Below are 72,089 nucleotides of genomic sequence, written 5' to 3'. Positions count from 1 at the left end.
TTATGTTCTTGTACTTCTGTCACCTCACTGAAAGGAGTTTTCCCCCAGAGTAGCTGCCACTCTTCAACCCCGGCCCCAACATGACTATCTGCAGAGCAGGAATGCCCTACCTGCCCACAGCCCCGCAACGTGAAGCGGAGTTGTTTTCACCATTGCCACCTAAGCTGCTGTATCTGACTTGCTCGTGGATCTGACCTGCAGATCCATGAGAGAATTAGAAGCTTATTGGTATGTGTCACTAAGATTTTGTGGTTGTTGGTTATGCAGCAGTAGCTAGCTGATACAGAAAACCTAATACAGGGATGCTATGTAACAAAAACCGAAAACGTATGCTATTAGCTTAGAGGACAGGTAATGGATGGTATGCAAACTATTATGGAAGTTGAAAAATGACAACATGTGTTTAGTAAAACTGTTACTGTGGTAACATGAAGGACCACAGGATGATTTTTAGGCATATGTTCAAAGTATGAAGCAGTTAGTTTTAGTTTTATTTTATAAGGTGCTGTAAGAAAAAGATACATCTGGGGGAGAAAAACTCCTGCCAACTTGCAAGAATTTAGAAGAATTTAGAGTCCAGAACTTGTTTATTTTGCAAATAAACCTCTTCATCTCCAGCCAGTAAGGGAGTCTCAGATTCAGCCTGGGTTTGGGGGGTAGATGTTAAACTAAGGGTATTGCTATAACTTCCTGTATTAAGACATCTGAAAGAATTAAGGTGATGCCTGGGGCACCTGGGTGGCTCAGTCGGTTAAGCGGCTGCCTTCAGCTTAGGTCATGGTCCCAGGGTCCTAGGATTGAGCCCCGCATTGGGCTCCCTGCTCAACGGAGAGCCTGCTTCTCCCTCTCCCTCTGCCTGCTGCTCTGCCTACTTGCGCTCTCTCTCTCTAATAAATAAAATCTTAAAAAAAAAAAAGAATTAAGGTGATGCCTGGTAGAACCTCTCAGTTGGACAAACAGGCTTCTAGAAAGCTTAAGGGCAGGGTCTCTCGGAAGCCTAATGGGCGGAAGCTCCTCATAATGAGGTCTAGAATGAGAGGCATATGCCAAAAAGAATCATGGATGGTTCTGTCAAACAGAACTCACGGAAAACACACAGAAAATCTATTTTGAGAGAGCTGTATTGATAAACCACCAGCTAAGACTGAAAGGGAATGAGACTGAGGTATAGAGACCACTGAGCCAAAAACTTTTTATAGGCAGGAAGTAGCTGAGAAAGTTATGTAGCACCAGTAGGGGCATATTCTCCAATTTCAGAAGTGACTAAGGGGGATGATAGAAATCTAAAGAATTCACCTTCTGGGAGGCAAAACCAAGAGTAGTAGAGAACAACAGATAGAAGACACACTGTTAGGGAGCAGAATTAGGGTCTAATCAAGGAAAATTATTTCTTCTCATAATAGGGGTTCCAGGTAGCATTTTTCCTTTAGTATTTTAGAACAAGTGAATGTTAATAATGCCTTTAAATCTCTCCCTTTTGACTACAAGTTAATGGTAGTATCCTATCCTAGGTTCTATCATTCTATGTGGTATAATGGTGGGGGAAGATTTCATCCCCCCCACCACACACACACATCTTAGTTCACAGGTTTCCAGATCAATGGGAACCACATTTAAATTTGATGTATATCATAAATTACTGGATATTGATCATGATGCCCTGATTAGATGAGGGTGTTAGGGGTCTTAGGATAAGGGTGTATCTGTTTTTCTGTGGGAAAACACATCTCAGTGGAATAACCACTAATGGTTGCAAGAAGAAAAGTGAATCCAAGAGGAAGAAGTTGGATGCAAAAAACCATGGTGCCCTTTATGGTATATAAATTATATATCACTACGTTGTTATTTTAACAAAAAGAAATAAGAGTGAGCATAAAGTATGTTGGTATATTTGAATATTGATTTTTTAAAAAAAATTATGATAAAAAAGTTGATGCTAATCTAACCTTACACCCAATGGAGCTAGAAAAACAACACCCAAAACCAGTAGAAGGAAGGAAATAATAAAGATTAAAGCAGAAATAAATGAAATAGAGACTAAAAAAAATGATAGATCAATGAAACCAGGATCTGGTCCTCTGAAAAGATAAACACAATTGATACACCTTTACCCAGACTCAAGAAGAAAAAGAGAGTGGACTCGGGTAAATAAAATCAGAAATGAAGGAGGAGAAATAACAAATTGACATCACAGAAATACAAAGGATTGTAAGAGAATATTATGAAAAATTATATGCCAACAAACTGAACAACCTACAAGAAATGGATAAATTCCTAGAAACATGTAACCTTTCAAAACTGAATCAGGAAGAAAAAAAGTTTTGAACAGACTGATTGCTAGCAATAAAATGGAATCAGTAATCAAAAAACTTCCAACAAAAAATAGTTTAGGACCAGATGGCTTCACAAGTGAATTCTACCAAACATTTACCTATCATCCTTCGCACAGGGGCCATGTTAATCTTCGCATCATTCCAATTTTAGTGTATGTGCTGCTGAAGTAAGCACCGATCAAACATTTAAAGAAGAGTTAATACCTATTCTTCTCAAACTATTCCAAAAGAAATAAAAAAGGAAGGAATATTTCCAAATTAATTCTATGAGGCCTGCATTATTCTGATAGCAAAACCAGATAAAGACACTACAAAGCAAAACAAAACAAAACCACCCCAACAGGCCAATATCTCTTATAAACATAGATGAAAAATCCCCAACAAAATAACAGCAAACTGAATCCAACAATACATTAAAAAGAAATCATTCACCACAATTAAATACGATTTACTCCAGGGATGTAAGCATGGTTTAATATTTACATATCAATTAATATGATATATTACATTAACAAGAGAAAGAATAAAAACCACATGATCATCTCAATAATAGCAGAAATATCATTTCTGCCATAAAGGCAGAAATATCATTTGACAAAGTATAAAGTCCATTTATGATCAAAACTGTCAACAAGGGGCACCTGGGTGGCTCAGTGGATTAAGCCGCTGCCTTCGGCTCGGGTCATGATCTCGGGGTCCTGGGATCGAGTCCCGCATCGGGCTCTCTGCTCAGCGGGGTGCCTGCTTCCCTCTCTCTCTCTCTGCCTGCCTCTCCGTCTACTTGTGATCTCTCTCTGTCAAATAAATAAATAAAATCTTTAAAAAAAAAAAACAGGGGCGCCTGGGTGGCTCAGCGGGTTAAGCCGCTGCCTTCGGCTCAGGTCATGATCTCAGGGTCCTGGGATCGAGCCCCACATCGGCTCTCTGCTCATTGGGGAGCCTGCTTCTTCCTCTCTCTCTGCCTGCCTCTCTGCCTACTTGTGATCTCTGTCAAATAAATAAATAAAAAATCTTAAAAAAAAAATAAATAAATAAAAAATAAAAAATTAAAAAAAAAACAAAAAAAACCAAAAAAAAAACCTGTCAACAAAGTAGGTTTAGAGGGAACATATCTCAACACAATAAGGTCATATACGCAAAACCCACAGCCAACATCATACTCAATGGTGAAAAACTGAGAGCTTTTCCTTCAAGATCAGCAACAAGACAGGATGTCCACTCTCACCCCTCTTATTCAACATAGGGCTGGAAGTCCTAACCACAACAATCAGATGAGAAAAAATAAAAGACATCCAAAGGGATAAGGAAGAAGTAAAACTTGCACTGTTTGCAGATGACCTGATACTATATACAGAAAACCCCAAGACTCCACCAAAAAACTACTAGAACTGATAAATGAATTCAGTAAGTCACAGGATACAAAATTAATATATAGAAATGCATTGCATTTCTATACAATAATGAAGTAACTGGAGATACTAAGAGAAATTAAGAAGACAACCCATTTACGATTGCACCAAAAAAAAAAAAAAAGTTGATGTTAAGTTTTTAGATAACAATAAAAGATAGGAATTTGGTAACAGGTAAATAAAATGAAGTAATATTCTTTTCCTGCTTGGAAAGAAGATAGAATATTGAGTAACTTTAGACTTTGGTAAAAATTTTATAGATATATATGTAGAATATAAGGGTGGTCACTTAGGAAGAGAAATAGAATTTATAGCTTCCAAATGAGGAAAATATAAAGGATGAGGAGAAAATACAGAAAGTCTTTTCAGTCTAGTGAAAAAACCAGAACTGAAGCAAATGTAAATAATGGTATTTAGAACATATAAAATGGTAAAAAATAAATCCAGATTTCATTAATCACATAAATGTAAATTAAGATTAAACATACTGAATAGCAAACAGAACCAGATTTCATAAAAATATAAAACCAGCTACATGTTGTTTATAAGAGATACATCCAAAGTAAAATGACAAGGCGTAAAGGGATAACAATATATTACTAGGCAGAATTCTGCTTCTAGAAATGGTAGAGCAGCTTTTATCTAAGTCTTCATAACAATTATAAATTCTGGGTAACATGTTAAAAAACAGCTATCTGAGGGCACTGGAGAATGACCAAAAGCAGGTAGAAACTAGTATAAACATTTTGGGAATCACACTGGGTGAGATTTGTTTATAGAGCTTTTTACCTGAGGGTACTCTCATTCCTCTTGGGTGCAGAGATACTACAACTCAAACAGACAGGGTACTTGGGTGGCTCAGTGGGTTAAGCTTCTGCCTTCGGCTCAGGTCATGATCTCAGGGTCCTGGGATGGAGCCCCGCATCGGGCTCTCTGCTCAGCAGGGAGTCTGCTTCCCCCCCCTCCCCTCTCTGCCTGCCTCTCTGACTACTTGTGATCTCTGTCAAATAAATAAACAAAAAGAACTCAAACAGACAAGTGCAATCTTACTGCTTTGTGGAGTCATTTGGCTGAGTTTAGAGATGCCCAAACAACTTTGAAGTTAGGGAAGATAATCAAAAAAGGAGAGTCACAACATAGAGAGTCCCAAATCTATTGAACCTCACCCTAATTTTTAGCTGACTCCTTTGACTGTACTTAAGCAGGACAGACTCCAAGGGGGCGGGTGGAAGGCGGAAAACTGCAACAGAAATTTCAGCTGCCGCCTTTTGCAAAAGAGATAGAGCTGGAAATTTGGGTCCAGATAGATTAAGTCCCTTCTAAGACAAAAATGAGCATTCTTCGAAAGCAGATAATAATATCTGGAATCTCTACAATGATTTGTTCCCAAGTTCCTGTATACAGTAAAACATTATTTAAACATGTGGAAGTTTATAGCAGCTTTGTTCTGCAAGCTGAAAACCACCCAAATGTCCATCAACAGGGAAATGGTTAAATGGAGGACTATTCTAACAATGGAATACTATGCAGACACAAAAGGGAGTGAACCACTGATTTATACAACAGCGTGGATGTATCTTACACACCTGCTGAGTGAGACAGGGAAACACGAGAGTATTTGTTGTAGGATTCCCTGTATGTGATGTTCTAGAAAAGGCAAAACTATCTATTGTGAAAACAACCAGAAACAGGATCATCTCTTGTGAGACTGAGGGGAGATGGGTATGAGGGAACCTGCTGCTTCAGGGGATAGGGGTATCTGTATCGTGAAGGGGGTGGCTGTCAAGAACTGTGAAGGGTCTGAGGTTTCACCCTAGTTGCAAGATAGCAAGTTAGCCTGCCCATCATGTGGATGCTGGCAACAGACACAAAACTCTGGGTCAGAGACAAAGAACTTCAATATCCACAGCGCAGTAAGCAGTCTGAGCATCAGGTTTGCATTGGCTCCTCTTGTCCTCTAAGCCTTAAACAGGTAACGAAGAGGGGCCCAGATTGGTGCTGCGTATGCAGTAAGCTGGTGTCAGAACGGAAGATCCTCAGTCTTCTATAAAGGGTAGTAAGTGCGCCTGCCCTTTGCTCTGAAAGAAGACATTATCTTTATTACACTGGACAGTAAACAAAGTTGCTGTTTGCTCCAGAGGGGACATTACCTTCCAAGACTGTTCACTATAAAAGCATTCCTGAAAAGAGACCGTGTGCCTCTGCTTGCGAGGCATATGGAAACTGTCTCCAGTCGTTAGAAGAGTGTATGCATTTGTCAAAATTTACTGAATCTTATTATCTGTACACTGCACTGTAATTTTTACCTCAAAAAACAAAACAGAACAAAGACCTGTAAAACAAACAAAAAATGCGGTGTGTGCCAATTAAGGGGACAGTAAAAGAGGAATTCTTTTGTTTTGGTGAATCTTTTGAAAGAGGTTTGGAAGGAGCCCGTCTGCTCTGCTCAAGTGGCAGCTGACCCTATAGTACACTAGTTCTTCAAACTAAAGAAGAATTAGACTAATCTACAGATGGGCAAGGAGGCTTTTTTTTTTTTTTTTTCCTCTTCTTCTCACCAATGCATCCCTGGGCACTTAGTACATAGATGCTCAATATAGTTGTTAGTTAAGCTTGTGCAGCAACCAAAGTACAAAAGGAACCGATGCTGTCACCCCAAAGCCACTTAATCATTATTCTTTTTCCTGCCATCTGTATTCCTTCTCTCCTTTGCTTTCTTCACTTCCTCTCATCTCACTTATACTTTTCTCTCACCCCACTCTCTCAAGGGGCCACACAATGGAATAAAATTATCTCTCCATTACATGCTCTATTTTTATGACAAAGATTTTATACTTTGTTCTTAAAGAACAGCATTGGAACTAGTGTGTGAACTTAAGTGAAGTCATGGAGTCATACTTCCTGACTGTAAATATCAGCTCCATTATTTACTTGCTGTGTGTCCTGGTAGAAGTCATTCAATGTCTCTGTGTCTCATAGTTTTAATTCCATGGAACTGTTGGGACTGCTAAATGGGAAAAATGTCTTAAAGCACCTAGGACAGTATTGACTTAGCAAGAGTTCAATAAATGTTACCTATCATTTCAAAATATCACCAAGATTTGTATGTGGACTAATTTAGCCACTAATCCATTTATAAAAAACACCAGAAGCATAAAATTGAAATTAAAATTAGAATCTCTATAAATGAGCCTAGTAAATAGGTCTCCATCTGAAAAGAAGGCATCTGAACAATTACTGGGGTATTTATAAAAAATGTAGATTTGTTTACAGCATCTCTGTAGTGAGGGACATACACAGGACCCTTTACGTTGTAACTCAAATAAGTATTTTGTGCCCACTATGTGTAAAGTGCACAGCTGGGTTGGATATTACAAAAACAAACAGGTTTTGCTCACAGGAAACTTTCAATTTTGTAGGGGATACAGTATATTTTTAGATTTAAAAAAATTTATACATGCTCACCAAGGAAAAATGGGAAATTGTGAAAAGCAAACACACGCACATTGGCTTCTTTTCAAACTCACTCCAGCTTAAAAATTTATAAACCACTCTACATGCAATTTTGTATATTACTTGCCTTCGCTAAACAGTAAGTATCACTCTCATGCTATCCCATAGTTCTGGAAGGAGTTGTTGTTGTGTAATATTCAATTGCTGTGTGTGGTAGTTCCTGAATTATTCGTTACGGCTGTTGATATTTAGCATACTGGTTAAGAATGCGGGTTTCAGTGAAGACTGTGTCCAAAGCGCAGATTCCCCCTTTGCTGGCTGCGTGACCCTGGGCATATCAACTCATCCCTCAGAGCACCTGAGAGCCTTTTGATAAATAGAGAACAACAATACTTCCTAGATTTTTGAGATGTATGTAAAGCAATTAGCCTAATGCCTGGCAAATAGTAACAGCTCAATAAATTGATTTATTTTTTTAAGAAGCAGTTTTAGACATTTTGGTTCTCTCACGGACATGCATCCATACTTTCTTTCTCCATTCTATAGCACTCTTGTAGTGAGAGGGGAGGTTTAGACACTGCTTCACTTACTAAATGTGTCAGGCTAATCCCATTTTTCCAGCTAGCCATTGTTTCAAGTAAACCAAATCTAATCTAACTGTCCATGGCATTTGCACAATCACAAGAATGGATAATCAATTTGCGGATCTCATTATGGTCCTATGAAGATAAATATTACAGTAATTTTTCTTCACGTGAACTGCTCTTTCATCAAAGAATTAAACCCCACTCGGCATGGTGAACTGTTCTTTGAAGATATTATATGCACTTTCTAGTATCTTAGATTTGTTTACATCCATATTCATGGGTAAACTAAGACATATAGCTTTGATTTTAACTGCCAAATTTTAAGCGTTGGTATCAGGGTAATGTTACTTATGCAAAATGAATGTGTGTACTCACCTTTTCCAGGCTGCATGGAAAAACTTAAAAACCAGAGGAATGATGTGCTTTTCAAGTCTGGAAGAATGGATGAAGTTATCGGGGCTCATTTAAGGATCTGTAATTCATTGATAACTGCCTGAATTTCTTCTTTGGTTACTGACCTGCTCAGGATTTCTAATTCTTGTTGACTGGATATTCTGAACTGGTATATTTAACATTTTATAACAAACGCTTAAATTAAAATATATAATTGAGGATGGGACTTGTTTCCTCTGTTTTTTCATACCATTGTTATTTCTGGTTTTGAATTTTTTTTTAAATATTTTATTTATTTATTTGACAGACAGAGATCACAAGTAGGCAGAGAGGCAGGCAGAGAGAGAGAGAGGAGGAAGCAGGCTCCCTGCTGAGCAGAGAGCCCATTGCGGGGGCTCGTTTCCAGGACCCTGAGATCATGAGATCATGACCTGAGCCGAAGGCAGAGGCTTTAACCCACTGAGCCACCCAGGTGCCCCTCTGGTTTTGAATTTTTTAAAAATGCATTTGCTAGGTTGTCTTTGTACTTTTTTCTAATTTATTTCTAATTAGCCTTTATTGTTACTTTTGTTTCCAGTGTTACATGTTTAATTCATCCATTTCCCCTCTCTATGCAATAATGGCTATCAATTTGCCCTTTAGCTTAGCTTTAAACATATCCTCTACTTTTGCCATTTTTTCACTCTATCTTATTGCATTTTTTGACAAAACAGCTATTTAGAAGAGGGCTTTAAAATTATCTTCCAGGTGACTGTGCTTTTATTTTCTGGTTTTATTATCTTGTGATCAAAGAACACAGCCTGTACAATTTCTGCCCTATAAAATGCCCTGCAGGGGAATTATCAGGCTGCAAGAATTGCTTTCAGCAATTTGGCAGTCTGCTCAGATGCTGACGGAACATCCGGCAGGTGAGCACCAAATGCTGAACTATTTCATTCCTTCAGGAAAGCTGAGGCCCAGAGGGTCCAGGTTTGGAATAGAAGTGATTTCCTTGCAATGTGTGTTTAGGACAAAGAGGCCAAAGTTTAGAACAAGTTCGAGGGTTTGTTTTGTTTTGGATCTTGCTGTAAATATTCTAAATCAGCTAATGTGCAGAGTTAAGAGATGTTTCTGGGTCCCCTATGCTGCCTGTCATTCAATATTGCTAGCTGATTGATTTGTAAACTATTCAATTTGAGAAAAAATTGTATTTTTTATACACAGTAATTTTCATTTTTACCTCCCTTCTTGGTTTGATAGTTCCCAGAACACGTGTTAAGATCTCCACCATAATCTCCACACTACTTCATTGATTTTAAAAGATCTTATTTGAGACAGAGAGCACGAATGAGGGGAGGGGCAGGGGAAAAGGGAGAAGCAGACTCTCCACTGAGCAGGGAGCCTGATGCAAGGCTCCATCCCAGGACCCTGGGAACATGACCTGAGCTGAAGGCAGAGGACCAACCAATTGAGCCACCCAGGTGCCCCTCTACACTATTTTAAAGGCCTTTTGTATTTCTCCATTTTAATCCTATATTATTCTGCGTATAAACCCTAGGGTTTGTTGTCTTTCCTACTAATTGTAATTTTAGTAGTGAATATGCTATTTATACTTTCTCTAATTGTGCTCTGAAATACATTATTAATATTAGGTGTATGTGACAGAATTTGATTAAAAGTAAGGCTTCGGAAGACGCAGATCATTTAATTCTGTTTTTAGAATTTAAACAATTTAAACGGTTTTGATCCTAAGCGCTATTCTTATTTCTTTCGACTTTTGTCAAATATATGATTCCTTTTTGTCTTTTTCAAGGATCTGGCCAGGAGACATTCTGTTATTAATTTTATTATTACCCACCTTAACAGATTTCAAACTTTTTTTTTTTTAAAGTAGGCTCCACACCCACTGTGGAGCCAACACGGGGCTTGAACTCACAACCCTGAGATCAAGACTTGCATTGAGATTGAGTTAGATGCTTAACCAACAGAGCCACCCAGGTGCCCCTCCAAAGATTCTTAAATTTACATTTAATTTTCAAAGTAAAAAGGAGTTTGTTTGTTTTTTTTAACAGAAGATAGTATTTTATCCCTCATTTCACCTCCTAAAAAAGAAACTGTGCTCTCTTCCTGGCCTTCAGTAACTTAATCTGGGGTTAATAAACCCCATTTAAGTTTTTGAGATGTATCACTTAATGTTTTAAATTATCTGCATTATCCTAATAATTTTATTGATTTCAGTACCTACCAACTTTCTTTTCTCATTCTTTTCTTCTTAATTTTGGTTCATTTTGGTAATGTGATTATATTCAAGTAATTTTTTTCTATAAAGGGCAAACGAGTCGTGCATGTTGCAAACCATAGAGAGATTTTCAGTGATAGTCACATGTGGATAACTGGAGAAATCTTGAACTACAGAACTCTGCTCCGTTCCAGCTGGCATTTATTTTATTTTTTTTTAAAGATCTTATTTATTGATTTGACAGACAGAGATCACAAGTAGGCAGAGAGGTAGGCAGAGAGAGAGGAGGAGGCAGGCTCCTGCCTGAGCAGAGAGCCTGATGCTGGGCTCGATCCCAGGACCCTGGGATCATGACCTGAGCTGAAGGCAGAGGCTTTAACCCACTGAGCCACCCAGGCGCTGGCATTTAATGTGCAAAAGGGATCTTCATTTAAACTCGAGCATTTTCTTAGATCAAGGATTCTCCTATTAAAACTATTGTTTAATTTGTTCTGTTGTTTTCTTTGGGAACACCTATTATTCAAAGGATAAATCTTTGTAATCAGCCCACTAAATTCATCTGAAGGTGCTTTTTTGAGTTTATCTTTTACTCTGGTGCTTTTGGAGTATTGTAACATCTTCAAGCTGCAGACTTCAAGCTGCAGACCCTTAAAGGGAAGCTTATTATGCAGAATACAGAACACTTGAGGAAGGGCAGCTCTGATCTGGTTGAATACCTTTCCTTTGTTGGCAGATTTCTGAAAACCAGTTTGATAGTCACCTTTCTTCATTTGGGGTTAGATTTTCTTTAGCACTAGGACTATTGTTTCTGACACAAATTTTAATTTGACTTGTCCCGTTCTTTCCTCACACTCTTACTGTTCTGCCCCCAACATCGTAAGGCTCTGTTGCACCAGGGTGGGAGCTGAAGCAGATATTTTCTAATATTTCTTGCTATACATGCACTGGAAAAACAAAGCCCTTCCTTCTAAAAAGCCTCAGGATATTGCTCTTCTCTCATACTGCAGTAGTGTCCGTCCCATTAGTCTCATGCTGTTTTGCTTAATTCATTAAGAAACAAAAACAATTGAAGTGTAAGATAAATTTTAAAAAACTGCATAAGCTGTTAAGCATACAGCTCAGTAAGTTATCACACTAGTAAAGAAAGACAAGAATACCAGCACACCATCAGCACCATTTCTGACTTCTCCCCACTCCATTCTGTCTAAAGGTGTATTTTGCTTGTTTTTGAACCGTTTTATAGTGGCAATCATACAGCACATTTTTTGTTGGCTTGTTTATCATCATGTTTATAAGATTCACCCAAATGGGTACATGTTAGCTCCTGTCCTTGTTACAGAGTAGTATCTCACTGTATGCACTCTGTTGCCACTGGAATTGTTTCACTTTGAGGTTATTGTGAATAATCCTAAGAATATTCTTCTCTGTATTTCTTTGTACATGTGTGTTCTTATCTCCGTTGGATACTTGCCTAGAAGTGGAATTACTGAGTTGAGGGTAGATGTATGACGCAGCATTAGCTGGTGTTAGTCAAATGTTTCCAGAGAGTTTGGACCAGTTCACCCTACTGCCAGCAGCTCAGGAGAGAGTTCCTGAGGCTCTACATTCTCACCAACACTTGGTATTGTCAGTATTTTAATTTTTTGCTGTTTGTAACAGTGGAAGGGTATCTTAATAGAGTTTTAATGTGCATCTCTTTGATGAATAATATGGCTGAACATTTAATAGATTTAAAAATTATCCTTAAACTTACATTACCTGTCAAGGTAAAAAAGAGAATGTTTTAGTGTTTCCTTAAAAAAGATAAGGAATTTGCTCAATTGTCCCTTCCTCTGCCAAAAAAAAAACAAAAAACAAAAAACAAAAAAACCCAAAACAAAAACATACACAAAAAAATGGAACTGTGATCCCTTCTTGGCCTTTTTTGTGAAATGCTCGTTCAAATCTCTCGTCCATTTAGTTACTCATTTCTCAGTGAGGAGAGGTTTAGCTAGGCCAGCTGCAGAACTGGCAGACTCTGAGGATTGCTTTCAGCTCTTTTTCAGTCCACTCATATGGATGAGTGGTACTCATGTGCTCATCAAGTGCTGATGCTAATCCAGCAGGTAGTCAGAAATGTTAAACCCATTTCATTCCTCCAGGAGACCCAAGGAAGTCCATCGGATGTAGCCTTAGCGTAGGCGAAGATAACAAATTTCCTTGCAATAAGACCAAAGTTCTTAGGAAAGACAGCTAGAAAGAACACATTTTTAAAAAGAATCTTGTGCTAAGTATTCTAAATCTGCTAACAGGTAGAGGCTAAGAGATCTTTTTGGGTCGCTTTGCTGTTCTTGTCGTTACTCTTCCCTTTTATGACTACCAACCTACCCCACTCCCCCCACCCCCCCGCCCCAAGTGATTGCCAGCTGTGGTTCTCTTGGTTAAGGAAAAGCTCCAGGGTAGTACACCTTCAGTGCCACCTGTTAAGAATCCAGAAAGCCTCTTCTGATGGGACTCTCAATAGTTGTCTCAAGTGATTATTACAGCTTTCTTATACATAGCGTAATAAGGAATGTTAGATGATGGGAAGCTAAGGCGTCATCTTGCTTCACTAACAAATTATTTTGACACGGAATTTGAGTCAGCCACTTAAAAAATCTACCCTTATGGCTTTACCTAGCAAAAATTCCTTCTAGTTTCCACTATTCTTACCTAAAGGTCTATGAATAATGTTCCTTATTTGAACGTTTCATGGGTATTTTTGCAGAAAACTGGCATAGGAGTGTTGTGGGTGTTTGTATTTATACTGCCTTTATTATCTCTTTTATTTTCTAGATGAGAAAACAGGTCCAAAAAGGCAATGTTGGTATCATATATGAAACTCGCTCCTGGGGGAACTGAAAGTTAATAATATCAGTAAGATCTAGAAGACATGATATTCCTATATGACAAGTAACTGAAAGTTATTAAGTAGAAGTATACTGCTAATCTTTCAGGATGGTAAAGGAAACTGACTTTCATTCTCCCCCCAGTCCCATACTTTCTTTGAGTTATAGCAGTGAAATATGACTGGGCTGGGTGAAAGACAAGATTACATGACAGTGCCGAGGATTCCCAGATTCAGAGTAAAAGTGGAAGGAAATGAGCTCTGCTAGGAGTTTCTGGTGAAAGCCAAGATAGTGCCTAAATGGTAGGTGGGCCCTGGTGGGAGTTTGTGATGATAAAATCAAGATGAGTGCTTTCTCCCCAATCTCCAAGTATGGTTTTTTTGTTTTTATGTTTTTTGCCATTTTTGGTTAATTTTGGCCTTGCCAATGCAAGTCAGCAAGTTCCAGTTTTCAGCAACCCCTGCAGATTCTTCCTAAAGTCAGTCCTATCAGTAATAAATCGCAATCTCCTTCTACACTGTCCCCCAAGTGTCACATTCCTAAGTTACTAATGTACTGATGTGGAACAGGAAGGAAGTCTCTTGTGCCAAAGGATCAATGATTTAAGAATGTAAACACTATTTTCTAGTGCCAAAACCCAATATAACACACTTTGTCAAGGATGAAAGGGAAAAAAATTAATGTATTTTTGTATATCAAATCTTCCAGTAAATGAGGATGACTTTAATTAGATGACTTTAAAGTAGATGACTTTAATTCTCCTTTTAGCATTAAAAAACCGAACCAAACAGAACAAACAAGCCCAGAAACCCTCTGAGAACTCTGTGCTAATGAATTCTGTGACCAGTGTATTACTAATGCTGAAAAATGATGACAATATGTGAGCAAGAAAATCAGTTAGCAGCAACAGCATTCACCTACAAAATCAGAAACGGAGTACAGGCAGGAAAATTAAAAGAGTATAGATTCATAAGAGTATCTGTGAGTAAGTACTTTGGTTATCCTATTGCGCTCAACATTTTCCCAATTTCTATAGAAAACAGTACTAGATTTTTGTATTTCAAATACAAAACCTAAAACACCTGGTGCCCTCCCTCCACCACTTCTGCAGCAGCATTGTCAGAAAGGAGGTCTCCAGGGTACTGTAGCAGTTGCGGCCTTAGTCAGCTAAGGTTAGCGAGGTTAGCGAGCTCACATGGATCCTGACATCAAGACATTGACTGCAATTCATCGAACACAGTCAGAGAACTCTCTTTCCCGTGACAGATAACCACTCAAATGGATTTTCACAGGGCCTGGTAACTTTCTCAAAGTATAATATTAGGGACCTCCATATTCTACTGAGGACAAGTGTTCTCTACCTTAAATATAGTGAAAACATTGTCCTTATAATGAATGAACTGCAACTTCATGCTAACTAAATATTTCTAGCTGACCCCCTAGTAATACCATACCTTCAGTTCCCAGGATCCATGTGTCCTTGAGTTACTGTTTCTAGAAAAGGAAATAATGCAATCCATTTATTAGAATTCAGATATTAAAATGAAACTTATCTAATAAGGATGACCTTTATGTTTTCTCTCTTTACTGAAGTCATATGTAAAAATAGTTGTTATGATTTTAACAGAGCTTACCATCCACATATGGCAAAAATTAAAATTTGCAGGTGGCTATACCCCTGGATGAAAAGGCCATATATATATTTCATTTGTTCTTGACCTCACTGAGTTTTAGGCAAGTAATTAAGAAGCTACTGAAAATTAAACTGCACCTATAAAAGATTTGTGGGTGCACCAAAAAAAGCACTCATTTTGTAAAAAGATTTACTTTGAGATTATAAAAATACTCAGATACATATATGTGTATTTCTGTACTCCTGTGATTATTCTATTTCAGTTTTTTAAACACCGATGATAATTACATCACCTTCATGCTCCTTTGCCATTTAAAAAGAATGATACATATCTATATACTTCTCAGACACAAAATCTTTGATGATAATTCATTAAAATAATTTACTTCAAAATAAATGTAAATAAGAAATGAAATTAGGTAGAAATTTTGAGTGGCAAAAAGCTAATAATTACCATCCTATACAAACATCAAAAAATATTTGCTAACATGAAAAGCTGGCCTGACATCTTGCTGTATATCTCTAAGACCGCTTGTGTTTTTTAATTTCTTATTGTAATTCATTACTTACTGATATTAAAGCAGATGCTAAATTCTAAAAAATGCTTAAAGTAAAAAGACTCAGGAAGTTCTCAAAGTCTTATTTTTACAATAGTCCAATTTAAGGTCCAACATACAGAATCTCTTAAGGCCAGTATACTACAAAGTCAATTCCATTGACTACCCTATCAAAATCGCTTAGGAAGCTTACTGAGAAACTCAGTTCCAAATGTGCAGACTCGGTGTACCTGTACCTTAAACAAATAACTGAGGTAATTCTTGTGGACACTAAAGTTTAGAACCACTGCTTTGGACAACACAAATCCTGTCATTTCATGCTCAAGTACCTTAAATAACACTGGAATGCTGCCCTTCACAGTTTCCGAAAGGCAATGTTTATCACCACCTAGTGGTAAAATCTCTTACTTTTATTTTCTGTTCATTGAGATCATGTAGGTCCAAGTTAAAAGATAATAGCATTCAGAGAACATGAAAATTTTAGAGTAATAATTCCCTTAGTATTTTGCATTAGTCTTTATCTACAGTGGGATAAAAAACACACAAAAAACCTTATAAATAAAACCACACCACTACCACTGAGTAAAAACAGTAGTATATACTGTAGAAGTATGTTTCCTGAAATAGGTTTGTTGTAGTATCAGTGCCCTTTAGGAGTATACCTCTAAAAACACATTTCCCAGTGCAAACTAGGGTCTTCTTCTGGAGATACAGAGATGATAAATATTAGCATATTAAAGGCTCTGGGAAGTTTCATGCTCAAAAAAAAAAATCTGTGAAATAATAACCAAACATTTTCTAAACATCTTTGACCATGAAAACTTTGTCCCTAAAGAAGACTTACTGACTTCTCTCAAGACACTAGTATTTCAAGGAACATAGCTTGGGACATGGTGCTCTACAAACAGCAAGACTGATACCGCTTTCAGCATCTACAATCTACCATAAAAGACCTGACAATGAATTTACAAGAAAGTTTTGATCAGGGTTTATTTTAGATACTATTTATATTTGAACCACATATTTCAAAGAGAAGTTTATTCATCTGAACTGCTTAAATGCACACCTAATAAAAACCCCTCTATGTTGGCAGTTTTAGTAACTGACATATGCCGATCATCTAAGTATCTATGTTCTTATACCCAAAGTGCATTTGAGAAGTAAACATTTAAGACAGGAGCACTAGATTATTAAACACTGTTTCTTAGGTTTTAGAACCTCCTGGTTTTAAGAAAAATGTGACATTGTGGCTTTTAAAAATACACTTTTAGGGCTCAACTACAAGCGACAACTGAGAGATGAAGCTGGAAAACGCAACAGAAGGCTGCACTGTAAAAGCAGTGTTTTGCAGGCAGAGAACTATGCTACAAATCTCTTTAGAGTTGATATGAAGGAATCAAGGAACTAAATCTACGGAAGACACCTTATTGAAACCACAATTGGTTGCTGAAACTGGCTCCCTGACATCAAATGCAGAGTGGAGAAATTGGGATTATTTCAGCCAAACAGAAAATCTGGAGCTCAGGAGGGTATATGATAGCTATCACCTGAAAGATTCAACTTCTTCTAAATGGCCCAGTGAAAAACTTGAAGACTAAAAAGGTGAAAATTGTGAGGAATCAGATTTTTGTCAATTATGAGCATTAATCAACGATGCAATGGACTCAGGTACGAGTTAAGAGAACACCTTCCCTACTTTTATACTGTGTAGATTAACCAGCTGCCAGATGCATTTCTGGGGGAATTCAAGTATTCCTTGAGTGATAGAGCCTGATAACCTGTGGGGCACAATCTGGTTCCAATCTGTGAAAATGAAACTATGTGCACAGTAAATGAGTTTAGGATGAATAAGTCTACCTGTTGGTAATTATTATTCAACTCTCCTCACTTAGGTTTTGTTTTGTTTTTGTTTTTTTCCTTTCAAATGAGAGCATTTACTTTCTTCTCAAAATATGCCATTTGGTTCACAAAGATTCCATTCTCATTCAGTCAGTCCTGCCTGGGAAGATGAGATTGGAAATTTTCTCATCTAAATTTACTAAAATTATGGATTCAAAAAAAGGATTTCAATTTTTCAAGGGAGGGATGTCAAACTGCAATACTCTCTTATGCTCAGTGAATTTAATCCTTCATTATTTTTAGTTTAACTTAGAATGTGAGAGGCATAATGAGGAAGTAATTCAGTGGTTTTAATAACTGCATACCATTTATAATACCTTTTTTAAGATGCTGAGTTTCTGACACCTTTTTTGAGCAGCTAAAAATTTTTCTTGGATTTTCAAAATACAAGCAGAGTAGGGTCCTAATTTTTAATCTTTTTTTGAAATGACTATTCTTTCTATCATAGTCTGTTCTGAAATTACTCACACATCAAATTTTTGCAGCAGCCATTATATCTTGTATTTATAAAGGGAAAATGTCTGGTTTATTTATTAAAATTTAATATCAATAATAACCTGAGACTCTTTTTTAAAATTACCATTGCTCTATAATCTTCAAAGATCTTTACAAAATTACCAACAAATTTTGGTATAACTATAAAAATACAGTATAAAATATTTCTGGTATGTCTTTTGGCTCTTGCCTCAGATTAAGTGTAAGTAAGTAGCCAATCTGCATGTGTAGGTTGAGCAGCAAATCACCATATTTTATTGAATCTAAGATGCAACTGACTGAAGGAAGCACCATTATTTCATGTTCCATTAAAAAATAAAAACAGTATGGCACCTAATTGATATCAAGATGTTTCCAATTTCAGAAGTATAAAAATGTGAAAAAAGGTGCATCTCAAAATCAATGAAATATGTCCTTTTGTCAAATTCTAAACACTATTATATGTTTTATTCTCTTCTTTCACATAAATAAGGCATGATTTAGTCAAGCAAAGAAAACTTTATTTCTGCTACATATAACAACATATTGCTCTAAGAAACAACTATTATATTAGTTTTAGCACTGACGTGTGAATTCAAAAATACATGTCAACAATCCGTGCTCCCCAGACAAAACAATGTTGTGCACAGACTATCAGAGATATGAAAAAAAAAGCGGTCAACTGTCCACAGGGAGTGCGTCCAGTCACATTTTCAGTCAGTCAGCTGAGGATTATGTCATTATTTAGTCTTTGTTCTGTAGAAAGAACACAACAGAAGTATGAAAATCATCACCTGAAAGGAAACAGCTGTTGTATTTAGTATTCCTAAAACGTTAGGAATTTCCTTTATTTCAAAATAACCAACGTTATCTGCTTACTTAATCATAGATGCCCCCAAATAAGCAAAACCAAACTTACTCAGAAGAATGATGTAAGCAGGTACTGAATTTCTGGAGGGAAAATGCTGTGAATTAATACAAAATCAGGATGCTCTGAAATACTAAAATTTTTATTTTCCTCAAATAGAAAGAGAAACATATTTTGTACATTAAACCCAATTCAAAATAGAACTCAATTACTTTCAAAGTTATATTCTTAGACCAGTTTCTTTCCCTATTTCAAAGATATAGCTCACTTAATCCTAGGCCTATTTCTCAGAGACAAAAGGAACCAGCCTTTATGAGTGGTGCTTACGTCCCCTGAAATCAAGGAAACAAATAAAAAAATGCTCCCCCTCCCAAAGAATTTCAATTGCCATAATCATGTAAAATTTGAGAAACTCTTTCATATTATTTTACTGAACCTTAAAGTAATACATTTATTTATGGGGTGCCTGGGTGGCTCAGTCATTAAGTGTCTGCCCTCAGCTCAGGTCATGATCCCAGAGTCCTGGGATCGACCCCACAAGCTCCCTGTTTAGCGGAAGCCTGCTTCTTCCTCTCCCACTCTCCCTGCTTGTGTTCCCTCTCTGGGTGTCTCTCTCTGTCAAATAAACAAATAAAATCTTTAAAAATAAATAAATAAATAAATAAATAAATAAATAAATAAAACCATTTATGTAATATACCAACAAAGGAGGAGCATCTCATGAAGTCCACAGTAAAGAGAAAATCTACAGCAAAAATAAACTTGAAAAATGTCCTGCAACTTCCAAAACATTCAAAACCAATACAGCTGTTTATGTCCTACCATTTTCAGCTAACCTGACCCAACTTTATCTTTGCTCTGAATAGGTACAACGGTTCAATAAAGGAAAAGAGGATAGATTAGTAGTTTAAGAACAGTCATGCTGAAGACTATGCACTTCCTCTAATGTAGGGAACAGGATGAATGTATATCATTTTTACAGGGAAAAATGTGGTATTATAAAGCTTCATTCGCACAGCACTAGCTGGCCATATTTTGTATCATTAAACTTTTAGTTTCTGACCATTTTGATAAGATGACATCTCAAAGATTCACTGAAATCACCAAGGCAAGAGTTTTATCTCACATTTGCAAAACGTTATTGTATTTCATAAGGAATTCCAATTAATTTTCTCTCAATAATCCTATTAAAACAATCAGCCTCATAAAGGTGAAGAGATCTGCCCAATCACAGTCAGTTAAATGTTGACAGAATTCCAAGGCAGATCTTCTAATTTTTAAGTTTAATATTTTTGTACTATACAAATAATCACTAGGAAAGGCTCAACCACAGGAATAATTCATGTATCTCCCCCATGTTAAGAACTTAGTATTACTGTCTTTTTTTAAAAACAAAGATTCTTTGAATAAAATAATTGTTAGCTATATGTTAAAATATTCACAGACACAAACACATTTTAGCTATTTTAGAAGATAGCTTGTCTAACCAGAATTCAGGTCTTAACATTTTATTTGTAAATGTAAAAAGACAGCTTTGTTTTAGGAAGGACTTGCTAATTCTTTATCATTGGCATTTTAATATCTATACATTGTATGGGGTAATGGAAATGAGTTTTGTAACTAAATAAAACATTTCAAGATATTTCTAAATTAGGATTATTCATAATGGGCCCAACGGGCATTTCCTATTGCCAACTGCCTTCTAGGAAGGAGGAACTAATCACCTGACTTGCTCTATCAGAAAAAGGGTCATCACCAGTAAGGCTTGTGACAATTCATTCTGATACTTGCTAGTCGCCACAATTGGTCATAAAAAAAACGAAAGTAAAAGAAAATGGCTTTCAAGTCAGTAACTTCCAAGACAATCTTAAGGGCTTGCTGATCAGCAGTGGGCTTGGGAAGCTGGATGTGTGGGAAAAACTCTCAGCTGCCCCTGAAACTTAGAATTCACTGCCAGAACAAAAGAAGTGAAAAGAGTTGAACATTTCTACTTTAAAGAATGTTTCCCTCGGCCATGGAGGTATGTCTTGACTATCACAGAAAAAGAAATGTAAGTTTGATTTCTGAAAACTAAAAGAAAAAGGAATTCATATGGCTGTATGTATTATTATAATAGACAAGAGTTTTTGGTAAATTGTCAGGGTTCCTTTTTAAATACATATATACATATAATAATACTTTCTGAATATGTGGTTTTAATTCACAAACTCACACATTCAAGTCCAGAGAAAAGCATTTAGGTTCAAAGGGTCCAAAAAGATATATTATTTGATACTGCTTTTTAGCCCTTTCACTAGTGAGATGTCAAAACACTCTTTATAAAGATTATTATAAATTACCTTAAGTTTTAACTCAAGACATTAATCCTTCAAGTTAAAAATCTTTAGAACTATTTCAATTTTGAGGTTAGCTAAACATATGGTAAAAAGTCAAATTCTTAATATTTAAGATATTCACAAACAAAAAAACCCAGTTTAATTTTCTACATTAAAAGCTGATTTTATTTCATAGAAGGGCAAAAAATTCTCTCAGTAAACATCAAAGACATTTAAGTTTATAAAGTTCAAGTTTAAAAAATATATTGTGAAATTAACCCAACCCGTGGTTTTATTAGCCAACCTTTAAGTCACAATGCTTCTAACTGACAACTTCCAAATCCCTAAAAAGAAACTCCACACATATTCTTCTTGTTATAATATCTGGCCAATGTGCTATTAAAATTCAGACTAAAAAGGGCTTACCTCAAAAATCAGTAAGTTCTTTGTCGTTTGTTAGATTCTTCTCTTGGGGAATCCGCCAGCATAACTTTAAGTCTGACTCCATTTAGGATCTTTCCATGTAAAGTAGTAATGGCATCATTGGCACTTAGTCTATCTGCATATTTGGCATACCCCACGTTTTTTCCTGACACAAGGTAAACTTCGATTAGGTTACCAAAACGACTGAAACGAAGTAAAAAAAAAAAAAAAATCAAATGAAATTGATAAAAATACAACCTGTTCAGTTCCACTCCTCTCCCCACATCCCATCAAGTCAATCTTCCTTCTCAAACATGTGCTCTATTAGTCAAGTTCTTTTCATTCTCACTCAGGTCTCTTTCCTCATTCAGCCAGTCATTATCTTTTCCTTGGAATGCTCTAAATTCCTCACTTGTTTCCCTGCCCTCTGGGCTTGTCCCTATCTAATCTATTATTTACCTTCCTAGTGATCTTTCCAAAACACAGATATGATCATTTCCATCCAAAGGATTCCATCCAGGGTAAGGACAAACTCCCCAACATAGCCTGTGGGCTTTTCCTAAGATGGGCCTTGTCTTCTCTCACTTCACCTTCCCTTTCAAATCCATATTCTAAACATGTCCTTTCACATTCTCTCTTGCAGGAATAACCACCCCCACAACATCCTTTTTTCTCTAAGTTGTTTTTATCTGTTTTAATTATACATTGCTTCTTAGAGCTTTAGAAGTAGATACTTCCCTTATTTATTTCATAGCCTGGATATTCCTTTTCACAACACCAACCTCACTAGGTTGTAGTATCCTACTTACTCATTTGTCTCCCACAGGAGATTAGCTCTCAGAGGACAAGAACTACTATGTCTTATTTACATCATATGTTTGGTTTATGCAATGTCTCTTGCACTTAGTATGACAACTGCCTGGCATAAAGGAAATGTTTAGGAAAAAAACTACATGAATCAGTTAAATAAAAGACAAAATATTTGAACTACTGGTATTTTGTGTGACTCTTCAATGAGCTTCCTATTTTTCAAAATTTGCTAACATTGTTATAAGGCAAATAGGAAAAAGACCAAAAAGAAATAAGAATAAAGGAGTTCTATTAAAAACACAAAAATAAACAAGAGCCTTCCTTTTTCTATATTTATTATGTACTCTTACTTATAATCAAATAATTGTTTACTCAATATAATCCTTAAGGATCCAACAGAGTGCTAACAAAATAGAAATGCTGTTTTCTATTTTGTTTTTATTTCTGATAGAAAATTATTTCTATAATTCAACTCTGTTCAGTTGAATTACAATCACAAAGGAAAAGTTATGTAAAAAGAATTCTACACGGCAGGTCTATGCAGATATGTATTTTCTATAAAGAAACAAATGATTTGTCCATTTTATGCATGCAACTTTTAAAAAACAATACTATGTTTTATATCTTCAAAACAAAATAACAGGAAATTCTATGTGGAGACTTAAGATATATAAATAATAAAGAAGAGAGAGAAATGATCATATATTTTAAAAGGTGATATAAATAGGAATTTTTTAAACTGCAGTACAAATCATTTCTATCTGTTAAGTATTGGATATAGAAAGTTTCAAGTTTGTGAGAGGGCTTAAATGCCTGGTTTAAATAAATTGTATTATAATACGTAACTTTGTGGAATTGAAATCTTACCAGAATATATCCTCTAATACATCTAAAGGTAAAGGATGAGGATTAAACACGATAAAAAGTCTTTCTTTCACAGGAGTTTCAGGAGGGGCTTTTTTTTTGCATGATGGAAGTACAACATCTGTCTGGATTTGAGGCAACTGTGATCCAGAATTTCCTCCAAATTGCTGTTGAAGAGTTAGGTACAAAATAAGAAGAAGAAAAACTGCACTGTAAGGATTTTAAGCCAAGAGCTAAAGAGATCTATATCATGACTTCTATGTGATCTTGTACTGTAGCTCTGAACAGTTTCTTAATAGGTAATAAACAAAGGCCACATTTATTTTATAACCTACTGATGTATCATAGAGGTTAAGTTCTCATGTACTTACCAGAAATTGCTGCTGACTTGGGTTATTCCACACCATTGATGCAAGCTGTGCTGCTACCATCTGCGTTGCCATTTTTCTAAGGAGACTAAAGAATAGAACTGATGATTTACAGAAAACCAGAAACATTCAGTTTCTTACCCGTAACTTGTTTTGTGTGACTTCCTCACCCAAGAGGTCAACTGATTTCCATTCTTATTCTTCAAATCCTATCATGTACACCCAGAACCCTGCTTTAGACCCTCCTGAGATGGTACTTACTCTGTTGCATTACTCCCATCATCAATGAAGGAAACACCTATCCGATTCCCAGGAGGGTACTGAAACCCATGTAACTTGTATTTTGCATAAATAGCTGATGCTACATTGAAATACTGAACCACTCCATGACCTAAAACAAAGTAGAGAATATCAGGAGTTAAAAAGAAAAAAAGAGGGTACCTAAAGCCTGTCTTGCCACAAAATGAAGCAATATAGAAATAGCCTGGTATCATACAACTAGTAAACACAGAGTCAAAGGGACCAGAAAACAAAGTTTTCTTATACATATGTACAACAACTATATTCCCACAAAGTCCAAACCAGATTTTGGCAAAAATATAAACATATTTTAAGGAAAATGTTAATTATTGGAGCAAGTTCTGCCCAATGAATTTAATTTTAAGATATGGGTGTTTCTTATATGATAGATATACCTAAAACCAGTTCTTCTTAAATTTTTATTCTTTGAAATCTGCTTTGAAATTTTAAAGTTTTCCCTATCATACTGAGTAGGAAATGAAATGAGGAGAATATACAGTCTGATAAGAACACACAGTCATCAGGCTCGCTGCAGTGCTAGCGAAAGGAAAAATGATATTTATAAAAAAACAAAAGGTAGGGAACAGAGGCTCTCAAATTAGAAGTCACATATTTCACATTTCTTTGGAGAGCTTTCAGCTAAGGAGAAAGATTTCAATTCAGGAGGGTGATGCTGAAGTGGGGGGGTAATTTTATACCAGAGTCCATATATGGATAGCCCAAGCGCTTATAACAGAACCAAAAGGTTTTCATAATATATAACCTTCACATATGATATAATATAATATAATATAGTATAATACATATAGACTATATAACCCATATATATAACACTTGGAGGAAACACTTGGGAGAAAACACTGCTATAATTTCATGTTCGTCTCTAAACTGAAGCACCCCAACATTTTAATGAAATTAAAATTCAGAAAGCAAAAGAACATATAAAACTAATTCAGACAGAACTCTATGATGATACCTCTATTAATAAAAAGGTCCCAATAACACATACATTTTTTTTATCAGACACATTCAACCAGAGAAAAGTTACAGAAGGTAAAGGAACACATTTCAACATATCAGATAAAAGGGAAAGAAATACAAAACAAACAGAATTATACATAACAATGAATGTGCTAAAAACCACAAACTGTGTGCCTTAGAATCAGAATACAGAATGATAGTCTAAGGCTGGGTTAGGGTTGGAGATGGTCCAAAGTAGGCTCAGATGGGCAGTTATACTAAAAGACTAGGGCTGGGTAGAGTAATAGTGAGTTGAGTGCATGTATCTGGGTGAAGAGTGGCACCATTCCAGGCCTACCAGCCCAGATGACTTGACTCACTTTTCTACTTCCCCTTACATCCATCACACCCCATAAGGACTAAATCGAGTCTATCCATAGTACTAGAACAGATGCCAAGTATGACCTCTCCATATTACCCCTCATCTCCAATTCTCTAAAGCAAACCAATAAGCTCCTGAGATTTCCTGAGTGCCTATCATGTGCCAGGACTTGCATTAGGTATTTTTACATACAGCATTCCTAATTCTTACCTAACCCTGACATAGAAGGTATTAATAATCCCCTTTTATAGTTTAAGAGAGAGAGATTCAGAAGGGATAAGCAGTTTGCCAAGTTGTCAGAGCCGCATGCCAGTGCTAGGATTTGCACCTGAGTCTGATGTGAAAGGGAATGCCAACCATTTTCCATTATGCCACAATAACTCCATTTTTAAAAAGCCTTAAAAAAAAACTTAAAAAATTAAGAAGATGGTTAAGCCAACACTAGATATTAGGTTTAGTCAATTAACTAGTTAGTAAGTTCAAATGGCTGATATTAGAGCCTTGCTTCAAATTTTTTTAAAAAAGATTTTACTTGTGGGGCACCTGGGTGGCTCAGTGGGTTAAGCCGCTGCCTTCGGCTCAGGTCATGATCCCAGGTCCTGGGTTCAAGCCCCACATCGGGCTTTCTGCTCAGCAGGGAGCCTACTTCCTCCTCTCTCTCTGCCTGCCTCTCTGCCTACTTGTGATTTCTGTCAAATAAATATATAAAATCTTTAAAAAAAAAAAAAAAAGAAAAAAGATTTTACTTGTTTATTTGAGAGAGAGAGGGAACAAGCTGGGGGAGAGAGAGGGAGAAGAAGACTTCCTACTAAGCAGAAGCCTGACATGGGGCTTGATACCAGAGTTCAAGACCTGAGCCAAAGGCAGATGCTTAACTAATGACTGAGCCACCCAGGCACCCCAGAGCCTTGCTTCACTTAAGACTGGGAAGAAGTAGAGAGAGAAGTAGAGCAATTAGATGCTTGAAGTGAAGGGAAGGAGTTTCAATTTGGGTATAAAGTTTGGGAAAAAAAAAAAAAGAGAGAGAGAGAGACACTTAGGGATGACGAGGAAACTTCGAAGGGTTTCAGAACTTTGCCTAACATTGATCAGGAGGAGTACAGGGATCCCATTCTGAGGTATTTTGGTTATATAACTGGAAACAGAATGCTCTATTTTGTGGGAGTTAAAATATTTTTTAAAAATATGTGACATTGTATAAAGGAGATATATTCTCAGGGGTTTATTTGTTAAGGTATCACTGTAATTAAAGGTTTAAAACGGAGAAAAAGAAAACAAAAAATTGTCATAGAAAGAGTATTTGACATAAAAAGCGCCACTGGAGAAAAGATATTTTAACAAAACACAGTATATTAAAAAATAATAGACATTATTTTACCGTAATTAGAATAAGGATCTCGTTGAACTTCACAGTATTCCAATCCTGGTACTATATCAAAAATACTGAAAAGCTGCTCTTCAGTGAAAGGAACTCTTGATACAACTGACAGGCGTTTGGAGATAGCTTCTTGGCCTCTGTTGTCATTCTTGTCAAAACCTGAAAACTCAGATTGTTGTTCTCCAACAATATAAAAAGAAAAGTACATCTTTTAATTTCTATACATTCAAGAGTTCACGTAACATTTTAGGTTCAAGTAAGTAAGATGAGCTGTGACTAAGTCCATTGCATTTGACTAAGGCACTATATTTTGTAGCACGTTCTTGGCCATTAGCACTATCAGAAGGGACCAATGGTGTGAAAACAGACAACTGTTCCCACTGTGCTTTTGACACATAAATATAAGCAGAAATGTGTAGTATAACTTCAGAGGAATATGTTTAGTATGCAAACCTGCAAAATATGGCAAGTATTTTGCCTAAAACAAAGATTACGCTAAATAATATTTATAGGACTTACTTTTATCACTCACTTCTCCCTTTCGTTAACTTCTACGTTTGTCATTCCTTTCCTTTCTCTAGCCCTAATTTTAAAGCAGCAGTACCTTAGGGATAAAATCTTAGGACTCATACTGAGGGGTTATCAGTATAGGTCTTTCATACTTTTTGGTCCTTACAGAGGCAGAAGTTTGCTCAAAAAAACTGGCAGTGATGTAGTTTAATATTTAGATAATACATAACTGACCATAGAAAACTATAATTGGAAATTATATAGAATTCTATAAACAATGCTTATATATTATATAATACACAATGCTTATATAATGTACAATTTCCAATTGGTTTTCTATGTTACACATAGCGTTAAATATGCAAGTATTAAATATTAAGACCATGAGGAGTCATGACAAACTTTTCAAAAACCCCACAATAACTTTTATTCACTAAGTGAGATTTACAGACTACTGATAAAAGAATATTTTATAAAATCCAAATCCGACTGTATATATTACATACACTATTAAAAGAAAGGATAGCTTACTCACCAAATGGAAACATATTTACTCTAGGTTCATGTCCCAATGTCTCCTGCCTCATGTTACTATAATAGTCTTGTTCCGAGGATTCAGATGCTTTATTTTTAGGTTCAGCCAAGATTGCCCTAAAACCTGAAAAAGAGAATCTATGACTTTCAAAGTTTACAGCAAATTTAGCACACCTGCAAATACACTTTATTGCTAGTGCTTGACTTAGCTTTAGAACTATAATTGTACAAAACAAAATCTACACAAAAGCCATCTGTATCATACCTACTTCTTTGTTTTTTGGAAGATGGTAAAAAATAAATAAAAAGAGCAAGAATCTCAAGTTATGGTCAAGGGAGACATTGAAGATCAGTAGTTCTACCCTATCCTTTCCAGTCTCCTCCCTATTACAAATAACATCCTGGTTTGTTCTCCTGGCTCAATATCAAAATCCTATAGGGCTCTTCACATTCAACCTGTCAGCAAGATTCTTCCTTTGAAATACACTTACAAGATGTTGTCGTTTACTCTAACTTCCCTGACTTTGTTTCTAAGTCAGATTCCCTTCAATTAATTCCAACACAACTCATTAACTGGTCTCTTTGCCTTTGGATCAAAGGTTTTAAGTAGGGGTTTGAAGATGAGCTTCAAAAAGTGGGAAGATTCCATGAACTCTCTGAAACTTTAAACAATACGCTTATGTATATATGCACATGGGCATATTTCAAAGAGGGTTCAGAGCTTTCATCAAATTATTCAGTAGCTCCAAAAAGGATAAAACCAAGTCACTCTGAATTCTTTCTCTGAAAATCCATCCCTGATACTGTGGTTAGAGCAACTGTCCTGAAACAGTTATTCTTCTCCTTTTAAAGCAGTCTACAAGGGAATCCTGAGGTTGAACTCTTCATAACCTCCCATATGTGGTGCCAATGGACTTAATTAACTTTGTCTCCTAATTTCTCAATAGGATTAATTAGGCCTTATTCAGACTTTTGCCTTCACAGTATTAAGCAAAGACATGCTTACCCCCAGCTCTGTGCCTTTGTTAACACTGCTCTCACCTTCTGTCCTGTACTCTATACTAGATGTCAATCTTACCTCTAGAGGTGTTCTCATGTTCTCAATGCACTTGTTTCTCACCACTGCTGGACCATACCACACATTTTTGAACATTTTCTCATTTGGCTAATTTCTATTGAGTCTATTATAAATGGCAGTTTCTTTGATAGAGATCTCAATAAATCTTTACAGAGGGTCTATAACTGTACTAGGTACTAGGAATGAGAGAAACAGACAAATAAAACACTCCCTGCTTTCAAAGAGCCTTTTAAAAAAGTCTTCTATTATTCTCTAACTATTTTTTGCCTATTAGAGCTTGGCTACCCAATATAATTAAGTTCCTTAAAAGCTATATATTTATTCCCTTTGTATCTTTTTACTTAACATATTGCTGAGTATACCACGGGTACTCAATTAATGCTGGCTGGTTGAGAAATACAGAAGGATCTGAGAGGAAATTTTGATATGTACCTTAGGGTTATTTAAGAATTCTACTGATCAGCAGTAATTCTTTCCAGTATATATAGATCTTTATAATATCCTAAAACCTACTAATTTAACTAATCCTTATTTCTAAAGGTCACTATAACTAGGAGTATGACAACAATGGATATTTTCCTTGGCTGCTTTAAAATTCTTATTCTTCATTATATATAGCAGTAACAGCACAAAATCCAATTAATGTCACTCTAGCTCAAAATTAACCTAACATATATTTAGTTACCTATGTAGGCAAAATTTATACTAAGTCCCATCCTTAACCTTTATGTTTATTAGCATATACTTAATTCTATTTAAGGTGTAGTTTAAATATGAACAAATATACCAGAAAACTTGAGGTTTTTTTAAATAAAGAAAAAAAAATTTTTTTAAAAGCTGGAAAGGGTAAGTCAATTTTTAAAAATTTTAAAGATTTTAAAAAATTTTTAATTACTATAGAAATAATAACCAAAATGTGCCAACAGTATTTTCACTTGCTAAGTTAATGCAGTTGCTCATATTTCTCTTCAAGATAGTGCCTCAATGAAAGCTTAATCACAATCCCAAAATAATTTTCATCCTAGGTATATACATATATTTAAATTCGTATTGCTAGGATTAAATTAGCAAGTATGCTTATTAGTAAAACCACATGTTAAATTCAGTTATTTAGAATAATTAAAAGTTTTTAAAAAGTCTTTAACATGTTAAGTGAACACATCCTTACTTCGATCACAGTTTTCTATTGCTTGGGCAGCCTGTGATGGTTTTAAGTATCGAACATAGCCCAAACCTTTACTTTCTCCAGTTACTTTATTCTTAATAATGCTGCAATACTCGATATCTCCATACACCTATGAGAGTTAAAAGAAATGATCTTAGAGGAGTCAAAATCAATAACTGAACAGATTATTTCAGAACTTAAAGTTTATTTGTGCCCCTTATTTGCAAGACTAGAAATCAGAATTAGAATTCACAGCCATTTTTAATAATAGAATCAAAATGTCACAAACTAATGAGGCACTAGAAAAAGAACCATACTAACAATATAAGTGAATAATAACATAACCAAAATAATGATTTTCATTTTCATTTGCTGAGCATTTGCTTTATATACATTACCTTATTGCTACAATAATCCCTCAAGGATATATGTGTAATATGTATGTATGTATAGATATACACATATATAATATTTATGTATACACTAATATATATTATATATATTATACTATTTATTTCACAGACAAAGAAACTAGGTCTTTGAGAAATCAAATAATTTGCCTATGTCATGGAGGGCGAGTAAGAATGTGTAAATGGTTTTGAAAGCTTCAAAGTCTTGGTCAGTGGTGATTACAAACTGGAATTGAACCTTCTATATCCCAATTTTTGCTCAGTCCCTTTTTTTTTTTTTTTTAAAGATTTTTATTTATTTGACAGAGATCACAAGTAGGCAGAAAGGCAGGCAGAGAGGGAGGGGGAAGCAGGCTCCCTGCTGGGGAGCAGGGCTCGATCCCAGGATCCTGGGATCATGACCTGAGCTGAAGGCAGAAGCTTTAACCCACTGAGCCACCCAGGCGCCCCTGCTCAGTGCCTTATTAACTGAGCAGTTTAGTTATCCTCTCTGTGCCTATCTCTTTACCTGCTAAACGGGCTAAAAGTTGTACCTACTCCAAAGGGTTATTTTAAGAGTTATATGAAGGGCACCAGGGAAGCTCAGTTGTTAAGCGTCTGCCTTTAGCTAAGAGTTAAATGAACTAATAGACCTAAAGTGTCTGGGATACACTAAACATTAGCTACAGCTGTTTGCCTTCTCACAGGATGTAACTGTGTATTCCTTTAAAGAGGAGCTTCTCAAAGTATATCACTAAAACACTGGTGTGCTCATAAAGTCAATTCTATGGAGAAATATGGGATATAAATTTTTAGTGTTTATTATTTATTTTTTAAAAGATTTTATTTATTTATTGTTTAGAGAGAGACTGCATGTGTGTGAGCAGGGAAGGGGCAGAGAGAGGGCGAGAGAAAATCTCCAGCAGACTCCGAGCTGAATGAGGAGCCTAACGCAGGGCTCCATCTCACACACTGGAGATCATGACTTGAGCCAAAGTCAAGAGTCAGATGCTTAACCAACTGAGCCACCCGGGCGCCCCCTTCGTGTTTATTATTTATTTTATAAAATTTTCATGTAACCAATTAACAACTTAATTATTATACATTTGGATAAAAATGTCATATTTGTTCACTCAGAAAAAGGTAAAAAGTTCTTACTATTGGAGGAAGTTTGGAATATATACGTTTGGTAGCTGTTATTTTTTCAACTCTTGGGGTAGGACAGAGAAAGTTTGGAAATTACTTTTTACTATTTGTTTCTTTTCTTTCTTGCTTGTTGCCTACCTGATTCATAGTATTGGGAAACTTAGTAGAAAAAGGATAAAAAATTACAACTCAAAATAATTTAAGAATTGATTTTTAATAATTTTTGTGGAAGTATATCATGTATATAAAAGTCAATGGCTAAAAAGAGATGTAAAATTATCTTTAAATTTCACTGAATATAATCTTGCTATATGGTTCAGAGCTGTAGTTTTTTTCCTTTTAAATAGAACTCCTTCAGGGGCGTCTGGGTGGCTCAGATGGTTAAAAGTCTGCAGCTCAGGTCATGATCTCTAGGTCCTGGGATTGAGCCCCATGCTGCGTTCCCAGCTCAGCGGAGATCTGCTTCTCTCTCTCCTGCTGCCTCTCCCCCTGCTTGTGTCCTCTCTCCCTCTCTCTCTCTCTCTCAAATGAATAAATAAAATCTTTAAAAATAAATAAAATAAATAAAACTCCTCCTAAGGCTTAATTTTAGGACTAATATTCCATGAAGGATGAGCCCTTCTGTGAGTAAGTACATCAACATGCCATAGGCTTAGAATAAATACTAGATAATATGGTTCACACACTCAGGCTTACTTGACTCCCCTCTACATGAGAGCAACAGAGTGGTGAGAGGGTACTTTGAAAGTGTAAAGACCAAGAGCAGCTTCCAGATTCAGACAGCCTGGGTTTAAATCTTTGTCCACCACCTATTGGGTATGTGACCTAATTTAAAACTCCAGGCTTTATACTTTATTTTCCTGAATCTGTGTTTTCCTTAAAGGGGGAGAAAACACCATCATTTATATTTTCCACCTTTTTATTTATTATTTTTTTTTTTAGTTTATTCTAGGTTTAATATTTTAAAACTAGATGGAAATAGATGACTTAAAAACAGTTATTTAATTCTCTAGCATCAATCTTATGACCTAACACAAACAACACTTCAGATTTAGTAACCATAGAAACAATTTAGGATTCTAAGTTACCACAGATGCTAGTTGATTAGAAAACATAAGTACCTTAAATTTTTCCCGTAGATCTTCTTCTGTGTAGGACTTTGGTATCATAACAAATATTCTTGTGAGTTCTTCATCTTCAACATCACGATGACTTCCAGATGATCTGGACTGAGCAATGAAAACCTAAGAAACAAAATCCCAAAAATAATAGTTAACTGTTTTCCTATTTCTTAGGTACACTTACTTCATTATTATTATGAGATTCATGTTAGGATAAACACAATGTAATAGGATTTTGTCAAAAGTTTTTTTAAAGTAATCTTTATGGGGCACCTGGGTGGCTCAGTGGTTAAAGCCTCTGCCTTCGGCTCGGGTCATGATCTCAGGGTTCTGGGATTGAGTCCCGCATGGGGCTCTCTGCTCAGCGGGGAGCCTGTTCCTCCTCTCTCTCTGCCTGCCTCTCTGCCTACTTGTGATGTGTCTGTCAAATAAATAAATAAATAAATCTTTAAAAAAAATTATCTTTACTGCAATGGTTTTTTTTTTTTTTAATATGAGATAATACCAATGTCTGCATTGTTTTTTCCAAATGTATTTTACTTTTGCACTTTGGTTTACCAAGAGCAAGTCAGTGCACTGAAAAAGAATGTGTACTCTGCAATAGCTGAGTATAGTGTCCAATACTATATAAATGCCAACTACAGTGATTAAAGTGTTAAGTATCACATCTTTACTGATTTTGTCTAGTTGTTCCATCAGATACTAAGAGAGGAGTATAAAAACCTGATTGCAAATTTTTCTTTCTCCTCTTAGTTCTATACAATAATGCTTCTTGTATTTTGAAGCTGTATTATTGGCTTCATAAACATGTGGGATCATTATGTACTTCTGACTGTCATTTTTATTCCCATGAAATTGCCCTATCTCTGTTAATACTTCTTGTGTTGAACACCATTTTGTATGACATCACACAAGCTTTTTCTATCCTTTCACTTTCAACCACTTTGTATCTTTATACTTTACATGCCTCTTTTAAACAGTACTTAGTTTGGTCTTTCTTTTTTTAAATAAATCCTGATAATCTCTGCCTTTAATTGGCATGTTTAGTCTACTTATGTTTAATGTAATTATTGATATAATTGGGTTTAAGTCTAGAATGTAATTATTTTTAATTGTTTTCTTTTTAATATGAACCTTTAAAAAAGGTAGTATAATCATATTCTGGATAATCTCAGTGATCAAGTGATTTATGTGAGCAAGAAAATGCACCAGACTACCTGAGGCTCCATTTTCTACTATTAGCAATTTACTTTTACTGAAACATCATCTGTGACATTAGATTACTCAGATTATTATTACTTGGATTATGATATGAGATTATTACTTATTACTTTATAAAATTGTTACAGTTTTATATTATCCTAAAGGAATGTTAAAATCTCTAATTAGGATTGTGGATTTATTTATAGAGCTATAAGGATAACAATTTTAATGACTAGTTTTGTTTTTTATTACTTGAAGACATGTAATAAAATTAACATAAATCACCACACGAAGCCCTTAAGGTTTCTTTTTTCTTCTTCTACTTTAAAGGGGGAGTGGGGGCTGTATACCATTGAAATGGAATTCCAGAGGAGGCAGCAACCCAGAGGACTGAGAACTTATAAAAGTCATGAGATTTCAAAAGTACTGAAACAGAATATTGTATATTTGCTTAGAAAACAGCTGTCATAGAGGTGTAGCACCTTTTTTACAAGATATAGCTGGAGATATATTCCTAAATAAGAGTCTACTGTTACTCCCTCAATAAACTTATGCTATATGCCGAGCAGTGTATGAGGTATTAGTAATACAGTACTAAGCAATACAAAAATGACCCACTAGAAAGTCAGTCTAGGGGATATATCACTAATGAATGATCAATAGAAAAATGAAATAGGAAACCTTTAAGAATATAAGAAACAAGGAAAAGAAAGAGTCTCAAGTAAGATTTGAGACCAGAGGTGTCATCAGTCACAAACTTCTAAATTTTAGAAGACTGGAGTGTTTCAAATTTCCAATAAGGCAGGCAGTGTCTGAGAAGAACACATGTATAATTAACCACTGAATGGAGATTTCTCCTGAGACTTCATGTTCACACTACAAGCTCTAAATAAGAGGCATTCTTGCAGAGCTGAAGATAATGTTGTTGGTCGCAGAATAATTCTTACTTAGCCAGTCTTCTGGCTGTAGGCCTAGGGCTATAATTTTCTTATGTGTCTTACAGATCCTTTGGAACTTTGCAAAAGCAAACTACACGAGAGAAGTTGAAGCTGAATTAATTTAACTGGAAGTACAAAAGAAACAAAAACAAACACAAGTAAAAAACTACAATCCAGTGGAAGACAGACCCAAGCTGAACCCACTGAAAATGAACTTAGACTGCCTAGCTCGGTCCTGCACTGCAACAAACTTCTGGCTTCTGAGTGGACCAAAATGTGAAAAAACAACTTAAACTTCAGTTATTTTGGGGAATAACTTCTCTGTGGCTAAAAGGGAGGGTACATTTCAGGGCTGGGACTTTCACTTCTCTTGCAGGAATTTAATCAAGAAAAGGGAATTATGTAGGTTTAGGATTTGGGGCATTTTTTTGGGTTGTCCACAGACGTCTGCGGTTATACTCAAAATACAAAAACCCTCTCTGGCTAATTTAATTAGAAGGAGATACAAATTATCAATCTAGGACAGGAGTCAGCAAACCATAGCCTCCTGTTTCTCTATAGCCCATGATCTAAAAATTGTTTTTACATTTTATTTATTTATTTTATTTATCTATTTTTAAAAGATTTTATTTACTTATTTGACTGAGAGAGACAGCGAGAGAAGGAACACAAGCAGGGGGAGTTGCAGAAAGAGTAGCAGGTCTCCTGCTGAGCAGGGAGCCCAATGTGATGTGGGGCTCGATGCAGGGCTCGATCCAGGACCCTGTGATCATGAACTGAGGCAAAGGCAGACGCCCAACAACTGAGCCACCCAGGCGCCCGTTTTTACATTTTTAAAGGGCTGTTAAAAACAACGAATAGGTTGGGGTGCCTGGGTGGCTCAGTGGGTTAAAGCCTCTGCCTTCGGCTCAGGTCATGATCCCAGGGTTCTGGGATCGAGCCCCACATCAGGCTCTCCGCTCAGCGGGGAGCCTGCTTCCCCCTCTCTCTGCCTACTTGTGATCTCTGTCTGTCAAATAAATAAATAAAATCTTTAGAAAACAAACAAACAAACAACAAATAGGTCACAGAGACTGTATGTGGCTCACAACGCCTAAAATACTTACTATCTGTCCTCTTACATAAAAAGTTTGTCAACCCCTGATCTACCATATGCTGTGGACTTACAATAAATTTTATTAATGACCTATTCTACTCCATTTCAGAGAGTTGGGGAAGTGGAAATAAAGGGAATGTCTATGGTCTACTGTAATGCTGATACACTCTTTTGTGGATGGAGGGATAGGCAAGACCTCCGGAGACTGATGTATCTCTCAGTATTTCACTTGTGTAAGTCAATATTAATAATATTCTTACCAGTCTTCTGTAGTAAATGGGAGGAAGAAAAGGAAAAAAACGTCAAGGGAGAAGGGAATTTTGTGGAAGTCTCCAACAGAATTACAGGACAGGTGAGGATACTATTAAAGTAACTGTCAGAGCCTCAGGATCCGGTCCGGAACTGAGTTCACAGCCAGTAAGGAATGATACTGTGGCTACTACTGACCATAAGGATATACTGAGGGCCTATCTTTTGCCAAGCACTGTGCTAAAAGCATAGATTAAGTCAAGTAACTCTCAAAAATCACCCTTTCTGCCACTTGCCAGTCATCTTAATTTTACACAAGTTTAAGTGCTGAAACAATATAAATGCCTCCAGGGTGAACTAAGAAGCATTTAGTAACAATACAACCATACTACCATCACGATGATTTGGCCCTGCTTAAGGCAGGTTACTTTGGTTGCTTTCAAAGAAAAGTGGCAATAACAAAACGAAAGGTATTACTACTTTCACAAAGAGGGCTTAGTTAAGATCTTAAAAAACACAACAGTGTGACAAACACGCAATAGCAGCAGTTATAGTCACCTTCAAACACTATTTACATGTACCCTTTCGTCCGGTACTGGGCAAACGCCCAACACCAGAGAGGCCACAGTTTAACACACTTTTATCAAGTGGTTAAGCTCAGTAATAAACTGAAGAAAAGCAAAAAAAATAAAAAAATTAAAAACAAAAACACCCGTGTTTATGGAAACGGGGTTATAAGACTGGAGCTTCAGGAGTGGGCGGTGGAGTCCAGGGCTCCGGAGTAGTGACAGCGCGAGTGGGGGCAGATCCAGTCACAAGTCCGGACGGTCGTTCTTCCCGCACCACCCAAACCCCCGCACCGCCCAAACCCCGCACCCCTGTCGCGAACGCCATCCTCCCGCCCCGGGAAGGTCAGGTGCTGCCCAGGCCGCCCCAGGGAGCGGATGCATTACTTCGACCCCACGCTGACACAGCTTCAGGCGCGGGAGGCCCCACCCCTATCCACTAGCGCGAGGACCACAACCCGGGCACCAGCACCTTGATGGGCTTGGTGTCGTTGGGGCTGAGGCACTGGCCGTGCATTTCCTCCATGGCCCTGCAGGCCTGCGAGCTACGGGCAAACTTGACGAAGGCGATGCCCTTGGACTCCTTAGTGTGCTTGTCCCGCACCACCCAGATGTCCTGGATCTCGCCGAAGGGCGAGAAGCGCTCCCTCAGCACCGACTCCGGCGTGTACTTGCTGATCACCAGGAAGATGCGGCTGTTGGGCGGCTCGTCCAGGCTGTCCACGCCCGGGCGGAAGCCTCCGCCGCTCGCACAGCTGCCTGCTTCGTCCATGGCGCTCCGCCCCGGCGCGGGAGCCACGTCCGGGTCCCCTTAAGGTCTCCTCGCTGCCACCTGGCCCGCCACCGCCGCTCCCGTACAGCCAGCCGTTGCGGGTCCGGCGCTCCGCTTCCGGAAGACGCCAGAGTCGGGCGGCGGACCAGCGTCTGGTACCAGCTTCCGGGGAGCGGCCTGCAGCGCCCCCTAGCGATGCGGGGTGGTGGGGAGGCCGACCTGGTCCGGGAGCCCAATCTCGCGGAAAGGAGGCTCACATGTCAAGGGTGCCATCCGCATTGCTTGTGGCCAGAACAGCCCTGTCTGGTGCACAGGCTTTCCCAGCGCTGGCTTTATTCCCACCCCTAGAGCCCAAGCATTCTCCCCCCAAAACTTGCCATCTTGCTTATGGGCTGAGTAGAAGACAACTATAGGGTAAAGTTAAAAACCCTATAGTCTTATTTGAGATCATCCAATTCGAGCCTCATTTGTTGAGAAAATTGAGATGAGGAAGTCGAGGCCTCTGGAATAGCCAAAGACAGTAGGGATACAAATAACAGAGCCAAAACCAGAACCAGGTCCGTCTGCTGATGTGCTCAACTTCCACAAGCACCCCTGGGGATTTGAGGGCTGAAAGGGTGGACTGCTCAGCTATAGGGACTAGGAGAAATCTCAAGGAGAAGCAAAGTGGGAATGCTTACTGACTTCTAAGGCTTCTTGTTAAAGGGACTTGAGAACAGGTCAGTGGGAAACCTAGCAGAAATCCAGAAACAAGATCTGGATTTTGTAGTGGAGTTGGAATAAAATGAAAAGTATGAAACTGAATGTGGTCCAGGAGCAGAACTCTTTGAATGCTCAAGTCCAGGTTGCTAAGATTAGGGTTGCTTTGAGCTTAAACATGTAAGTACTATTTATTGTGTGCCAATTGTGTGCCAGCTCTGTCTAAGGAGCTAGATACACCATAAGGAAAAGAAAAAACATGTTTCCTGTCCTCCTAGAGCTTTCTTCTATTGTGGAAAAATTACATGTAAATATATAGTGCAAAATAATGTCGGATTGTGTTAAATGGTTTTGCCACTGAACTGTGTGAGTTTAGACAAGTTACTTCGTATTTCGTATTTCCAACTTCAGTTTCCTCAGCTGCAAGGAGAAATAATATTGCCTACTAAATGGGGTAGTTATTAAGCTCAGTTAATTCATCCATTTATTTAAGGACCGAATGTTTCTGTCTACTGTGTGTTGGGCACTGTGCTTTACTCAAGTGATATGGTATTAAACAAAATGATCCTTCTCTTTCTCTTATGAAGTTAATAGATTGGGTTTATATACCTAGGATTTTATGAAATAATATATATGGAGCTCATAGCTTAAGGATCAGATGAGCTAATATGTGTACAATGGCACGATGGAGATGAATTTTCTTGTTCCCTTTGACCAGGGTATCCACTATCCCGCTTTTTATATTGTATACTTGTATAATAGCAACTAAGAGTCAGGAATTGTGGGTTCTCACTCTGGCTTTAGCACAAAAGATTGTGATAATTTTTCCTTGCATTACATCCTGTATCTGTAAAGTAAGGACTCTGTTTACCCTGGATCTTAGCAAGTTAAAGAAGTATCTTGTTTTAATTTTCCACTTTTCTTTATGTTACACCAAACCAATCAAAGTGAAAAAAAAAAAAAAAAACAATGTGGCAGTGTTAATAATTTTATTGCTGTGAGAATCTGAAGCTTATAACAACACTATTTGCACGCCAGTGCCATCTAGTGGAAAATGTATAATTTTCTTGCACTGTAGAGACTGGGCAACTTTTATTCTTTGTCAAACAAAATTACTGATTGATAGCCTGAAAATTTGAGGCTGATGTTTAGAGCAGTTAATTTCTTTTCTTCAAGAAGAGAGAAAAGATTGCATGAAACCAAATCAGGACAGAAATATTGGGAAATGCTGGGAAAGCAAAATTTCTTTATAACTCAGTCATGTGAAATACCACATATGCAAGGAAAATAAGAAATTTGCTTTCTCTAATGACTTTATGACTTCTCCGTCTAGTTATTTTAAACAGCTTCCTTGAGACACAATTCATATTTCATACAATTCATCTATTTATGTTCAGTTAAATGGCTTTTAATATGTTCACAGCATTGTGCAACTATCACCACAATCAGTTGTAGAACACTTTTAATCACTCAATAATGACAGTTTTGCCATGTGTCAAATCATATAAAATCACATTTGAACATGAATTACATGTAGCTAAAACAGCTGAAAATTCTGAGGTTTGAAACAATGATTATAAATCGGTGTTATACTAGAGAAAAGATGTGCTGTGCATTTGCAGATTAAATTTTTTCAAGGCTTTACAACATGTAGCCTATAATGCACAATTGTTTAAATGATAAGCACTTTTGTTGATTTCACATGAAATCCAGTTTTCCCTTGATGCTTTTCTTCCAAAATTCTTATAAATTTCTTTTTTTAAAGAAGAGATGATATTGTAACTTATTTTTGAAATGCAAAGAGAAAATAATAAATTTTTGTCATTGTTTTCCAAAATTTCTTTAACTATGATATAATTACAATGATATTTACTGGCTATCAATATTAGTCTTCATATATTTCAGTAAAAATGTTTTTCCTTATTTGAAATTTTTAAATAGGCTTTACCACTGATATTTACCGGTAATCAATTAGTAATTTTAGGTTGTTGTGTATGAATAAGGTCCAGAATGTCCATTTTTCTCAGCTGTAAGGCTACGAGCTACTGTGAATGTATTCAATGCACCTACACTACACTACACTACACTGGCATGTGGTAGGCACTAGAGAAATGGTAGTCTCCTTCCTTTTCTTGAGTTTACATGTTTTTGTTTGAGTTTGAGAATAGTATTTAACACCTGATTCTTGCTCCCCCCCAAAACCTGGTCTTTTTCTTTTTACTTTTTTTTTTAAGATTTTATTTATTTATTTGACAGAGAGAGATCACAGGTAGGCAGAGAGAGAGGAGGGAGCAGGCTCCCCACTGAGCAGAGAGCACGGACTTGGGGCTCCATCCCAGGACCCTTGGATCATGACCTGAGCTGAAGGCAGAGGCTTTAACCCACTGAGCCACCCAGGTGCCCCGATATATATCTTTTAAATATGTTGATCATAGAACAGTTTCATAGGTATCTCTTAGAATAGCTTCATTCAATCATCTCGCAATCGTGGCTATTTAAATTAAAATAAAAATTAATTAAAATTAACTATAAAATAATAAAAATTTCTGTTACTCAGTTGTATTAGCTACACTTCAAGTACTCAAAGTTACTTTTGTCTAGTAGACAGTGCCCACGCAGAACAATTCAATCATTTCAATCATAAAAGTATATGGGACAGACCTCTGGAGAACTTGACTGTGGTAAACTTCCCACTTACCTAACACACAAAATTTTGTCACTATTACAAGTACTTTGTTGAGCAATTAAAATTTTTTTTTAATATTCCAATTTCTCTGTCTCCTTACCACATACGTCTCACTGAAGTTATTATGTAACCACAGGTAAGCAAATTTCCTTTCTCATGGTTTCCTAAATACAAATTTAAGTTTGACCTGTCTGTCTTTAAAACTCTCATCTTCTTGTAGCTTTTTCAGTCCTTCCCTCCACATCTCCCTTCTTGCTCCTTCAGTTCTAATTCTCTTTGTTTCTAGTCATACTTCATTGGGCTTTTTTTTTTTTTTTTTTTTTTGGCAATTAACAAGCAGCTTGCAACCTTGCTGTCAGTTCTTATATTATTGTATTTTTTTCTAATGTAGCTCATTTATAATGATTTAATTTTTTAAAAAAGATTTTATGTATTTATTTGACAGAGAGAGACACAGTGAGAGAGGAAACACAAGCAGGGGAAGTATGAGAGGGAGAAGCAGGCTTCCCACTGAGCAGGGAGCCGATGCAGAGCTCTATCCCGGGACCGTGGGATCATGACCTGAGCCACCCAGGCACCCCATAATGATTTAACTTTTTTTTTTTTTTTAAGATTTTATTTATTTATTTGACAGAGAGAGATCACAAGTAGGCAGAGAGACAGGTAGAGAGAGGGGGGGAAGCAGGCTCCCTGCTAAGCAGAGAGCCTGACTGGGGGCTGGATCCCAGGACCCTGGGATCATGACCTGAGCTGAAGGCAGAGGCCTAACCCACTGAGCTACCCAGGCGCCCCAATGTATTTAAATCTTGTCCCAACTGAATTGTAACTCAGAAAATTGGAGCTGAAGTTCAGTGTTTGTCCAAGTTGCTTGGCACAGTGCCTTGCCCATCCTATTTGTTTTATTCTTTTGTTGACACGATATGATTCCTAAAAACACATGCTAATGGACCATTCATAAAACGTTGAGTTCCTGCTTCAAGCAAGAAATGGGACACGCGGTCAATATGCATAGATAATTTAGCTCTTTGGTTAGGCAAAAGCTAAACAAATAAAAGATGCTCCTGGGGCTGCTGTGTTCAAAGGACATTCACTTAGTCACGTTTCCATTCAGCCTGCAACTGCCCAGCAAGTCCGTCTTCAAGCTCCTGCGAGAATTGCCAACTTGCAGGATCTGGGAGCCAATCAGCAGTGCGGATGGAGCCTGGCCTGCTATTGGCTGGCGTCCACCGGAAGCACATGCTGGGCTGGGCTTCCAGTGCAGGTGTTTGAGGCATTGCTCTGGGATCGCCAACCCCAAACTTGCAGCTCAGTCCCTGGCCTGGCAGAGGCCCGGGTGACTTCTTAAGGGTTCTCTGGGGAGGTGGTGGGCAGAGCCGCTGACCCTCTGGTAGGTATGGGATTGGCTGGGAAGTAGTGGGCCTGGCAACCATGTGATCTAAGCACTGATTATGGGCCAGAGCAATTTGGGCTGGGCTTTACTCAGAAAGAAGTATCTAATAGGCTCCTTTTAGCCCTAGCCTGCTGGGGTCTACGTGTCCCTAAGTGCGGCATAAAACTATTTCTGGTGAGGGGCCTGCCTGCAGCTTTTATGATTTCTGTGTGGAACTGATTCGGGGCAGAGCCTTCCGCCCACGGTTGGCAGAAATCAGCCAAGTGGGAGTGGTGGCATGAAGGACTGTGAGACTGGCAGTTTGGAAAGCTGGATTCTTACTCCAGTTTAGAGATTCAGGCACAGCAGATTCGAAGAGGGAAAGGCCGTGGACATCTGTGTTTGGGGGGGGGGGGTTGGGGGGGGTTCATAGACGTTTACCCACGGTCACATCGTTCTGATGCATTCCACTTCCGTACTTCTTCCGCTGCAACAGCAGAATCCTACTTTATCTTTTAGTCTGTGTAGTATTCATCCTCCAGTTATTCCAGTGAGTTCTTCCTCCCACTTTTATTGCTTCCAGTTATGTGAGTTTTGTAAATCTTGAAAGCTTTATTGGTGCCTTGATTGTTCTTACCACACCCCTCTTTTTTACGGGCAAAATTGGAGCTGGCAGTGGTACGTACCAACACTGAAGAGCATTTTACTTACTTCTCTTTAAGCATCTGCAGTGTGTCAAACATTCTGTTCAACCCAAGTTACTTAGTTTGTTCCTAAAAGGGAATTGTTAAAATTAAAAGAGATTGAAAATTGTTCTTCCTCTTACTTTTCACCATCTCTCTCCATTTCTCACCAGCTTGTGACTTTAAGCAGCTTAACTTGTGTGCCTCATTTTCCTCAGCTGTAAAAACAGAGATATTAACGGTATCTATCTCACATGGCTGGTCTGAGGAATAAATGCATTAATAATATATAAAGCGCTTAGCTATGTCTGGCCCACAGAAGCATGCGTAAGTGTTCCATACTCTTCTCCTATTTATCATTAGAATTACTTCATTCTTGGAAGAGTGATCATTCTCATACCAGGTGTCATATCTTTGCCTATTTCAGTGAGAAATAGGCAAAAATCTTTTTTAAGAAAATTTTTATTTATTGAAATAAAATTAGCATGTAACATTATACAAATTTTAGGTATACAACATTATATTTCTATTTTTCATGAAATAATATCTTTATTATGTACTATTCTCATCTTTTTATTCTGCCATTAATTTTTTTTCCCAGAGGTACAGCCTGTGATTCATCAGTCTTACATACTACCCAGTGCTCATTGCATCATATGCCCTCCTTAATGTCTATCACCCAGTTACCCCATCCCTCCACCACCCTCCTCCAGCAACCCTCATTTGTTTCCTATGATTAGGAGTCCCTTATGGCGGGGCACCTGGGTGGCTCAGTGGGTTAAAGCCTCTACCTTTGGCTCAGGTCATGATCCCAGGGTCCTGGGATCGAGCTCTACATTGGGCTCTCTGCTCAGCGGCTCTCTCTTTCTCTCTCTGCCTGCCTCTCTGCCTACTTGTGATCTCTGTCTGTCAAATAAATAAATAAAATCTTAAAAAAAAAAAAAAAGAGTCCCTTATGGTTTGTTACCTTCTCTGGCTTCATCTTGTTATTTTTTTCCTCTCTTCCCCTATGAGCTTCTGTTTTGTTTCTTAAATTCCAGTATCAGTGAGATTGTATGATAATTGTCTTCCTCTGACTTATTTCACTCAGCATAATAGCCTCTGGTTCCATCCATGTCATTGCAAATGGCAAGATTTTATTTTTTGATGGCTGAGTAGTATTCCATTATATACCTCTATATATCTATCTGTATCTATAGCTATATCTATCTCACATTTTCTTTATCCATTCATCTATCGACGGACATCTGGATAGTTTGGCTATTGTGGACATTGCTGCTATAAACATTGGGGTGCATGTGCCCCTTCAGATCATTTGTATCTTTGGGGTAATACTCTGTAGTGTACTTTCTGGGTTGTAGGGTAGCTCTACTTTTAACTTTATGAGGAATCTCCATACTATTTTCCAGAGTGGCTGCACCAACTTGCATTCCCACCAGCAGTGTAAGAGGGTTCCCCTTTGTCTGTAACCTCACCAACATTTGTTGCTTCCTGACTTATTAATTTTACCCATTCTGATTGGCGTGAAGTGGTGTCTCATTGTGGTTTTGATTTATATTTCCCTGATGCCAAGTGATGTTGAACATTTTTCCATATGTCTGTTCATATGTCTTCTTTGGAGAAAGGTCTGTTCATGTCTTCTGACCATTTCTTGATTGGATTATTTGTTCTTTGGGTGTTGAGTTTGATAAGTTCTTTATGGATTTTGGATACTAGCCCTTTATCTGATATGTTATTTGCAAATATCTTCTCCCCATTCTGTAGCTTGTCTTTTGGTTTTGTTGACTGTCCTTTGCTGTGCAAAAGCTTTTTATCTGTTGAAGTCCCAATAGTTCCTTTTGCCTTTGTTTCACTTTCCTTTGGAGACAGGTCTAGCTAGAAGTTGTTGTGGCTAAGGTTGAAGAGGTTTATATTTCTTCTTAATAATGAAATATTATTAGAGTGCCAGATGATTATAGGATAAAATTGACTTGCTTGCTATCCTTCCTAGTCTTCCTGCCCCCCTCCCTTGCTATCACTGCTGAATTTACTGGTTTTAGTGCACTTTGCAGATGGTCATATGTACTTACATAACTGTGATTAAAGATGGCAGCGGTCAGTGTCTTCACATGGTAAATATTGGTAGTTTGAACAATGACAATGGACATTTTCTAATAAGAGAATTGTATGTGAAATCTATTTGAGGAAAGAGGATTTTTTTCTTTTAAACAAATGTCTGGTTTCTTGAATTATCCGTAACATTTAATAGGTATAAGAATCAATCTGATTTTTTTGCTTTATATAAAAATTGGAAATGATTCTTTAGCAGTACTTAGATGACATTTTCTATTTGTATGGTATGGACTTTATGATTATTGTGAATGCATTTTGCTAAAGTCCAAAAATTTGTATTTGTGACTAAAGTTTCTTAATGGCCCCTGTTCAAAGGTTCAGTGAATTCTGTAGCTATACGTGAACTGATAGAATTCATTTAAGTAGAAATTGAATGCAGTGTTTTGAGTGAAGTTTGGAATTTAAAAGTAAGCTTCTTCTGGATAAATGAGTTTTTTTACTCTGCTTTTTATCAGACCTAAAACACTGATTAATAGATTAGTTGTTAGTCTGCCCACAGAAAATTTCTGTCTTCCCTTTAAGTGGATTATTGACACTATTTTGGGTTTCCACATAAATTTAAAGAAATTAGGGAGATACCAGAGCCCCTCAGTAGTTCAGTCAGGTGTGTCTGCCTTCAGCTCAGGTCATGATCCCATGGGCCTGGGATTGAGCCCCACTTTGGGCTCCCTGCTCAGTGGGGAGCTTGCTTCTCCCTTTCTCTATCCCTTTTCCCGTGGCTCATGCTTGTGTGCTCACTCTCTCAATTAAAAAAATAAATAAAATCTTTTTAAAAAGAGAAGAAATTAGAGAGATACTAATTTTGCAGGTTACTGTATAGGAAGTACTGACCTCTCTGAGTAATAGCTAACTTCAGTTAAGACACATTGTATTTTTCAATATTATTACCAGAATAAACCAAACATTTTTTATTTCTCAGTAGAGTTATAAAGGCGAAAATGTGCTTCAAACTGTACTGTCAGGGAATTAGGTTATTTTCATGATTTCTCTAATAGTAATACAATCTCATATTGAAATCCATCCCAACACCTACTGCCCATGATCTAATTTTTCAAATAAAAAGAGCGGGGGCGGGGGGAAGCAGGGGACGCCTGGGCGGCTCAGTCAGTTAAGTCTCTGCCTTCTTTGGTGGGATTGAGTCCTGCATTGCACTCCTTGCTTGGTAGGGAGCTTGCTTCTCCTTCTGCCTCTGCCCGTCACTCCCCCTGCTCTTGCACACGCTCTCTCTGTCTGTCTCTCTCTCTTACAAATAAATAAATAAAATCTTAAAAAAAAAAAAACAAAAAGAGCAGGTAAACAAAACTTAGGTACTATATTTGTTGGCATTTCAAACTACATTTTTTAAAAACGTTGAAATTATTTTAGTTTTTACATAATTTTAGATGAAGGAGACACTTACTTAGTTATGCAACAAAATTTTTGGTAGTATTAACTAAAATATCTTTGTACAAATTTTATTTTATATATCACTGTACCATAAAATCTTCCCTGCTTAGAACTGTATTTTCCACTACATTAGTGTTAAACACGTACTACTGCTGACTGAACTCAATAATGGTATTCAATTGCTTTGAGATACTGCTTAATCTAACTGCTAGATGTGTTTATAGCTGAGAGTATAAAGTAAATGAGAAATTACGTGTTACGTATAACCTGCTGTGGCCTCATTCTTTTGTTTGATATTTAATTTTACAGGCTATTATTGCAGGCATATGAGTACTTACAAAAACATCAAATTTAAGTGCCTTTTGCATTTTGCTCTATTCTTATTATTAAACAAGGGGATGCCAAATTAGACTTAGAAACCTTGCATTGTTTTTTGCACATGTGCTTTCTGTAAGTGGAAAGAAAAAAGTGGAATATAATTGACCTAGATGAATTAGTATAGTTGTTTGAAGGCTGAAGTAAAACCAGGCTTATACCATAAGTTTCTGAAGTATCTATAAATCAAAATTTTAAAATAAATCTGATAAATGAGATGATTAAGTCTTTATAAAATTGGATGCTATAATCTGCTTGTGTTTTTGAGCACTCAGGCTTTAAAAGGATGCATACTTTAAATACGTTTTTGTTTAATATCATTAGTATTCATTTCAAAATGTTGGCATTTTTTTTTTCCAGCTTTGCAAATCTGAGATTTTTTTTGGACTGTGGTTTAATGTTTTGTTGCAGAACAAAATGGGAGATGCTGAAGCAGGCAAGAAGATCTTTATTCAAAAATGTGCTCAGTGCCACACAGTGGAAAAAGGTGGAAAACACAAGATTGGTCCAAATCTCTGGGGCCTTTTTGGATGAAAAACAGGACAAGCACCAGGATTTTCTTATTCAGATGCTAACAAAAACAAAGGTAAAACCTGGGCAGTTGTGGGAGAGAACCGGAAACTTTGTAGCAAAGAAAGAAAAGCACCTGATTTGATATTATAGTAATTTCCTAGTTTATAGCATAAAAAATGAAATCCTTATGTTTATATTACTGAAATATTGATTTATATTATAAGATCTATATTTAGATAACTAGTCTTTTTTTGATCAGAGGAATTAGCAATTCTCTGTGGCATAGGTTTTTATTTATATGAGGAATTTCTATTTTATGCAGCACATTTATGTAGAAAAAGCATGAGCTAAATTAAAAAGATCAAATCATATTTTAATGGCATAATGGTAGTTTTCTACTTGTAGTAGTGATTCTTAGCAGAGTGGAGGGATATTGTATACTTTGAAAAACTATATTCCATGACTTTTTTGTTGGAGGAAAGTAGGTAGATGATAGTTAAAATGAGAAGGCATTTTAGGTGTGAAATTGAAAATGGCTGGGAAAAACTATAATATCTTTGCAGAGAATTTTATTATTCCTGGATATACACATCCATCCATCCATCCATCCATCCATCCGTACATGCATAGCATTTACTTCAAAAAATAGGGTGCAACTCCAAATAGATTGCAACTCTATTTTGGACTGTTCTTGGAGGCCTAGCATTTCTAACTGGCCCAAATTTCAGATCATTACAATCCTACTATTTGGAAAGGTTTTTATTTTATTTTATTTTTGTTCCTTTTTGTTCTTTTTATTGAAGTGAAATTCACACATTAGCCATTTTGAAGTGTACAAAGCAGTACATTTTGTGTAGTTACAGTATTGTATAATTAACACCTGTTTGTAGTTTAAAATTTTTTTCGTTGCTTGAAAAGAACCCCTGTGCATATCTAATAAACACTCCCCATTTCCTCCTACCCTTAACTTCTTGCAAACTCTGATCTGCTTCTTTTCTTTATGGATTCGCCTATTCTGCATATTTCATAAAAAGGAATCATAAAATATGACCTTTTGTGTTTCGCTTCTTTCACTTAGCATGGTTTCACGGTTCATTGAAGTTGTAGCTTGTATCAGTACTTCATTCCTTTTTATGGCTAATCATGTTCAATTGAATGTATATATCACAATTTGTTTACACATTTATCGGTTGGTGAACATTTGGATTATTTCCACCTTTCACCTATTGTGAATAATGCTGCTATGAATATTTGTGAATAAGCATTTGTTTGAGTTGAGTCCTTGTTTTCAGTTCTTTTCAATATGTATAGATATGTATATCTGTATATATGTTGGGAGTCATTTGTTAAATCTATGTTTAACTTCTTGAGGAAAGCCAGTTGTTTTCCACAGTAGCTACCATTTTACATTATCATCAGTGATGCAAGATTCCTATTTCTCTGTATCCTCTCCCATGCTTTGTTATTTTCTTTTTCTTTTTAAAATTGCCATCTTAGTAAGTGTGAAGTGGCATCTCATGATTTTTTTTTTTTGCATTTCATTAATGAACGATGCTGTTGAACATGTTTTAGTATGCTTTGTTAAAAAGAAAACCACAGGGCCAAAATAGAGTCACCTGTACTAGGCCCACAACATTAAACCAGGGCTTAATACCTAACTTAATTGTAGTTTCAGTTCTTCCCAGGAATGTAATCTTAACTGGTTAGTCTGGAATTTCCTGGTCGGTGCTGGAATCCACCTAGTAAGATCTTTCTGTCCTCCAAAAGGAGGTGAATTTGTCTGAAATAAGTCTTTCTTGTTGTTTATGACTTCCTTGTTCTATCTTTAAAAACCTTTCTCTTTCTGTAGCCTGTTGGAATTCCTTTCTATATGCTGCCTGATTCATGAATCATTGAATAAAGTCAATTTGGTCCTTAAATTCACTCAGTTGAAATTTGTTTGTTCAACAACTAGTTGGCCATTTGTAGATTTGGAAAAATGTCTATTTGTATCCTCTGCTTATTTTTTTATTTGACTTGTTTGTCTTTTTTATTGTTGAGTTTAAGAGTTCTTTATGTATTCTGGACGTTAATCTCTCATCGAATACGTGATTTTCAAATATTTTCTCTTCTTTAGTAGTTTGTCTTCATTTGTTTGATAATGTCCTTTGATTCACAGAAGTTTTTAATTTGTATAAAGTCAATTTATCTGTATTTTTATTGATTTTTGAGGAGAGGCATCAAATCTAAGAATCCATCACCAAATCTGAGGTCATAAAGATTTGCCCTTTTCTTCAAATAGTTTTATAGTTTTGGTCCTTAGATTTAGGTTTTTGACGCATTTGTACTTAATTTTCTATAGAGAGTAAGGGAATAGACCTACTTCATTCTTTTGCATGTGGTTATCCATCACTTCTCAGACTTTGGTTAAGATCAAGTGCATGTGGTTATCCAGTTACCCCGCCTGATTTCTTGAAAAGACATTCTTTCCTAGTTGAATGGTCTTGATACCCTTGTTGAAATTCAATTGGCCATATATGTTAGGGTTTGCTTCTGGACATTCAATTCTATTCTATTTGTCTATATATCTATCCTTATAACAACACCACAGTTTTATTACTGTAGTTTTGTGGTAAGTTTTAAAATTAGAAAGTATGAGCCCTCCAGCTATGTTTTTCTTTTTCAGTATTGTTTTGGCTATTCAGGGCCCTTTGCAATTCTATGAATTCGAGGATAACCTTTCCCATTTCTGCAAAAGAGCCTTTGGAATTTTGATAGAGATTGTATTGTATCTGTGGATTTTTTAAGGAGTATTGCCATTTTAGTAACATTAATGTTCCAATCTATGAACATGGGATGCTTGTCCATTTATTTAAGTATCCTTTCATTTCTTTCAGAAATGTTTTATAATTTTCAATGTACAAGTCTTTTACTTCCTTGGTTAAATTTTGCCTAAGTATTTTATTCTTTTAAATTTCTATTATAAATAGAACTGTTTTCTTAATTTCTTTTTCAAATTGTTCATTGCTTATATATAGTACACAACAGATTTTTCTTTGTTGATCTTATTCCCTGAAGCTTTGCTGAATTAATTTATTAGTTATGGTAGATTTTATGTGGATCCTTCAGGATTTTCTATATGTAGAATCATATCATCTGTGATAGAGGTAGTTTACGTCTTTCTTTCCAGTTTGGATGGCTTTTATTACTTTTGATTTTCCTAATTGCTCTGGCTAAGACTTCTAGTGGAATTCTGAGTAGAACTGGTGAAAATGAGCCTCTCTGTCTTGCTCCTGATCTTAGGAGAAAGTTTTCAGCTTTTCACCTTGGGTATGGTATTAGCCGGGGGTTTCCAAAAATCCCTGTTTTCTTGTTAAGCAACTTATCTTTTATTCTTAGTTTATTGAGTGTTTATATCATGAAAGGGTGTTGGAATTTGTCAAATTTTTTCCTGCATCTTTTGAAATAATCATGTATTCTTTTTCCTTTTGCTCTATTAATGTGTTGTGTTGATTGTTTTTCTTATGTTGAACCATCCTTGCATTCCTAGGATAGATCCCATTTGGTCATAGTATGTAATTCTTTAATGTGAATTGGATTTAGTTTGCGTGTATTTTGTTGAGGAATTTTGCACTTATAGTGATAAGAGATATTGGTTTGTAGTTTCTTATGGTGTCTTTGTCTGGTGTTGGTGTTTGGAGAAGTTTAAAATATAGATTATTGCTGCTGTAAGTTCTCCTCATAAATGATTTGAATTTGGTATTTTTAAATTTCTTAATGGGGGGCACCTGGGTGGCTCAGAGGGTTAAGCCTCTGCCTTCAGCTGAGGTCATGATCTCAGGGTCCTGGGATCGAGCCCCACATCGGACTCTCTGCTTGGCATGGAGCCTGCTTCCCCTCTCTCTCTCTGCCTGCCTCTCTGCCTACTTGTGATCTCTCTGTCAAATAAATAAATAAAATCTTTAAAAAAAATTTCTTAATGGGTTTTATAGTGCTGTGTAGTGTTTATTTAATTGAGCTTTGTGGACTATATTGGAGGAGAAGAGTTTAATGAAGGGAGTTGACATTTTGTGCATTATTATTATTATTATTATTATTATTTTGGTGCAAATGTAATAGCTTGTATTTTGTCAAAGGAGGGATTTTACTTATTTAACCTGTATTAATATTTCTAGCAAGATGGTGTTTTGGGTTTGTCTCAGTCTATCTATAGTGACGTTATTGACTAGAAATGCCTGGGGACACTCACCTGGGCCTATATTACTTATAGTAACCCCTACAGATACTTCCCCAACCAAAGTCAATGTTGTGGCTGGACCAGACCTTGTGGTTCTCATTATGATTGAAAGACACACCCTACTATCAACCATCAGGGAACTTTGAAAAGAAAAATTTATTACTCACAAGTCTTGGAGGTTACATGACATGCCTGGGACCACATAATGAGGTTGAAGGGAAAAGAGAGAGAGAGTGAGAGGGAGCTAGTGAGGAGGCCTGGTGTTTTGTTTTTATTGGAGTAAAAGGTAGGGTTTCACAGGTACATTCTTTAATGGTGAATTTAAAACATAAGAGTGGGAATTGAAGCATGGGAAGGGAAAAACAAACAGTCCTCAAATGTAGTTATCTAAGTCTACCAGAGCCGCCTTAAAAAAAGAGGGGGGGAAGTTCATGGTGGGGAAACTTGGCTCTATCTACTCATGTAACTGGCAGTGTGTTTATTCAGACTGGGTGTGTTTGAAGTAGATGCCTTGGCAAACAAACAAACAAACAAAAAACACTTAATGCCAGGCATTTATATTATAGTTGAAAAAGCTAATTGTCAGGTCCTATTCTACAGATAGGTGAGGTATAGTGAAATTTTTGTTATCTAGAATATTGGGGAAAGGGGCCTGTTTACAATCAAATGGTTTAGTTAAAACAAAATTAGCACATGTAGGATTTTCACAGCTTTTTATGTGAAAAGAAAATGCTTTTCATCTTTCTGAAATGTTGAGAGCAATACAGTTTATTAGGATGGAGAGCTGGGGAAGTTGTTGGTCCCTAGACTTTTCTTGGGTTTCAAAGCAAACAAGGATGGAGTGGAGGGGGGGAATATATGGTAAGAATTTGAGGACTATATTAATTTCTTAGGGCTCCTGTAACAAAATATTATAAATCAAGTGGCTTAAAATAACAGAAATTTATGGTTTCACAGTTCTAGAGGCTAGAAGTGCAAAATCAAGGTGTTGGCAGGACCATGCTCTCTCTGAAACCTGTAGGGCAATCCTTCCTTGTTTCTAACTAGTTTCTGGTAGTTTGCCAGTCATCTTGGCCTTCAGCTACATAACTCCATTTTCTGTCCTTTCATGATCATGTGTGTCTCTGTCTTCACATGGCTGTCTTATAAAGATACCAATCATATTAGATTGGGAGCCCATCCTACTACAGTATGACCTCATTTCAACTTAACTAATCACATCTGCAATGATCCTATTTCTAAATAAAGCCACATTCTGAGGTACTGGAGGTTAAGACTACAATGTATCCTTATTCAGGGAACATCCATAATAAAGGACCTTATATACATATAAAATACATAGATAATTGGTAAAATACTTAAAATAAAATAGAATAAAACTTAATCTTTGGTCAAGGGTGCTTCAGAATCTTTAAATATCAATGTAATTATTATTAACACAATATCATTGTGTTTAGTAGGTGCAAAAATGTGATTAATAAGGGTGCCTGGGTGGCTCAGTGGATTAAGTCTCTGCCTTCGGTTCAGGTCATGATCTCGAGGTCCTGGGATTGAGCCCCGCATGGGGCTCTCTGCTCAGCAGGGAGCATGCTTCCTCCTCTCTGCCTGCCTCTCTGCCTTTTTGTGATCTCTCTTTCTGTCAAATAAATAAATAAAATCTGTTTTAAAAATGTGGTTAATAGGTATTCTATAATAAAGAATTTGTCTGGTCTTTGTCCTAGGTTCCTAGAAGGGAATCTCTAAAACCTTAGAATTTCCCAAGTGATAGGAGTGTCTCTTTTATTTAAGTTTGGGCCGTTGGACCACAACCTGAGTTTATGCTAATGAGATGACTTATGGTAAGCTCCTAGATAGTTTAAGGATGGGAGTGGCCAAGCTTGAAAGACCAACTGTGTGATTAGAGACTTGGAGCTTTGGGCTAGTTGAGTTATCAGTCCAACCTCCAGGGTTAGGGAATAGGAGCTGGGGATTCAGTTTATCACATGGCTAATGATTCAATAGGCATCTTATGTAAGGAAACCCAAATAAAAACTCTGGACACTTTAACTGGAAGCTCTGTTTGAGCTTCCTGGTTTGTGAGCACATCAATGACTAGAAGAGTGATGAGTCTGGATTCCCTAGGGACAGGACTCAGAAGCTCTGTGTTTGGGACTTTCCCAGACTTCATCATATGGATCTCTTTACCTCCCTGTCCTAAATTGTATCCTTTATATTAAAAGTGTAACTAAGTATAGTGTTTTTCTTAGTTCTGTATTTTTCTAGCAAATTATCAACCAGGGGATCCAGGGAACCTTCAAATTTATAACCAGTTGGTTAGAATTTGGGATGGCCTGGGACCCCAGACTTGTAGCTGGTGTCTAAAGTGAGGACAGAATTGTGGGGACTATGGAGTCTGTTCAAATTCAGACAGTTAGAGTCAGATTTCACTTGCATTTATTGCAATAAGATTTCTAGTTGACAGAATATTGAATAAATCAGTCTGAAACTTGGATTTATTATTTCAGTTTTATGGTTCTTTAGTTTTTAAAGTAATATTTTTCTATAGTGTTATTTTATTATTTTGTTATCAAATTACAAGAGGAGTCAACTTTTGTTGTTTATAGACTAGTTATAAGGTAATATTTATTTCTCTAAATCCCAGTATTTTGAGAGTTTTATTGGTTGTTAGCATTGACTAGAAATAATATTAAAACTGATTACTGAGCCTGGGTGGCTCAGTGGGTTAAGCCTCTGCCTTTGACTCAGGTCATGATCTCAGGGTCCTGGGATCGAGCCCTGCATCGGGCTCTCTGCTCACTGGGGAGCCTGCTTCCCCCTTTCTCTCTGCCTGCCTCTCTGCCTACTTGTGATCTTTATCTCTCTGTCAAATAAATAAATAAAACCTTAAAAAGAAAAAAACAACAAACTGATTACAGGGCACCTGGGTGGCTCAGTAAGTTAAGCATCTGCCTTCAGCTCAGGTCATGATCCAAGAGTCCTGTGATGGAGTCCCACATCAGACTCCCTGCTCAGCGGAGTGTCTGCTTCTCCTTCTACCTCTTCCCCCCTGCTTGTGATCACTTTCTCTCTCTCAAATAAATAAAATCTTTTTAAAAAAACGGATTACAAATATATCCTTTATTGTAGATTGTTGTCAAAGATTAAAAGCTGGATAGAAGACTTGTCTTTAACATTATTTAAGAATTAGTAATAAAACTTCTCTAAGGTTGTTTAAATACTATTGGTGACTGATTTGGAGATATAATATTACTATTTTTTCTACTGGTTACATAATAAGTAGCAGAATCTAATTGAATCCTTATATTACACCACTCATAAAAACTAACTTGAAATGGATTAGAGACTTAAGTATATTAAATATAAGACTTGAAACTGTGAAACTTCTAGAAGAAAACATAGGGAAAAAGCTCCTTGACATTACTCTTTGTAATAATCTTCTGGATATTGACACCAAAAGCACAAGCAACAAGAACAGTCATTAAGTGGGACTACATCAAACTAAAAAGCTACTGCACAACAAAATAAATAGTCAACAAATGAGAAAGCAGCCTATAGAATGGGAGAAAATATTTGTGAATTATGTTTTTGATAAAGGGTTGATGTTCAAAATATATAAAGAATGGATACAACACAATAGAGAGAAAATGAACCAATTAAAAAGTCAGCAATGGAATTGAGTATTTTCCCAAAGAGAACATATAATTCGACCACAGGTACATGAAGAGGTGTTCAGCATCACTAATTGTCAGAGAAATGCAAATCAAAACCACAGTGAGATATCACCTCATGCCTGTTAGAATTGCTTTCATCAGAAAGACAAGAAATAACAAGTGTTGGCAAAGATGTGGAGAAAAGGAAACACTTGTGAACTGGTGGTAGAAATGTAAATTGGGGCAGCCACTATGGAAAACAGTGTGGAGATTCATTAAAAATTAAAAATAACTATCATATGATCCAGTAATGTAATCTCTGGGTATGTATTCAAAGGAAATGAAAATAGAATCTGGGAGAGATATATGCATCCCAAGTTCACTGCCACATTATTTTTAATAGCCAAGCTATGGAAACAAGCCAAGTGTTTGTCAATAGATGAATGGAGAAAGATGTGATAAATATATAAAAAGGAATATTCAGCAATGAGAAAGAAGGAAATCCAGCCATTTGCAAAACTTGGATGAACCTTGAAGGCATTATGCTGAGTGAAATAAGTTAGAGAAAAAAATACTGTGTAATATCATTTATATTTGGAATTTTAAAAGGCCAAACTCAGGAAGTCTTGGGAAGGTGGGAGGATCCTGAGCTCACCTCATCCATGTGGACACACTGAGATAATATACTATGTGACTAACTCTGAAAATGACAGAAGACTGGCAGAACAGACCTCCCATGACTAATCATAGAAAGAAGGCCACATCAAAAAGGTTGTGAAAGAAGGGGCGAAAACATGATTGAGAACCAAACCCCCATCACACAATAGGAGGAACATCACAAGCACAGAGAAGCAAGAGGATCAGAATTCATACCAGGCAACCCTGGCACAAGAGACTCAAACTGGAAGACAAATCCCCACAACATCTGGCTTTGAAAATAGATGGGACTTAACTTTAGTAGCCTCAACTTCAACAAAGATATAAAATATAAAAGAATCAATCAGAGGTGAAGAATTTAACAATTGAAATAAAAAATACACTGGAGGAAATCAAGAGCATATTAGAAGAGGCAGAGGAACTAACAGTGATCTGGAAGACAGAATAATGGAAAGCCATGAAGCTGAACAGCAAAAAGATGAAAGGAAAAACAAAAAATGAGAATAGGTAAAGGGATCTCTGTGACATCATCAAGCATCATAACATTTGCTATGTAGGGATTCCAGAAAGAGGAGAGAGAAAGGGGGCAGAAAACTTATTTGAAGAGATAATAGCTGAAAACCTCCCCAATCTGGGGAAGGAAACAGACATTCAGATCCAGGAAGCACAGAAGACCCTAACAAGATGAACCCAAGGAGGTCCACACCCAGACACATAATAACTGAAATGGCAAAAAGTACTGATAAAGAGATTTTTTTTAAAAAGCAGCAAGAAAAAAAGAAAAGTTATGTATATGGGAAATGCCATAAGGTTATCAGCTGTTTTCTTAGGAGAAATTTTGCAGACCAGAAGTGTATTCAATGTATTCAATGTGCTGAAAGGAAAAAACCTACAACCAAGAATATTCTGCCCAGAAAAGTTATCATTCAGAAGGAGAGATAGAATTTCCCAAACAAAAACCAGCTTTATAAAAAAATATCAAAGGCCATAACTAAAAGTAAGAAAATTATGAAAGGAAAAAATTTCACAGTTAAAAGGAAATATAGTTATTTTATTTTATTTTATTTTATTTTTTTCAGTATTCCAAAATTCATTGTTTATGCACCACACCCAGTGCCCCATGCAACACATGCCCTCCATAATACCCACCACCAGGCTCACCCACCACCTGACTCCCCTCCCCTCCAAAACCTTCAGTTTGTTTCTCAGAGTCCAGTCTCTTATGGTTTGTCTCCCCCTCCAATTTCCCCCAACTCACTTCTCATCTCCTTCTCCCAATGTCCTCCATCTTATTCCTTATGCTCCACAAGTAAGTGAAACCATATGATAATTGACTCTCTCTGCTTGACTTATTTCACTCAGCATAATCTCTTCCAGTCCCGTCCATGTTGATACAAATTTGGGTGTTTGCCTTTCTGATGGAGGCATAATACTCCATTGTATCTATGGACCATATCTTCTTTATCCATTCATCTGTTGAAGGGCATCTTGGTTCTTTCCACAGTTTGGTGACTGTGGTCATTTCTGCTATGAACATTGGTATACAGATGGCCCTTCTTTTCACTACATCTGTATCTTTGGGGTAAATACCCAGTAGTGCAATTGCAGGGTCATAGGGAAGCTCTATTTTTAATTTCTTAAGGAATCTTCATACTGTTTTCCAAAGTGGCTGCACCAACTTACATCCCCACCAACAGTGTAAGAGGGTTCCCCTTTCTCCACATCCTCCCCAGCACTTGTTCTTTACTGTCTTGTTAATTTTGGCCATTCTAAATGGTGTAAGGTGTTATCTCAATATGGTTTTGATTTGAATCTTCCTGATGGCTAATGATGATGAACATTTTTTCATGTGTCTGTTAGCCATTTGTATGTCTTCTTTGGACAAGTGTCTGTTCATGTCTTCTGCCCATTTTTTGACATGATTATCTGTTTTGTGTGTGTCGAGTTTGAGGAGTTCTTTATAGATCTTGGATATCAGCCCTTTGTCTGTAGTGTCATTTGCAAATATCTTCTCCCATTCCATGGGCTGCCTCTTTGTTTTGTTGGCTGTTTCCTTTGCTGTGCAGAAGCTTTTATCTTGATGTGGTCCCAAAAGTTCATTTTCGCTTTTGTTTCCTTTGCCTTATAGTTAATGCAGTAGATTAATCACTTTTAAGTCTGGTATGGAGGTTAAAACTCAAATGTAGTAAAGTCAGTTACATCTACATCTAGCCAAGGGATACACAAAATAAAAAGATAAAATATGACATTGTATACATAAAACATGGAGGGGGGAGTAAAAATTTAGTAAAAATTTAGTAAAAATTCTGATACTCTGCTCGAATACTAATATTTTACTAGTTATGGTTTTATAGTATATAGTAAGTTTTCCTTTAAATACTTAATGATTTGTTAACTGTGGTTTTATATTAAGACTTTCAATATTGATTGTTATTGTGTATACTTTTAATAAAACATGCAACTTAATTGTAAAAGGAGAAGTACCAAGTAACTCATTGTTTATAGCTAGAGAGTTTAAAGCCTAAAAGTAAGTTATCATTAAACAAATTCAGAAGCAGCTCCAACAGGCTTACCACTGAAGGAAGACCTATGAAAATGTAGAGCAGGCAGGTGCGCAGAGCAGCACTTTTAGAGTGTTTAAACTTAAGGAACCATCAACTTTATATAGGTCGCTATGCACATAAGTTGTTATGTATGAATTTAAAGGTAACCACAAATCAAAAACCTATAATAGCTATACAAAATAATAAAGAGAAAGGAACCTGAGTGTAACACTAAAGAAAGCCATCTTACTACTAGGGAAGAGAGCAAGAGAAGGAAGGAATAGAAGAGACTTACAAAAACAATCAGAAAACAGTTAACAAAATGGCCATAAGTAATTACCTGTCAGTAATTACTTTAAATATAAATGGACTAAATGCTCCATTTAAAAGGCACCCACAGGGTGCCTGGGTGGCTCAGTTGGTTAAGCAACTGCCTTCGGCTCAGGTCATGATCCCGGAGTCCTGGGATCGAGTCCCATATCGGGCTCCCAGCTCCGTGGGGAGTCTGCTTCTCCCTCTGACCTCCCCTCTCATGCTCTCTCTCTGTCTCTCAAATAAATAAATTAAAAAAAAATAAAAAAATAAAAAAATAAAAGGCACCCACAGCCGTCAGGATGGCTGAGCGGTCTAAAAGGCACCCACAATAGGGTGACTGAATGAATAAAAAAAATCAAGACCTATTTATATGCTGCCTACAGGAGACTCACTTCAGATGTAAGGGCATACACAGACTGAAAGTAGAGGGATGGAAAAAGATATTCCATGCAAATGAAAATCAAAAGGTAGAATGCTTCTTTTAAAGTGGCATGTCTGTGTTTCTTCTTTAATTCTGGCTCCCCTGACCCTCCATACTGTCAAATTGAATTTAGGGAGACTTTCACAGTCAGCTCATATACACTATACTCTTTTTGGGCCAGAGGAATATGATTTGCCCCTTACAATTTATCACCTACTTTGGAGAACTCTTCTTCTTTTGAGATCATTAGTGACAGGTGTCCTCTTACTCTGGTCCAGGTTTTATGTTTTTGGTAGTCTTCTGATCATATGAAGTTTGAAGTAATAGGTGCTCCCTCAGTATTTGATCAAAGGTGGAGTTAGTATTTGTTTCTCTTTGTCCATATTCTTTTTGTCTGGTTTTAGAAAGGAAAAAAGGAAGAGACAGCCTTTCCCTCATTGTAAAACTGGTTTCCTGAAATCATAGCTTTTTGACAGAGATTTGGACAGAGGCAATACACAATTATTGGAAGAAAAAACATGAAAATATGAGTTAGCAGTCACAGATTCTTGACTTTAAGTCATCTTTTCTCTTAGGGCACATTATTCTCCTCTGTTTGGATCATTTACTCATCTGAAAAATGAGGGGTTGGATTAACTTCTAAGATCTCTTCTAGAAGGAACTCTGTGATTGTAGGAGGATGGGGTACTGTTTAGGTCCAACATGTCTAGGTTGGCAGTTTATTGGTGTACTTTGTGTCATACTGAACAGCATGTGGATATTAGATTTCTATAGGGAACTGGAAGAGTAGAGCACCAAAGACTAATTTTGGAATTCCCTTATAGGTCAGAAATTGTAAGTATTCCCAATAATGAGTCTTCCTTTTGAATCCAAGAGTAATCTTTTGTTCACATACATAGGTCACATCAGAAAGTAAGCCTTACAAATATAACTACACAAACTTAAAACTTATTTTCACCTTTATAGGTGTTATCTGGGGAGAGGAAACTCTGATGGAATATTTGGAGAACCCAAAGAAATATATCCCTGGAACTAAAATGGTCTTTGCTGGTCTTAAAAAGAAGAGTGAGAGAGAAGATCTTATTCAATATTTGAAACAGGCAACATCTTCATGAAATGCTTTTGCAACTTAGAAAAATATTAGTTATAAGCCAAAATGTTCCAATTTTAAATATTGCATGTTTAAAGAAGTCATTTTAATTTTTCTTGATCAGCCTGTAGTAAATTTAACATTTAAAAATAAAAGTTGAAATTTTTTATTGTGTGTAATCTACTGATCAATGCCTTTCCGAGTCTGAATTGACTTTTGTCTGCTCACTAGGGATGTGAATAAGGTCAGCATTGAGGAGAGAGGGAAGAAAACAAATCTTTTGTGCTTCAGTAATCCCTACATGCACAAAATATTTTCTAAACCTAGCAACCGCTATTGATGATGGAAATAATTTCTATGTATTTATTTCTCTGTAATCTATATGTAAATATAGCAGACATTAGCTTTAGTTTTCATTAAGCTATATTTGGTTATGTGTCTTTTTTTATAACTTTATTATATTTGTAGTTTTAACTTTATTACAAGTAACTTTAAAAAAAAAGGTCAGGAAAGTGATGTCAAATAATTGATCTTACCTTAGGAGTATGATTGGAATGAAAAGCAAATTGCTGACCACAAGTGACATGAAATAAAACCTAGAGAGAAGGAGAAAAGCATGTCCTATGTTAATAAGAATTTATGTCACATAAGATATAATATTTTTGCATTAATCTTTTTATGGTACCTTTCTAATCCTGGGTAATGTAAGGCTGGACTACATGGATGGATACCATGTACCCTGTAAAAGGGGGAGAAGAAAAAAAATAGCCTTTACCATTGATGTGGAAAGACCTCCCACCTCACAATAAGTGGCTATGAGACATGGCAGAGCAGGTCCATCGCAGGGCCTGTGGGGAAGGGAATAGTGGCTCTGTGTGGTGTGAGGTGGCCCCTGAAATGACCCCGAAGTCCTACAAGCACTCCATTACCCAAATATATGGCCCAGTGCAAGAAAGAGAAGGTATTTCCTTACCAAGGAGGTGGGTAATGGACTAGTCAGGGGTCATTATGGGTGAGAATATGATGTCTATTATTTAACTGGCAATTCACAATACACCCCTATAATGTAGATTTTACCTTCTCACTGAGACTTGTGCCAGAACCAGCATTTGGATCTTCCGCCCTAATTCCTGGTGACTTTAAACCATGTCATGGGGATAATATGTTAGTTAACTTATTAGCAAACATTACTACTGGGAAGTTACCCTAACCAAAATTCCAAAGTGAGGGGTACATGGTTGAAAAAGCTGTGATTTCCAGAAGGTTCTATTATGTCAACCAAGTGCTTTGACTCAATTTTAATGCTTCTGGCAAGTGGAAGCTCAGTGCCGCTACTGAATAGAAGAGCGTGTCCCTGGAGACCAAATTCAGATGAAGCTGAGCTTGCTACTCTCCTAGGAGAAATGCTTTGATGAGAGCAGAGATATCTGTAGGGACTCCAAGAGTGTATTAGGGATATTACCAGTCTCAGCTGAGTTGGGTTGACAAGGATATAAAATTTGGTAACATAGCTCATATTTTAATTTACACTGGACAGAGAACTCTGTAAGAAAGAAGTTGAACTTAATTCATATTTGTAATTATAGCTCAGATTTACACAACTCTGACAGATGGACTTGGTGGCTTTGACAAAAGGCCACATTGCATGGAGGAGCAAGAAGGAAGGCTTTAGGTTTGGAGTTTAAATACTTTTTGACACAGCAGAAGCAGAAAGAAGATAGTGTGAGGAGAGCTGGGATGGTAAAGGGCAGTTGGGTGGAAATAGAGAAGCATTAAGTAGATTTCTTCCATTTAAAAAATCAAACTGATAAGATGTTGAATGTTGCTTTACATTTATGTTTAACTTAGTAACAGCAAAATAAATACCTCTTTGCTGGTAGTTAAAAAAAAGTTTGGAGCAAATTTTGCAAATAAATGCAGTAATTAAGATTCTGTACTATGATAGGCTTTATTATTAAATGAATATATGTGATCTCTGAGAGGCTTAAATCCATCTTAGGGTCAATTTACATGAAGGGACTTCTGGGCACTGTGTAATTTACCTTGTGTCAACTGTGTTTGCCAGACTTCTCTTCTCCGTATGGTTCTTGGTTAGGACTCGTCACATGAGAAATCTGCCTGAGGTTTAGAGAGCAGTGGAGTTAGGCAAAGGCCTTAACATTTGTAAGGTCAGTGCAGGGCCCTGGGTGCAACTCAGACTTGTCACTAATCTGTTGATAGGAGCCTTCATGTGGTGGGGCAGCAGCTGGGCCCTCAGCCTCTCCAACTTATACCAGATCTCTTTCAATTTGAGTCTTGGGCCAACCACATAATAAAGGTTTGGAATGAGAAATAGACAAAATGGTACCAGTTTGTTCTCACAGGTTTGTCCTTACTCTGCCTACTTTGCTCCCAGCTCTCCTTCCTGACTGTCTGCCCTACAGTAACTTTAGACCCATCACCAAATGCACAGCCAACAGCCTTCCATAGGCTTCACCAGATCTCCTTTGTGGTCTTAGTGACTTTGATCCTTTAGGTTCTTGCTTCTGGACCTGTATTTCTCAGCTTCTCCCCAAATTGTGTAAGGTCTCCTTTGGTAACTCCCTTATTCACATCTCTCACAGTGGTTCTGCATCCCTGGTCGAACCCTAACTGAAACAGGAACTGTGTCTGTGCAACACACCTCCTTACAATAACAGGAAATCTCCAAGGGATTACTCTCTAGGTACTCTCCAACCTAAATTTGGTTGAGAGCAAAGGAAAGAATAGTGAACTTTACAACCATCTAAGGTTGTCAAGTTACTGAAGTCTGTTGTCTCCTAAACTTGAATTAAAGATTCAATAGAAAAAAGGTTCACATTAATCAGAGAACAGATTGCTATGTTTATGAAATCTGGAAGAAGTAGTATCTTTGTTTTATAGGACCATTAACAGGAACCGGGAAACTTTGGTAGAAAGGAATTGGTATGCTGATTGCATATCAATAAAAATATATTTGAAAAGTATTACAGACAGTGGGATGATTATATAAGACTTACCGCTTTTACCATAGGCAATTCTAAAATATATCTTGATAGGGATCTGGAGGAATTAAATGTTGTGTCATTTAATTAAAGTAAAAATGTGAGATCAGTTAACTTGGCAATTACTTGTGTGTTTCAAAAGGAACAGAGGGAACTGTTCAGAAAGCAGGGAACATTGTTTGTTGCTGTGTTCTTAAATTTTTAAAAGACTTTATTTATTTATTTGACAGACAGAGATCACAAGTAGGCAGAGAGGCAGGCAGAGGAGGGGCGGGAAGCAGGCTCCCTGATGAGCAGAGAGCCTGATGTAGGGCATGATCCCAGGAAGCACTGGATCCCAGGACCCTGAGGTCATGACCTTAGCTGAAGGCAGATACTTAACCCACTGAGCCATCCAGGTGCCCCTTAAATTTTTTATACTAGTGAGTGAAGTTCTTTCCAGATGAAAACCTCTAGTCAGTGGTTCTTGTGGAAAACAACATACTATTTAGTTTTCAAGAAGAGTAATTTTTTAAATTGAACCCTTGTGTCCCACGGGAAGTTGTATATAATACAGCATGATTTTGAGAGTATTTGCTTATTCTTCCTCATCATCACATTCTTCTAAAATATTAACATGGGGAAGAATTAAGAATCAAATTTTCTTCTTTATATTTTTCACTCAGTGATCATTATCATCAACTAGTGAGTTCAAAATCACAATTTCATGCAATTCTTTAGCCTGAATTCCTCATTCTCCACAAAGTGGAGACTCATTTAAGCACAGTATCTTATGGTAGTAGAGGCAGGTGGGAGTGGGGCACCACCATGGGGGTGGGGTGTTGCATGAGGGCACAAGAGCTGATGACAGGCACTAAGAAGGCACAGGAAGGGATGCAGAAAAGGGCACTATTTATAAAATTTGGGAGATTAGACTAGATCTCTCATTTTCAGTGTATTTTATTTGTACAACCATTTGTTTCTCTTCACCCAAAGCCATAAATTTATTGTTTATTACCTGTCGTTCAAGTAATTGCAGGTGGCAATTTCATTCACCAAATACCTGATCCCTACATAATAAGGATCACCATTTTTCTAGCTCTGCATAACAGTTTCCATGCCACCCATTATCTGATGCTAAAGACGGGGTTATAGAGCAGCACCCTACATCTAGGTAGTGTTTCTGTATTAGTCAACTCTTCTATAATAAGAAAATCTTACAGACTTACAACACCAAAACTTTTATTGCTCATTTATGGGGCATGTAGCCTATGGCCAGCTTTGGCTCTGTTCAAAGTGTCTTCTCATTCTGGGACTCAGATTAAAGGGGAAGTACCTATATGGGACACTCCCATTCTTATGGCAGAGGGAAAGATCAAAAACCCTGGAAGTAGCTCCTGATGCTTTTTCATAAAGCTTCTGCTCAGCTGTGACATATGTTATGTGTGCTTACATTCCAGTGACCAAAATATTATTAATTAATATTGGGTCAAGCCCAATGCCAATGAGGTGGAGAGGTATACTCTCCCTGCAGGAGAAATGGCAAGTCACATAGCAACGTTCGGTCATCCTATTAGAAGGGAGAGGGTAGTGAATAATGGCGAACAAGATACTGTCTACCATAAACATGCATAAGCATTTCCTTTGCTCATATTTTTGCTTCAGACAGTTGCTCTGTTGGACCCAGCCTCTTTGCTCTTTGAGTTACATATTGTCTGGACCAATCACACCCTAGGTGCTAGCTTTGCTCTCTTTTTTAAAAATTTGTTTTTATTGAGGTATAATTGATACATATCATGTCAATTTCAGGAGTGAAACACAGTGATTCAATATCTGTATATATTGCAAAATGATTACTATGGTGAGATTAGCTAGCATCCATCACCATATGTAGTTACAAAAATTTTTTTCTTGTGATGAGAATGTTTAAGTTTATTCTCTCAAAAATACAATGCAGTATTATTAACTATAGTCACCATATTATACATTTCATCCCCATGACTTATTTTACAACTACAAGTTTGGGGGTGCGTGGGTGGCTCAGTGGGTTAAGCCTCTGCCTTCAGTTCAGGTCATGATATCAGGGTCCTGAGATTGAGACCCGAGTCAGGCTCTCTGCTCAGCAGGGAGCCTGCTTCTCCCTTCTCTCTCTCTGCCTGCCTTTCTGCCTACTTGTGATCTCTGTCTGTCAAATAAAGAAATAAAATCTTAAAAAATATATATTAAAAAAACTATAAGTTTGTACCTTTTGATCCCATTCACCCATTCCTCTCACCTCTGGCAAACACCAACTTGTTCACTCTATCTATGAGCTTGGTGTTTTGTTTATTGTTTTTAAGATTTCACATATAAGTGAGATCATAACAGTATCTGTCTGTTTGACTTATTTCACTTAGCATAATGCCCTCAATGTCCATCCATGTTGTTGCAGATGACAAGATTTCATTCTTTTCTATGGCTGAATAATATTCCATTGTATGTATATACCACATTTTCTTTATCCATTCATTAATCAACAGACACTTTGGTTGTTTCTCTATCTTGGCTATTGTAAATAATACTTCGGTGAATACAGAGATGCATCTTTTCAAATTAGTGTTTTTATTTTCTTTGAGTAAATAACAGAAGTGGAGTTAGTGGATCATATGGTAGTTCTATTTATTTTTTAAGATTTTATTTATTTGAGAGGGAGAATGGGTGTGTGGGTGAGAGAGAGCACAAGTGGTGGGGAGGGGCTAAGAGTAGGGGAGAGGGCAAGAAGGCTCCCCACTGAGCATGGAGAAGAACAGGAGGCTCAATTCTAAGACCCTGAGATCATGACTTGAGCCAAAGTCAGGCATTTAACTGACTGAGTCACACAGGTGCTCCATGGTGGTTCTGTTTTTAATTTTTTTTAAGGAATCTCCTTACTGTTTTCCATAGTGGCTGCACTAATTTACATTCCCACCAACACCGCATACGAGTTCTCTTTTCTTCACATCCCTGCCAACATTTGTTATTTCTTGTTGTTAGCCGCCATTCTAACTGGTGTGAGATGATATCTAATTGTGGTGTTGGTTTGCATTTCCCTGATAATTAATGAAGTTGAACACCTTTTCATGTACCTGTTGGCCATCTGTATGTCTTCAGAAAAATATCTTCTGCCCATTTTTAAATATTGGATTTTTTGTGGAGTTGTTTTGTTTTGTTTTGCTGTTTGGTGATATGAATTCTATATAAATTTTGATTATTAGCCCCTTATTGGTTATATGACTTGCAGATATTGTCTCCCACTCAGTAAGTTGCTTTTTCATTTTCTCGATGATTTCCTTTGCTCTGCAGAAGCTCTTTAGTCTGATATAGTCGCACTAGTTTATTTTCACTTTTCTTGCTTTTGCTTTTCATATCAGATAAGAAAAAATCATTGCCAAGACCTATGTCAGGGGGCTTACCATCTATGTTTTCTTCTAGGAGTTTTATGGTTTCAGGTTTTACATTCAAATCTTTAATCCATTTTTAGGTAATTTTTGTGAATGGTGTAAGACAGTTGCCAAGTTTCATTCTTTTATATGTGGCTTTCCAGTTTTCCCAATGTCATTTATCAAAGAGACTGTCCTTTCCTACAGTGTATTCTTGGTTCATTTGTCACAAATTAATTGACCATATACACATGGGTTTATTTCTCAGCTCTCTATTTTGTTCTATTGATCTATATGTCTCATGTTTTTTTTAAAAATTAAATTAAATTAAATTAAATTTAATTTTCGTGTGTGTGTGTTCCAAAATTCATTGTTTATGTACCTCACCCAGTGCTCCTTGCAATACGTGCCCTCCTTAATACCCACCACCAGGCTCACCCAACCCCCCACACCCCTCCCTTCCAAAACCCTCAGTTTGTTTCTCAGAGTCCACAGCCTCTCATGGTTTGTCTCTCCCTCTGATTTCCCCCAACTCACTTCTGCTCTCCATCTCCCAGTGTCCTCCGTGTTATTCCTTATGCTCCACAATCAAGTGAAACCATGTGATAACTGACTCTCTCTGCTTGACTTATTTTATGCCAAAACCATACTTTTTAAATTATGGTAGCTTTGCAATATAGTTTGAAATCAGGGAACATGATGCCTCCAGCTTTGTTTTTCTTTCTCAAGATTGTTTTGGCTATTCGGGGTCTTTTGTGATTCCATGCAAATTTTAGGATTATTTATTAGTCCTATTTCTGTGGAAATGCCATTGGAATTTTGATAGAGATTGCTGAGAAGAGAGCCTGATGTGGAGCTTGATGTGGAGCTCGATCCCAGGACCTTGAGATCATGACCTGAGCCAAAGGCAGAGTCTTAACCCACTGAGCCACCCAGGTGCCCCTTGTAATTTTCAATATATAGGTCTTTCACCTTCTTGGTTAAATTTATTCCTAGTTATTTTATTCTTTTTGATGCAATTGAAATGCAATTGTTTTCTTAATTTCTCTTTCTAATAATTCATTATACCAGTGTGTTTAAATACAGCAGGTTTTTGTGTACTGACTTTGTATCCTGCAACTTTATTAAATGTATTAGTTCTAACAGTTTTTTGATGGAGTATTTAGGGTATTTTGTATAATATTATTGTATCTGCAAATAGTGACAGTTTTTCCTCTTCCTTTCCAATTTGGATGCATTTTATTTCTTTTTCTTGCCTAATTGCTCTAATTAGGACTTCCAAAATACCATGTTGAATCAAAGTGGTGAGAGTGGGCATCCTTGTCTTATTCCTAATCTTAGAGGAAAAGCTTTTAGGTTTTCACCACTGAGAATGATGTTAGCTATGGACTTGTCACAGATGGCCTTTGTTATGTTGAGGTGCATTCCCTCTATCCCTACTTTGTTGAGAGTTTTTGTCATTAATGGATGTTGAATTTTGTTAAGTGCTTTTTCTTGTATCTATTGAGATGATTTATGATTTTTATTCTGCATTTTGTTAATGTGATCTATCACATTGACTAGTTTGTGGATATTGGTTGCATCCCTGGGATAAGTCCACTTGATCATGGATGGTGTACGACTCTTTTAAGGTATTGCTGAATTTAGTTTGGACCCTCCTTTTATTTTAGTTCTTAAAATAAAAACTGAATTATTCATTGTGGAATTTTCCCCCAATTTTTTCCGCCTTTTGTTCTGATTATTAATAGATCTACACTTTTAATGTTAATACAAATTGTGGATTATTATTGAATATAAACAGTATCATATAGCATTTAAGAGTATTTGTGATTTCTTATATAGATTTTGTTGTTTGTTATACTCAATCAGTGGTATCTTTTGTTGTCATTTGTACTTTAGTGTAAATATTCTGTCTCCCTAGCTAGACTGTAAACTCTCTTTGAGGAAAGGGATGTCCTCAATATCTAACTCAGCCTTTGATAGTTTAAGGTATTTGTAGGAAAGTTACCTTATAAAGATTCAAGGTATTTTAAAAATATTCAATCTGTCCATATTCAACTACATTTGAGTTTCCAAATTAGAGAAAATAGTTTGAAATAGTTAAAAGCCAATTAACTTATTTTATCAACAAATTGTTCTTCATCAAGATACTTTAATTATTGCTAATTGTTCTTCTGAGATAAAATATTTTTAAGAAGAAAACAATATCTAAAACACTTATGGCATAATATTGTAGTGTATTTTTCTCTTTTTTTATCTTTTATTGGGTAAATTTGACATCAACATTGTGTAAATTAAAGGGATACATCATGTTACTTTGATATCATATCATACCATAATATGGTTGTGGTTGTAGTGATATTTATCATGTTACTTACTTGTAGTACAATATTACTGTCTAAGTTCAATAAATTTTGCATGACATCTCTGTGGCTGTTTTAGTACTTGTTACAAGTTTATACCCTTAAACACCATCGATCTTATCCCCCATTTTGCTTCCCCTGGTAACTGCTGTTTTACACATATTCTGTCTCTCCTTTTTTTTTTTTTTTTTTATATGTTTGACTTTTTTAGATTCCGCATATGAGTAATATCATATAATACTTGTCTGGTTTATCATATGAAGCTTATTTTTCTACCTTCATTGGTCATGATGTTCACCTGGGTATCTTTGAAATTTAAAAAAATTTGCCTGCTACGTACTTATTATTCTTTAATATAATTATGAATTCAGGTAGGCTTATTGATCAGAGTTGTTTCAATTTCTAAATTGAAAGAAAAAGATAAAAGAGCAAGGAAATGTGCTTTAATGTAAAAAAATTTTTTTAAACAGAGAATTAAATACACCATGTTGGGTTGAACAAATATTAAATGATTTATAGCAGATACCTGACCAAAATATGTGGAACCAGGAAGATAGATCACACTGGAAGACAGAACACAGTTTCATAATATGAAAGCAGATAAAACTTCATAGAGGATTGACATTTCAAATAGGTCTTAATGGAAAAATAGAAGTTTGAGAGGCAGGAGAGGGGAGAAGAGCATTTCAGGAGAAATCCCAGAAGGGAGAAGGGATCTGTACGCATGGAGAATATACAGCAGGGAGTAGCAGAAGATAAGGAAAAGAAGAGAGATGGAAAATAGAGATGCAGTGATAAAGGATCTTCCATTAGCTTCTCAGGGCTGTTGTAACAAATTATCGCAAACTTGGTGGCTTAAGACAGCAGAAACTCATTCTTGGATAGTTCCAGAGGTCAGAACTCCAAATTCAAGGTGTTGGGAAAGTTGACTTTTTTTTTGGATGCTCTGAGGGAGAAGTCATTTCATGCTTCTTTCCTAGCTTGTGGTGGGTTGCAAGCAATCCTTGGTGTTCCTTGGCTTGTAGATTCATTACTTCAACCTCTACTTCTGTCTTCACATTGCCTTCTTCTCTATGTGTCTCAGTCTTCTCCTGTCTATCTTAGAAGGAAAAGTGTCATGGGATTTAGACCCACCTTGAGATCCTCAATTAACACCTGCAAAGACCCTCTTACCAAATAAGATCACATTCACAGATCCTGGGAGGATATCATTTTTGGAGGGTTCCCATTCAACCCACTGTACATCTTTGACAAGGACTTAATCCTATAAATAACAGTTTATAGGCAAGGCTGTGCTATTATTATACTGGTTATGTGGAGGATGACACTGTTTGTTAGACAATGGACAAGTGATGAAGACTTGAATTAAGTCAAATGGGTTTAGAGAAGAGAAGCTGGATTCAAAAACAAATTTCTGAGGTAAGGTAGTCCTCAGGTTCACTGTTTAAGATGGGGAAGAATGAGAGTGATCTTGGGAATGATAAAATTTGAGGTGTCTGTGAGGCTTATAGGAGCAAATGCTTTGTAGCTGTTGGAAACGTGGGTTGGGGATTTAGGAGGGAGCTTGCGTGGTTAACTGTTAAATCAGTGGCTCCCAATAAACCATACCTGTGAGTATTCATATTCTTGTCATTCCTCTACCTGACTCTGCATTTGGCTATATGACTGGCTTTGGCCAATGGGACATTAACAAGTATGATGCAAGCTTGATAAGCCTTTGTATAGAAGAGCAGTGTGGCAGCAGCACTTTTTATATGAAGGAGAAAGTAACTTTCACCTTTATGCTAATCTAATTTACCCCGTGTGGCATTTATTCACCTACACAGTTACTTTATAAATTTATTATTCTATTGTGAGTTACTGTGGGTTACAAAAGTGTACTGGATTAAGATGAAATCACTACTAGAATAGGGAATAAGGACTTAAATATAGGCAAATGTTAAGATTCTGCACAAATAGAATGGGGGAAGAAAGTGCTTACAAAATTTCAAACCAGGTAATGTACCTGCAATTGTTAATTTTATGTGTCAACTTGAGTAGACAGCAGGGTACCCAGATTAAACATTGTTTTGGGTGTCTGTGAGGGTATTTCTAGATGAGATTAACATTTGAATTTGAGGACTAGGAGATTGCCGTCTCCATTGTGATTAGATACCACCCATTCATTCCATTGAAGGCCTAAATAGAACAAAAGGGAAGTCATCCCTTTTTCCTGCCTTATCACTTGAGCTGGAACACCTCCTCTCATCTTCTCCTGCCCTGGGACTGGGATTTATATTATTCTTTTGCCTTAGACCTATGGACTTGGACTGAATTATACCACTGGCTTTCCTGGATTTGCCATTTGCTGGCAGCATATCATAGCCTCCATAATCATGTGAGCCACTCTCTTATAATAAATGTGTGTTTGTATGTATGTATATGGATATAATACTTTTTGGTTTTATTGGTTCTGTTTCTTAGAAAACCCCAAATAACTCAACTCCTCAGGTTTTGGATTTGGCATACACCGTGAACAAATTCCAATATTAAATTCCTGTAAGGATAAATATAAATATCTCTGTGTGGAACTTACAGTTTTGAGAACTTTAATCTTTTTGGAATTGGAATAACACTTTTTAAAAAATTTGATCCCATGGACCTCTATTTCCTAAAATAATAATATGTCCATTTAAATGTTTTTGAAGTCAATGGTTCATTTTGAAAATTGCATCAACCTATTTGATGATGCCTATTGTTCACATAGTGAAAGTCCGTTTTAGGAGATGGAATATTTAGGAGACAAGCTTAGGAGACAGAAATTCATTGGGCTTCAAGATACTGATTTCAAGTTTGGATTGTTGGTAAGGGTGGGATGGAACTGAGAGCAGATCAGAGGTTGTGCTTAGCAGATGACATTGGAGGAGTTAAAAGTCTGCTCTAGATCTCAGTTTCCACGTGTGCAAAGTGAAAGTAGATTATTAGATGATCTCTAAAGCTTCATCTCGTGCTAAAATGTAATGGGCCTCCTTTGGAATAACAGAAATTATCTTGCATGTGAACCAGTGCTTTGACAGGAAGAGTGATCAATCAATAAATGCTAATTGACAATGGCAGTGATAAAGTAATGAATACTTGCATCAAAAAGGAAGACCTTATTCTTGAAAACTGTAAGTGGGAAGGGCCTTTTATCTTCTCCATTTTCCCATGAGAGGCTACTTAGTGGCAATAGTTCTGTCTTGGAGAGGAGATGGGGTAGATAGAGTGGGAATCTGTAGAGCTTCTTCCTTGAGCTGATTGATTTATCATCACAATAGCATAACTTTTCAGGGTTAGTGTCCTACAGTAGGGTTCTGTTGACTACAAATGTTATAGAATCTATTATAGACAGTTTT

General features: G+C 36.8%; 2 protein-coding genes across 2 annotated transcripts; one reads left to right on the top strand and one right to left on the bottom strand.

Moving 5' to 3' along the window:
* Window positions 1–21,432: 21,432 nt before the first annotated feature.
* On the bottom strand, window positions 21,433–37,379 carry LOC111142987 (RNA binding motif protein 45). The gene is made up of 9 exons (XM_022496367.1): window positions 36,959–37,379; window positions 32,435–32,557; window positions 29,782–29,908; window positions 27,537–27,659; window positions 26,492–26,671; window positions 23,733–23,862; window positions 23,475–23,559; window positions 23,107–23,270; window positions 21,433–21,633 (listed from the first exon to the last, which is right to left on the bottom strand). The coding sequence occupies exons 1-9, from the start codon at window positions 37,256–37,258 to the stop codon at window positions 21,441–21,443; spliced, it is 1,425 nt and encodes a 474-aa protein (XP_022352075.1). The 5' UTR covers window positions 37,259–37,379; the 3' UTR covers window positions 21,433–21,440.
* Window positions 37,380–46,985: 9,606 nt separating this feature from the next.
* On the top strand, window positions 46,986–59,998 carry LOC111142635 (cytochrome c, testis-specific-like). The gene is given in 2 exon segments (XM_022495948.1): window positions 46,986–47,154; window positions 59,850–59,998. Coding segments are annotated over 2 exon segments (318 nt in total).
* Window positions 59,999–72,089: the final 12,091 nt, after the last annotated feature.

This window comes from Enhydra lutris, unplaced genomic scaffold (genome assembly GCF_002288905.1).
Source record: "Enhydra lutris kenyoni isolate GAN:26980312 unplaced genomic scaffold, ASM228890v2 scaffoldscaffold1, whole genome shotgun sequence".
Taxonomy (NCBI): Eukaryota; Metazoa; Chordata; class Mammalia; order Carnivora; family Mustelidae; genus Enhydra; species Enhydra lutris.
The sequence above is the reverse complement of the archived record's forward strand: the minus strand, read 5'-3'. Positions and strand labels throughout refer to the sequence as shown.

Coding starts and splice junctions, on each gene's coding strand:
- LOC111142987 (XM_022496367.1), bottom strand. CDS start 37,258: ATGGACGAAGCAGGCAGCTGTGCGAGCGGCGGAGGCTTCCGCCCGGGC. Junction 26,672..27,536: donor AGTAAATATGTTTCCATTTG/GTGAGTAAGCTA, acceptor ATATTGTTGGAG/AACAACAATCTGAGTTTTCA. Junction 23,560..23,732: donor GATGGGAGTAATGCAACAGA/GTAAGTACCATC, acceptor TCTATTCTTTAG/TCTCCTTAGAAAAATGGCAA.